At 33.9% G+C, this 72089-nt stretch overlaps 1 protein-coding gene across 1 annotated transcript; it reads left to right on the forward strand.

The window, feature by feature from the left end:
* Positions 1-19121: 19121 nt before the first annotated feature.
* Positions 19122-34408, forward strand: LOC142976594 (salivary peroxidase/catechol oxidase-like). Its single transcript, XM_076120029.1, has 12 exons — positions 19122-19324; positions 19842-19981; positions 22402-22569; positions 23013-23200; positions 25967-26510; positions 26840-27040; positions 27738-27882; positions 28644-28800; positions 29308-29478; positions 29824-30022; positions 33294-33399; positions 33854-34408. Exons 1-12 carry the CDS (start codon positions 19194-19196, stop codon positions 34143-34145), a joined length of 2442 nt encoding a protein of 813 aa, XP_075976144.1. The 5' UTR covers positions 19122-19193; the 3' UTR covers positions 34146-34408.
* The last annotated feature ends 37681 nt before the right edge of the window (positions 34409-72089 follow it).

Here is a 72089-nt window from a genome sequence, read left to right on the forward strand (position 1 = left end):
CCTTGTTGCTATTGATGCGACTTGTTTAGGGTGGCCCAGTTTGTGAGTTGGCAGGTCTCCGCCTGCCATTTTCACGTGTTTTCAACATTGTCGTCGGCAGGCGCCATAGCACCCGTATTTACCATATTTTCCCAATCCATCAGCACCCCATCCAATAGCCCCAGTAGTTTATTCGTGTAGTTATGTCATAGTTCCCCGCAGCCCGGTGATTGTCCTTGGGAGCATTTCATAGTGTTCACAGGGATAATCACCGGATTGTGACATCTTACATATTTTTTGCATATTAAAGCTGTCTAAATGGGCCTCTACGTGTTGGCTTCGGCCCCACGCATGCCTTCTAAAAGTCCGGGACTCTATAGTCCCGAGATGTTATACAGACATACATAATAATAATAATATAAACTCTTTATTGTCCACAATAAAAATACATTAAATAAAAATAGAGAAACCTTAAATATAAATAAGATACTGATGAACAATCGGCGGCCTTATCGCACAAGGCAATCTCTTCCAGGCAACCATGGGATGGAGAGAGAAGTGTAGATGTAGAAAAGGGTAGAATTGTGTACAAGTAACATAAACTAAATACATGAGTAACATAAATAAAGGCAGGTCATAATAACACACACTGATTATTACATAAATAGAGAATTTATAGAAATTGTATAAATAAAATAGACATAATATATAAATAAATACATATATATATATATATATATATAAATATATATTTATATTCATACAGAGATAGCAAGAGGAGTTTAGACAGTCATTGGAAAAGAAAAAAGTTAGAAGAGTGAGAGTAGGGAGATATTCAAGGCAAGGTGTTTTGCAGTGATAGGTAGTGCTCCTTAACCCGATTTTTGAAAATTGGCAAGCTTTGCACTTGCCTAATGGATAGCGGCAGCGCATTCCATAACCGCACAGCTTGCACAGTAAACGAGTGGTCTAAAAATTTACTGGAGTGCACAGGCATCTTAAGTCTCAAGTTTTCTGATGATCGTAAAAACCTTGAATGCGTGTCATGTAGAAAAACAAAACGTTGTTTGAGATAGAAGGGAGTCGAGGGATTAAACAAGATATTGTACAGAAGATAGAGAATGTGAGCATTCCGGCGTGAACGTATAGGTAACCACTTGAGCTTGTTTCGATACTCGGAGACATGGTCATATTTGCGTAATCCAAATATGAACCTGATAAAGAAGTTTTGAAGGCGCTCAAGCTTATTAAGTTGGTTCTCGGTTAAATCGGGATAGCTGACATCGGCATAATCAAGAATGGGGAAGAGAAGGGATTGTACAAGCGCAATTTTAGTGTTGATGGGGAGAAAATTGCGTAGTCTGCGCAAGGACCCCGCCGAAGAAAATGTTTTACGGCTGAGTTCCTGGAGTTGAGGACTCCAGGACAAAGTCTTATCAAACCATAGCCCCAGGTTTTTTATTTTGTCACCAAAAGGGATGGCAGTGCCATCAAAGATCACATTGGGTACTAGTGACCAATCCACTCTCGAGATCATCCTGGGGCTACCGATGGTAATGGCTTGAGTTTTGTTAGGATTGACGTCAAGTCCATACATTCTACTCCATTCACAAATGCGAACCAGATCGCTATTAATTGTTTCCACAGCACAGCCACAAATTTAGGAATATTATTGAACAAATTTTTGATTTAATTTCTTTTCGTTATCTTTCTCTGTCGTTTTGTTCTATCCTTGACATCGTTTTCGGAAACCACACACTTGCTAATGTCTTCCGATGTAATGATAATAATATAATATTAACTTACATGACAAATAAAAAATCTTTTAGTTCAGAAAATTATCATGTAATGGTGTATTTAGATTGCCTCTTGCCTTGTATAAAAAAATCAAAAGTTAATGATTACATTCATTCGTTCCCACACCATTACCTACAAATGATTACGATCCAAATCCTTTACGAATATCAATCTGATATCGTTGAAAAAACAAAAGGTTTGTCATTCTTACTTTAACATTACTTTAACAGCTTAACATAAAACCAAATAAATTGGTGCTTACAACACAATTCACGTGTTAAAACGTCTACAACTTTTGACGAACAAATGGCTTGCCTATAAATCCATTGCGCGCTGTCAAAGCAATTTATTGAACGGTTTTAACCGCAAAATATCATAAAACGCAGCAATGGAACTATTGTTGTGGATGTGCAGAAATATGACCGTAGATAGCATAAATCTGGACGTTTATTCAGATCATTAAACCGTCAGTTGTATTGTTAGGTTTGTTGATCTAGTATGTTCTAGGCAATTCTATTGTAGTATCAACGGCTATGTAAAACTAGCCGAGCAAGTTAGTTTGACGCAATCGTATTCAAGACACATGTAAACAATTTTGAGAAATAATTGTAGTTGTTAAATAGTAGCTTTCATATTTACTGAAAGCCTGTTGTATAAAAATTAAAACTGAAACTAAGCAGAACTTGCACTTACTATGGCCACAACTTTTCTTTGTAAATTATAATTTTCAGACACTTTTATATTATATTAAGTATGCGTTTAATTTAGGAAAAAATCACGTCACAAGTCAGACAATTTAACTTATCAAGCGTATTTTTAACAACTGTTTTACATTTGCTGTCACTTCATCTTTCAAATAGGTTATCCAGCACTTATCCATAACCCGTTAAACTGAAATAAATGACGAAAACTCAAAATGACGTCAAAAGTATTTAAGATACGTGTAAACTAAATACGGTATTTTACAAAATATTACCAACATTTTTATTTAGAAGTAAAATCTTGGTTGAAATGTTGTATGAGCCATATTTTACGCGGCGTCTAAAGCAGACATCCGTTTAGTAGCCGGCCACCTTGTTATATAAGGTTTCGTATTAAAATTCTTCAAATTCTGTATCTCTTACAAACATGAAATATTTTTGTTGTTGTTGTGGTAAGAGACTTTTAAAAGAATTTTATTAAAGCTACTTAAAAGGCTATACTAGTAGGTAAATATTAAAACAAAGGTGTGCAAGGTAATAAGTGCGTTTAAGGGTTAACTTTTATAGGTACAAAAATAGATTTTTTTGAAATAGGCCAGAATTGTGTGGAGTGATGTGCTTCATAACTTTAAATTGTTATTTTAAATGAATGTGCTCTATAAATTAATAATTATGAACTCTATATATCGAGTTAATTAATAATAAATAATAAGTGCATGTCAATATTTAAAATGATGTATAAATGAATTATGAAATATATGCTTATGCGGTATGGTTCGATACCCACATAAGATCAAAATAATACGAAAAATTGTTGCGATAATAATTTAAACAAAAAATATTTCTATACAAAACTTTCCTTTATTCAATGTTGTTACAATCAATTCATTCTCAGACATTGAACCATTAATAATTTATATCCCCATAGAAACAGCCACAATAAAATATGAGTCAGTTATTAAAACAGCACTTTGTTAACTCATTACACTAATAACGGTCGGACATCGACTTAAATACTCCGGAGCTTAGCAGAAGATGTCAGATGAGGGACATTAATACAACCCGCAAACATTAGTCTAGACGACTGACGTGACGTCATATTACATCATCTAATAATTATGAGATACTAGCTTTTACCCGTGACTTCGTCCGCCACCTGAATTTGCCCATGGAAATGCGTCATTTTCCCGGGGTAAAAAGTAGCCTATGTCCTTTCTCAGGTATCAAAATATGTCCATACCAAATTTCATGCAAATTTGTTCAGTAGTTTAGGCGTGATTTAGTAACAGACAGACAGACAGACAGAGTTACTTTCGCATTTATAATATAGTATGGATTGTTCTTGTGGACAATAATTTTTATAGTTGTTACGGACACAACCGTCGACAAAGCTATTATTTCTACAACTTATATGATGTTTTAGCAGATTTAATTGAACTAAAACGAAATCACACAGTGCCGAGTATTTTGGAAAGATACCTATCGAGTAATTTCAATGTTGATTGAATGAAAATTGGATCAGCGCCTCTCGCGGAAGCCGTAGGTACTATTTTTGCAGAACATTTTAAATGTCTAACTCTCATTACTGGACAGTACTGACTACACAAACTTATGCTACTGATTGTAGAAAATCGATCTGTTGATGACGTCACATTCCATCACAGACAGATCTATTACCCGACTATCAATTACATTGTCAGATATGATATGTTTCATCGAGTTTGTCATTCGGCCCATTACGCTGTAAGAATGTTTTACAAACATAAAAGCGCATGAGTAATTGTGGACATATCTCATATATACGTAACGAGCCTATTTTCGAATAGTGATGGGACATACGACTAGTATTATTTGAGTATAAGTATTTAATACATACTAATACAAAAAATATGAGTATTACATTTTCCTTTTTGTGAACTTTCAGTATATTTAAGTACTTTATGCAGTATTCAAAGCAACTTAATAAACAATAAAATTATTCTGTTTGTTGAATACTTATTAAAAAGTTGTTCAGCAAACTATAACATTATAAATAATATTTTTCATTGCAAAGATCTTGAGAAGAATAAACGTTCTATTATGAAACATTTATCAGTATAAAATGAACACCGCACTGCAGTCAACATAATTCTATTCGATAAATTTCTACAAAACAAAGCGTAGTTTAGTTAAAAGCTCCGAAGATAACGTTCAAGATAAAACAATATTTCAAACATAATTTCTTTTCTCGCCCTTAAATAATATCTTAGAGCACATTTTTCACTGTATTTCGACATCTTAATGGAGTGTTTTATTTCGCAAATTAAAAAATAACGGGGCCCAGTGCAAGGGTTATTATTTAAAAAAAATTGCTTCGTTTCTTTAAAAAATACGATTCTGTAAGTTTATATTGCTTTTATATGATATTAAGTTAGATGTACGGTTCAGTTATCTTTACAGTTCTTGAGGTCGTTCATCTTAACTCGAAGACTAGACTATTTTAGAAATTGTTATTACTCGTTAAAGCGAATGCGAAATTTCTGATATTATAGTAATAGAACTATTACTAACTTCAACTATGTAAAATTTCCAGTATACACCTATTTGTAGTACTAGTTCATTAATATGCAACCGTTTTCTATCCAATTTCCAGAACCACATTTCAGAATACTTTTTTGGAATTGTTACTTCGATAACAGTTACTCACCATGTCCCATCACTGTCTCAAAAAGCAGGGCTTCTCACATGTAGTAGACAGTACACATCATAATATATGACTGCTTATCATTCTTGGATTTAACGTAATATACGACCATTTGCCTGACGCCATAATGCTTTTTACGATGCTAAAATGTATCTCGCGGTCTCATATTTCTTAAAGATGAAAAAATATATACAATTTTGCTTGCCCCGTTTTCATAGTAAATGAGATAATATGGCTCTGTTATGTATAATTGAAATATAAATGAATATTATATTGTTATATAATTTAAATTGTATCAAATTAATTTACCTATAATGACGTGATTTGACTGAACATGTGGTGCATTGGGCAATTAGTGGTAACTGTGCCATATATTGGATACCACATATTATAATGAATTTGAATAGTTATAATTTGTACCTGTTACTTAATTGTACGTTGATGAAGGAGCTAGCAATAAATATGTTATAATTAATAATAGATATGAAAGTTTTCTACTTGTTATGCGCGAAAGTTTTTGAGTATGTACAGAATCAAGAAAAAACACTTCTATAAGTTTGATAAAAATTAGCATACATGCAGTTTAAATAATAATATGTCACTTTTGAACCGAGTTATCTTGTGAGTAAACAAATTTGGGGGCAGAGGTTACATTAATATTTTGTCACAAAATTTCAGGTATTCTTTAAAGGTATCTAAACTTCATGTTTATTTCTGTATACAAAGATCCTGCCTAGTGCATATTTATTCTTTACTTTGTCCAGTTTTATTTCTTTTGTTTTACGACTAGTAGTTGACACTTTTTAATTCAAACTTGTCGATTGCTTCAACAAACTGTAAAAAGATCACAGCAACTCTGTAGCTTGTAGTACAAGAACTAATAAAAAGCGGGGAAGTAGGGCAAAAATTTCAACATTTCCGTGATTTCACGAAAAAAACAGCAAAGTCATAAAGATAACGGTAATAATTCACTTCGTCATTCGAGAAGACAAAGTCTTGAAGGCAAAATTATTTCATTCTTTCTTCCGTAATCCGAATGTTTTAAACAGTAACTCTTCCTTATCATTACTTAGTTTACGACAGGCTCCATTTTACGACAGTGACCTGACTTTGTCCACATATTTTTTGTTTGAAAAATATTACGTCTATCTATTTCTTGACAACGTTTTTATCAGAGTGCTCAACTTTCATGGCTTATAAACTTGATGAAATGCTGGTTTTTAAGGGGGAAAATGCTTTGTTTTTAATACATTTTTTCCTTGAGTAACAAACAGAATCAGCGTCGTTTATGAAGAGAAAAAAAACAAAGAAAACGGAGGCGTTGTTTATGTTGCGGTTTTTTGATACATGGGTGGAAGTTTCTGGATAAAATATCGTTTGTGGAAAACTACTTCAGCATAAGGATATTTTCTTGCTATTTGATTAAAATTACATAAATAATAAATTGATTTGACCCATTAATGTCCATCCAACTACTGAGCAAAAGCCTCGTCCCAAAATGAGGAAGTTTTGTAAAAATAGAAGCAAGGTTAGTTCGAAAAATTAGTAAAAAAAATATATCAGCAGTTTCGAGAGCAAGAAGCAAAAGTTTGAGGAGTAACATTTTATTTCGTTCTCATTACTAAATATACATATAAAAAAATAAGATAGATAAAAGAAACCCCATATACCATCGACCTAATAATACACTCTCAATAAACTTTATTAAGATCCATCTATCTGGGGTAATTGGTTTACAAAATTGACGTCTTTCCAACCTCCCACACAAAATGACTATAAATAAAGAACTCCTTTAAGTGGCATAGCTTATATTCTTCAAGATTAAGCTGGCAGCAATAATATTTCAACTAGGAATAAGATATCAAAAAATTGTGTTGTTCTCCATTTTGTTTTTATTGCAGCAACATAGCGCTAGAGAGCTAAAAGCTAAGTTCTAACTATACCATCATTAAGTTGATATGGTTTATACATTTATTGCAAAATCAAAAACTTATTTCTGTCCACATTTTTTACATATCCCAAAAATGTGATGCCATTAAATACTTCACAATAATGTGAGATGACCTTTTAACAAATATCTAATCCGGTCAGAATCTAACTAACATGAATGCAATGCAAAATGGGATGGGGGTATGTAACTTTGAGCGCGTGTAAAGCCGCGCGGGTCAGCTTATACTCGTAATATATGATTTTCATAGCAGAAAACATTTCCTCTTTGACTGTCGCTCGTGTGGGTTGAGGTCAAATAAATGCTTTAATACACAAACATGGATTAAACTCTGTTTACAAAGGTTCAAAGGTCAGTCTTGTGGAAGTTTCCCTTAATCGGTATTGTAACAAAGCCGTGTACGTTGTATGATCTTTTTCATGATAATAAGGTTGCTTGAATGTCTTTATTTTCTGGGAAACAACGAAGATTTTGTATGCTACTGGATATGCGTCAATTAGCTTTTAAGGTGACTTCAAAGGTTGTTTGTCGTGTTCTTAATGTATGTGGTTCGGTATTTTGTTGTTTTGAATTTTTTATGTTTTATTACATTAGCTTCGTAAAGCTCCGTTGAAGAAGTTTAGAATTAACTAACCAATTTATGTTCACCAGTTTGTAAGAATATTTATCAAACGACAATGATAAATGTTGTCTTTTTCAAAATTGATTAATATAATTAGTCTAATAATCTTTCCCTTTTTGCGTAATCGACTTCATTTCTATTCATTATTTCTAAAGAGAGTATTTAGTTATAACATAAAACCTCTGATTAATATGAAATCTGAAAATAAAAAGAGATCAATTACCATTTAAAAATCCATATCTTACTCAAATTATGTTAGTACTAAATATAACCCTACCAAAACATATACAAACATTTGTCGTGTCCAAATTTCAAACAATTTCAAAGTCAAACCCAAACAAAGCAGCATTAGAGCAGGCATTAGTACATAACAAAGAAATAGGTCGTCCAAATCCCAGCCACTAGAGGTCTAATTAATGACCCGCCATTGATTGATGACGTCCAAAGGTCTTTAGTTCAAACTACACTAAATTACTAAGCCGATAATCACAGAGCGGCTGACAAAACGTCCGAATAATCACTATGTCTCGATAGTCGACTATCAAGAACATCGATTGTATTTATTAATAATGAATTCTAATAATCTGGAGAATGAAATGAAATAAAAATTGCGGTTATTGGCCTTGATTGAAAATTGTTCTGATAATTTTGTATATAGTTATAATTGAAATTATAATTTGAAATTGTTTTCATTATGTTTAATTTTTTGTATAGGTATTTGTTGGACGGCTTATTTAAAAGACCGTGCTGGGCTCTAAATAGTCTAGAATCTGCAACTTATGACATAAATATAAACTAGCCATACAATGAATGAGTTAATAGAAACCCCTGAGTATTTAGAGTATAATCTGAAAAAGTGAATTTTCATCTAATTAAATATATTAAAATTATATCTCATGGCAATTACTACAGCATCCAATTGAATTTAAAGAGAATTTAAGACAAATATTATTAGATCCACAATGGCCACCATAACTTTTCTCAGCCTCAACTCGTCCCTTGTTAAAGCCAGTCCAACAAAAACAAAATAACGGCACCCCATGGGTTTATCAACTCAATCTTTCGCATCAACAGTATCTTCATTCTCACAATCAGCTCCGAAACGTTTTCCCCCAAATAATTGCCCTACAGGACCAATTCCTTACACCCTCAAGCGTGGCAGATTAAAGGCTTTCCTCCAAAGATTAATAAAATCTCAATTCAGATTTACCTTATGAGTTAAACGTTGAGGTTATTCGAGTATATGAGAGGTCCCTTAGGCACAGCGAGTAGCAACGCGGGTAATAAAACTGAATGAATTCTGGACGTTGTTTTGTTTTGTGATGGCTCCGGTGATTCGTTGTGCTTTTGTTTTGATAAGAGTGTACTCTTATATAATCTTGTTGAAGACATCTTGGACTTGATTATCGTTGAAGTTTGTTTGAGTAGGACTTGGTTTTAGTAGTTGAATTCATTGAAGAGATTCTTCAACTTAACTCTATGTATTTTAGAAATAATTAATTTAAACAGAGATACTGAAATTTGCGGATAGTTGCCTAGTAGTAGTAGTAGCAGTAGTACTAGCAGTAGTAGTAGCAGAGTAGTCTTGACTGTATTGAAACTAACATCAAGCTCATAATTCACTATAATTTTAAGTACCGTGTCCCATTATTGATATTGTCAAGAAAGCAGATCGTTCAGTATCGCTACAAGCAAGCGCACATTGCTGGAAACTATGCATTAGCATACTTAAGAACTCCTGGATTTCCTTAAGGGCATTACAGTAAAGCTACAGTGTGTTACTACTTTAAGTATATACAAATTGCTATATATCTGCACTTAAACTATTTCATAACACCATCTTGTCGAGTCCTTACTGACCTAAAACGCGGTCAATACTTCTAAAACCGCGATCTGTCTCTTGCACTACCAAAATAATATTTATCACGTCGCCACACACGTACAAAGGCCGTAAATACGTCATCGAGATAGTGGTAATGTGCGGTATAGCCGCGGAGCCGACAATCCTCTTATTTCCCGTCGTCCGCAGCGACCCGCACTTACGACTGCTGTACAAAGTGGACTCGATGCACTCGAATGCATCCACGTTATTAGGGCTGACTATTAATATTCATGACTTTTTTAAAGATTTATGCATGAAATCAATGACACGTATTGTTTCTGGATTTTTATAAGGCTGTAGCGTGATTTTCTAGAGCCGGTAGTATCAAGAGTTTAGCATTTAACATATATTATACTGAAGAGTTAGTTCCTACGACACCCGCTAAAGAATTCAATTAAAAATTTGTCGTACAATAATCCGTTATTGATAGTCGATAGTAGTAGTAAATCGTCCCTCTAATCTCTGTTTCTTTTAAGTATGTTATCGATATAGAGTAAACGCCTGACTAAACGTAAAATTGTCATATTCTGCAAAACATATTTTTGTTTATTTATTGAATGTGTGAATAAAGTGGCCAAATACAGAAATGACAAACCAGAAATTAACAAAGTAATTAAAAATATGAAAGCAAAAATCTAAAAACATCCCGCAGTCAAACAAAGGCGATTAAGTATTAAACTCATGAAAGCCATTCAAATGAACAAATATAAAAGCACAATTCTATCTGAATAAAACAAACATTTCCACAAAACACCGGAACGTTTCATTCCAATATATTTGGCACAAACAAAATACATTGCAAAAACAAGCAATTTGAATGACTAAAACTGTGTAGGATTTCCGTAAACAGGATACGTGTGACGACCCTAGCTAGTGTAGTTACTACTCTTTCCCGTGACCACGTGAAATCGAGCGAGACGCATTATTATCGATAAAACCTGTACTATGATGTATGTATTCGTATTCTACTCGGGTTTAATCGAGAAAGAACTGCTTTCGACGGTACTAGTGGCGAACGTATGTTCATGCATTATTTCCACTTGATTTACGGGAGTTTAGTAAGAGGTACAATGTTTTTCGGGGTTAATATTTTGTTGTTTGGTAAAACAATGCTTTTATCAAAGGTATTTAAGGCATGACTTTCAGGAAATAAGTTAATAAATGTAGAAAAAAGATTTTTGTGAAAATTGGCCTTATACAAATAACATGCGACATTCAAATATTTTTTACATTATATATTTCAGATGATCTTTTATCAACATTTCTGTATACATTCATCCGAAATAAACTATTTAATTCTGGCTATGCATAAAATTTACTTGCTTTAAACCCAAAACTTGAGACTTTCATTCAAGTCATAAAGTAAATGGTTCACGTTTACAGGTATAAAATATAGCATAAAATAAGGTAAATTAAATCACTAGCACTTTTGCATTCAGCATGCACCTCGTAAAAGAAAATGAGCATTTACATACGTACAGCATTTCATTGCTACCTGCCAGCACGTTATACAAGTTGCTCAATTACTTGGCCCATTTACGCTGCAAGGCTGTAGCCTCAATGGCCGTATAGTTTGCTGCTGACTGAATGTGGCTGATTGGCGAAATTCCAGTTTGAAAATAAATGATAAAGATAAATATTGTAAATACGCAGAAAGTTATTAAGTTTCATTTTTTTGAGTTCATAAATTTATGCTGTAATGTGTTTATGATGTTGAATGTTGACAACAGCGAATATATTATAAGAGATATTTATTACAAGAGCAACATATATTATCAAAAGAACAACTTTTTGAATAAAGGTATCAATATTATGCATGGATAAATAGGCGATAAGTTAATTATTAGTTTGTACTGAATACAGTGCTCAGCTGAAACTTCTCAATCAGCTGCGAACAATCAGTCTCATACATGTCTAACCTAACAAACATTGCAGTTACAGCATGTTCTCAGTTACGTGAAGTAATCGTATCCATTGTCTTATTGATTGTAGAACAAAGACCAATGTGGTGTAATGTAACGTAGGAATATTTGTTCAAACGATTTATTGACTTTCCATTAAAATTCAATTGCCTCCAAAGGGCTGTTACTTACGTATTCATTTCGATATTACGTCGTGAATTTTATAACAGGGTGTGTTCATCTCCTGTCTTTTAGGTACGTGGTAATTGAACAAAATATGATACATAGCAGGACTTAATGGCTTAATTAATTGGTTGTTCATGTGCTAAATTATGTTTTTTTTATAGGCAGTAAAATACTTAAAATTTGACGCCGACGATTTGTAGCCATATATACTTATTTTAGAAGATTCCTCACGCTGAGCGTATTTTCATGCAATTTCCACCAACAGATAGAGTTATTTCCGAGAAAATTTAGGCGTATAATTTGTTAAGATTAACCGATACAACCCGGGTGAAGATACACAAGAACAAAATAACAATAATTATTCCTTTGCAATTATCTATTGGTTACACTTCTCAGTTTTCTTATCCCAGGCATGAAATCGTCAATTTTACTTTGACAACAAATTTTACTGAAAAGATTTCCATATAAAATCTTTGGAAAATTTCCAAAGCACCATCCATTACGTAAAATAAATAGTAGTTATTTAACTTAGCACTACAATACCGAGAACTAAGAATTACCAACTCTCATTACCGCCTTTAGTTTTAATTAGGTCACTGCTGCACTCCATAATAATAAGAGAAATGTTTCAAAGTAATATACTTTGTTATCACACGTTGCATTTACAGAGAAAACTTGTAATTTCGTACTTTCTTTTTCTTAGAAACTAATGAGGTGCTATTTATTTGCTTTACGATTAAACACTTAGTTGTATTAAATTTTTGAGAAGACTTTCTCGATATTTGGTTCAACTTTCGGCCTGGTTTTATGTTACCTCGGTGATTCGTATATTTAATAGTATTACGTAGTACGCCCTAATTAAGTTTCTTTTAGGTGCTATACTGGAATATACATAGTTCAAACAAGAGTAAATATCTGGAAAGTCATTAAAAATTCCCTTCGGTTTCCTCAAAATTAAGCAACAATGCCTGAAAAAGATACTACTAGACTTACTAGTCTAATATGTAATTAGACCTATTAGACTAGTCTTTATGATATTGCATTTGAAAGGTGGGCGCCGCATGTTTTTTAAATGTCGAGATTTGGGAACGCCGACGCGCATTTAAACTTAAGTTAGCTGACGTTTCGATGGTTACCTGGGCTGGCGAATATAAAACAAGTCATATGTTCGTGAAAAAGCGAATATACATAGCAATGAATCAAAACATTACTAAATACGTTATAATATACAAAAACTGTAAGTAATAAAGCCGTTTAAAAACCCCAAGATTACCTTGTACAAAAAATAAGCAGGATTAGCGCGCATTACCCGAGCTGACCAGGGCGCTTACTATGAAACTACCGCGCTTTATTTATTTCACTTACTTTCTTGTACACTCGGTACTTTCATTTAATTTTAAACGTTTTAATAACTAGCAAGAAAACGGAGGCAATAATTAAGGAGAGCATACCATGATCGGCCTGGAGAGAAAACGGTGAAAATAATTTCTAGATGGGTTTTTGTTCACGTAAAGTTATGTACTGTCTCGTAAGTGCGTCATTTTATTATGATATTGAGATTCGCTTTCTTCACTGCTGCGTTCTGCCTTCTAAACCTTCACCCTTCAACCGTTCATACATACATAATAATAATATATTATCCAGTCTTGATCTATAAATAAAATCTCGGTAACTTTGAATAAATTCAATCGCAATTTAGTAAGATCTAAATAAACCATTATTAACTCAGCATTTTCTAATGTATTTGTAGTTTGATAACGACAGAAGTAAAACTCAGATGTAAAACCAGAAAAGTTAAATATTCGTAAACAAGATGCAACAGAAACCTCAACAGATACAAAACGAACTCCCAAGACCTTAATCTCTCATAATAATATAATATTCCTTTAATAAAGCATTAGAGGTGCTACGATACCTAACAGTATTATATAACCTTTTGCTAAACCCGGCCTAGATACGTCGTAAAGAGAAAATTTCAACTAAGCTTAAAATTAAGCCTGGTTTAACACCCTCTCACACTTTTTCTCATGAGCTTTAAAGATTAGCTCTCTTGTACAGCTTCTGATTAAGATTTATGTGTATTTGGTACCTTTTTGTATTTGGTTTCTTCGTAGTGGCAGGTAATGAAAAAATATTTAGGTTATGCCTTTATTATCTATCCTTACTAATATTAAAAATGGGCGTCTCCATGCTTCGGAGGGTACGTAAAAGGTCGGTCCCGGTTGTTGTCAATTAAGATAACAGTCGTTAAGCCACATCAAAGGTCTTTGGGCGGTTTGAACAACTTTGACACTAGGTTGACCACTAACCATACGATAAGAAGAATACGAAGAAGAATAATATTAAAAATGCGAAAGTAATTCTGTGTGTCTCTTTATCATGTCTAAACTGACTTGTTTTCTAGGAAGTATTGTATAAAGATAGTTTGAGACCCAAAAATGGTCTTAGGAAGTCCCACGCGAATGGGAACTATGCGGGAAATAAGCTATAACTATAGTATATATGCGTCCATAGCCAGTTGCGCTCACCGATCGGTAAACGATCTGTGGGTTAAGCATTGGCGCGGTCATTCCATAGATGGGTGACCGCATGGTGGTATTTGAACTGGGCGTCTCCGTGCTTCGGAGGGCACGTAAAAAGTCGGTCCCGCTTGTTGTATACTAAGATAACAGTCGTTAAGCCACGTCGAAAAGGCCTCTCGGGCGGCTTGAACAACTTTGACACAAGGTTGACCACTAACCATACGACAAACAAACAACAGTATAGACGGAGTAACGGGCAAGAGCTAGTGACCATAATAACATATCTACTATAGTAGTTCGTATAGAGTTTTGATGTAATTGCATTGAATTTTTGTTGTAGAAAAAAAAACATTTGACAGACGCTAGAGGCGTTTTGAAATATTTCATTGCTTTAATATTTTTTGTTGATTGTGCTGCATGCAAAAATAATATACCTAAACTATAGTATACGATTTTTTATTACGAAATGGTTTGCTGCATATAAAAATAATTCGTATGCAAAAATTTAAAACATTGCAAATTCATGTCGTCTTTTACCATTGCAATTTAAAAAATCCCTATCGCCATTGTGGAAATTAAGAAGAAAAAAGAGAAAATTCGCATCCCCTGCTTTCCCCTACTTATCTCTTAATGAATATAGAGCAAAGGGAAGATATTCTAATTCACCCTGTCCAAATGTAGTCGTATCTTGTCAACACGGCTTAAGGAATACGAAATTTCATAAAAAAAGATTAGGGCCTTGTAGGTAATGCCGCTGACAGGCGTAGTCAAACGTAAAATTCTCTCGATATTTTTTTTATTCGCTTCTTTATTTGACATAGCATTATAAAATACTGGCCGTTAGATTTAATTATGGCGCGTTCTTTCGTATTTCAGGCCAGTTTATTTTTGAACAAAGAATTTGCATGCATTTGCCCTATTCCTGATGTAAATTTGAAAAGCGAAGACGTTGGATTTTGTTTTGTTTTTTATGGACCAATTACGTAAATTGACTACTTTTTGAAACACGTTTTTTATAATTTTTAATCTGTTTTACTTAAATGGATAACTAAAGAAAGCAAGCAGCTGAAAGTACTAGAAGTCCGTTCGCAAGAAAGACCGATACAGGAGACTGCGAGAGCTCAGTCTATTAAGCCGCAGTAACTTCCCAAAGCCAGGCTTTCTATAGTATTCAAATTTTCCTAAGTTTCCTTAGTTTCGTTGTTAATTAAATGACCAAATATCACTTGGTCCTGGGGACCAAGTGATATTTGGCCTTTAATTATTGTTTGTTTTTTCGTGTTATGTGACTAGTAAGTGTCAAAGCTGTTTAATCTCGGATCATTCTAGATGACTAAAAAAAATTGGCGCTAAAAATATCTTGTGTAAAATACCTTCAGTAGCATAGCAGGTATAGAAGAATTAAATCAACTTTTATTATCACACAAATATTTTCGCCATTTGGAAATAGAACCTTTGCACATATAATTCGCAACCATTTACCTACTACGCGATTCCATTCGACATTTTTTTCTTACCATCTCTGTTTCCATTACACAACTTAATAAAAGACTCACCCAAATGTCCTACATATACAATATTCTTAGGAAGCGAAAATATTGAAAATCACTGAAGCATCGTTCAAAAAGCAATACCAATACGTGAGATATGTAAATAATATCCTGAATCAAATTGGTTGTCAAGGGATACCATCATCAATCTCAGTAGCAACTCAAGCGAAACGTTGCTTACCTACATTTTAGAATTACTTTAGTGTATAGAGGAAACAATTTTAAACAATATATTAGAAACTTTGACGTAACCTCTTGACTTGACTTTGTGCACTAGTTATTTCTGAGTTACAATTGCTACTACTTTCAATTATCAGCAACTAGCTAGCTATCAACAAATTTTGCTTCAAAAATCGGATCAGTCTACTAATTTTTCAGCAGATTTGAAATGTCAAATTTTCGATACGTTTCCACTCTTAAACAAACGCGTGTCCCACTTTTTTGATCGAGGCGTAATTAAAATGGTTTGTCTCATACATCCATAACTTTTATTTAATAACATTAGATTCAAAATAACAGACAGTTCAAATCAAACACCTTTTAAATAAAAAAAAATGCAAGGTGGATTACAATAAAGATGACAAATTTTTCAAAAATATTTGTAATTTCGAATCTAGTAATCGAAGTTACCTACTTATCTCGTATAACAATTACTCAGGATTCAAACAATACACATATACATAATACATAGCTATATACAACCGCATAGATGATACAATGTGTATTGTCCATAACACCTAATAAGCAGAACAATGTACCGAATTCTGTTGTACGTGGGTACTGAGTATTAGTTGGTAACTAGTATTACTAGTATTGATAATGTACTTGTATCGTATAAGTACTATACGATCAATCTTGAATATATTATATTATTAGGGTGTCGGTAAATTCAGATAAACATAATATTTGGACCTTTTTGAGAAGGGTTGATACTTACCATTGATTCGTATCACCATTACTATTGATTAAGTTAACAAAAAAGTTTTAGGAAAAACATCGTCTGGTACCATGAGGTAGACGATGTTTTTCTTTCATTCACCCCTTTCTCCCATAGAGGTAGGCTTCTACCTACTAGTCTCTACTAGAGAACACCACTTGGTACGATCCTTACACAACTATCTTTGCTTCATTCACATCCATACATCTTGTCATACCGTTATTTTCGGCATCAAAAGCAACGCAGCTACACCTGCAAACAAATTTAAAATAATTATCATTACTAGGTATTCTAAAGGCATCAGATATCGTTGCTAAACGAACGTATAAATTGCAGTAATATTAATTGAAAATTTCGATCATAATCATAACAAAAATTGATATTTTGTATCAGCCTAAATACAACTGCGAAAACTGGCCTACGACCCGCCGCTACGTTTGCAATTTCCTTGTCCCATCAAATAATGCGATCCACCAGTCATCGCCGATTAATCTATTGTACGCCAACGAACTCATTTCAATGATAATTTTAATTATGATTCCAATTCAAATCTAATTCGACGTAGATTAATACGAAATTCCTTTAGAAATTGTCATCCATTTGGAGTCCAATTTGTGATCTTATTTAACCGAGATCAACAAAACGAAAGTATTCAAAGGTAAAAATTCTGAAGAGAGAAAACCGGAATGAAAATTGGCGACGACTTTCAATGTAAATTAAATGGCCTCTGTATATATATAACTGAATAGACTATTAACTTGGGTTAGACCAAAGACGTCTTTAGGCCAAATCTCATTTCTTGTAATAAACTAAATAGAATATTTTTTATTGAATGTCGCGACGAGCCTAAAATAGAAAGAAATTAATGACTTGTTTTGTTCCAGCCTGACAATGAAAGGAAAAAACAGCAGTGCTTTTCTAAGTACACCTTTTGAAATACAAAACACGTGCCTTATTTACAGATATTTTTAGCTGGAACTCTCAATGTAAATATTTCCATAATTTATTTTAAGTCGAATGGTAAAATAATGAAGTTGAAATTGCTACAGAAGTACATAACGGATAAACTTAAAATATCGTTATAACTTCGATATCAATTTACTTAAACGTTAATGAAATCGTTTCCAAAGATATTTAAGTTGTAAAGAAATGTAAAACGCTTAGGGTTGTATCAGTTAAGATTTTTCAGCTTTCTATTAAATGTGCAAGTGCAGTAAAAATAGTTTTAAACTACTATTGTGCTTCCACTAGTATTCTTGAGAATTATTTGTTTCACAGTTCTTTGTATGACCTTGATATTCGGAAATTTTTTCTCGTTCATTGCTGCAAAAAAAATCTTATCAATACATGTTAAAATTAAACCTTTATAGGGTCCTAAAATACTACAGAAAGTAAGCTATGACAACCACTAGGGTTACATGTTGTGTAATAATTTTTATTTAAACGTGTCCGCAGCTCAGCTTAATTTGATACTAAACTAAAACCAAGACGCTGCATATATTCGTACCAGAAACGTAAAATCCATTACAAATATCACTTAAAACAAAGCCCCTTAATTACTTTTCTGTCCTTACAACAAATCCTGAACACAAACAACTTTCTTCCAAGATCTTATTAATTTTAAAATTAGAATTCATTGTACGTAACATCAGCCCTGCCATCTGGCGGCCGTTGATTCCCAAGAATGTTTACACTAGCGTCCTCATTACCCTCGGTACCTGCACTCACAGCAAAAGAAACTCATTAAAACTTTTTTCTCGGAGATACAACACGGTTGAAACCATGACGTCTTCAAACATAAATAAAACTCGGCTCGTTTTAAATTAATTTTCCTCAATCGTTATACAGAATTATATAAGAAATTGTTAATAAATTATTGTACAAAAATGTATGGAAATGTACTAATTAAAAGTTTACGCTTTTAGAAACTACAGGTTGTAATCAATTTGTCTTTAATGTTTTAGTTCCTTTAAATGTCTGATGCAATTCAGTCAACATGTAATTAAGTATAATTGATTTACGTAATAAAACTGATTGTGAGATTAGTTGGAGTTTCATGGTAAAGATTGACAAATAGCTTATGAAAGAGATAGATGGCAGGAGGAAGTGGAAGCTTTTGTTGATGTCAATAATCATAAGAGTGATAATACGATCAGAAAAAAAACTTTAAATATTCACACGAAAGAAACATCGATCACTGAATATTACCCATGTAACAGCTACGCACAATAGTCTTGAAACTAGCGAAGCGTAGCATTATGTTTTACGACTTACATTGACATTGCATGCACTCACGGCATCGATACGCAATTTTGCAAATAAGGATTGTAATTTGTAGCATATTTTTTGCGACATCCTCCATTTAATACATGGAAGGAAACCAATAACCGCGATCAGTTTGCGAAACACATTTGGGATTACAAAACACGCGTCGTCCTGCTTAGTAAACTGTATCAAAGGCTTCAGTGAAGTCGTACTGTGCAAAATGTATTATTTATCGGGCGTATTATTATTTATTACGATTTGCCGGGTGGACTCTCATCTCTTTGATAGATACAGTGGAAAGAAAGTTGAGATAGCTCAGGCAAAGGAACTTCGATTGAAGAACGCTACTGAGTAAGATGTTTATTTATTTTTAATCGTTTATACTTGGGAGTGCTTCAAGGAAGTTTGATGGCGCCGTGGGAATGTTTTTCTTTCGTGTCAAGTTGATTTTTGTTTGTGTTTTTGATAGAAATAACGTAGAAAAAATATAGTAGGTTTGTAAAATATAATCAATTATATTTTTGTGCCTGAATTCCGGTAAAATTGTAAATATTTGTCTGTAATATGATCTTAATTTAATGACTTACAATATAAATATAAAATACCTAATTTGTTAAATATTATAAAAAAAATAATTATTGGTGTTTTCTGCTACCATTAGGTACAACAGGCGTAATGAGATAAAAAAAACATTTTTTTTTTACTATTATCATCCATTCAACAAAATAAAGTACAGCTAACGATCGATAAAAATGTGTCCCAAAAACTTAACACACTTTCTTAAGACTATGCTATAGTAAACATATAGCAAAATTATCAAAAAAATAACAACCTAATAGTTAAATAAACTAATCAACTTTTATTCTAGACGATGCACGATTATGATAAAGCCATGTACACCACACGAAGGGAGCCGCGTCGACGGCACGTGTAACAACTATAAGTACCCCACTAAAGGATCAGCTAGAGGCCCTTATCTCAGACTCCTTACGCCGGACTACGCGAACAGTAAGTGCTGACTAATTATAAACAGAACTTAGTTCTGTCGGTATTATTAGTAAGGAGTTTTGATCGGTTTTGCCTAGTAGTATACATATTTCCCTCCCACGTAAGTTGCCTATCGAAACTATGTTTGTATGAAAAGTAATTACACTCGTTCTTGTAGTGAATGTATTAGATCTGTAGGTACCTAATAAACTTACTACTAGAAAAAATTATAAATTTTATGATAAGTACAACGAAGTAAAGAAAACATAATTATTTACATATTACAAAACAATTGGAATAAGATAGATTAACAATTCGTTTTCTACAAAAAAAAAAGTATCAGAAATGTATAAAGGAAATACGAACCAACTTAAAATAAACTTTAAATAAAAGTACCTACCTATTCAATAAAACTTCATTTTTGTTTGATATATTATCATTTATTATTATTATTTCTTTTCCTTTTATTTTTATAGTTATGCACAAAAAAAATTAAGTACTGCCTATAATTACTCTATTTACTTCATAACTATGACCGGTTTCGTTACAGTTCAATCTACTATGCCATCAAAAACATCCTGTAAAAAACCTCAAGTCTCGCAGCGTAAAAAGTGGTGAGATCTATGTAATACCAAGTCGATTAATCTGTTTAGTCTATACTGAAAGGACCTTCTGTCTTAAGTTATTACATAAGTTATTATCATGCCAATATTAAAAATATTTCACGTTTAAAACAAATAAATCGACCTGGCCATCGCATGATTTGATTATTAGTATGTACCACACTGCACAGCACGACGGGCCGGCAACCGAATTCCTCACTAGGGTCCTTCCGAATATAATGATTGAGATGAGTATCTTAAAGAAATTAATGCTCCTGAAATTTTAATGGCGAATTTGTGTTTTCATGCGATGACCAAGTCGATTTATTTGTTTTAAATGTGAAATATTTTTAATATTGGCATGATAATAACTTATGTAATAACTTAAGACAGAAGGTCCTTTCAGTATAGACTAAACAGATTAATCGACTTGGTATTACATAGATCTCACCACTTTTTACGCTGCGAGACTTGAGGTTTTTTACAGGATGTTTTTGATGGCATCTCACTTCTTTTTGTAAGTCCAATTTGTATGGAAAGACGGTTATTTTTTTCATAATTCAACATATTTTCCTATTGAAATGTTGTTCAGTTTCATGGGCTAAACACCCTTAAGTTATGCCTCATACAGTAGGTACCTATGTACACCTATTATTTTCTATTATACTACAGTAATAATTAATTCATTAACTGCAAATGTAACCTTGTAATCCTATATAAATGTATAAGATTACAAAGTTATTCTTGCAGTTAATGTATTTAGAAAACTGGACTGAAATTAGAAAATATTGAAATTTTCCCATGATTAAGATACTAAATTCTATTTGTATTCTAAATTTGAAGCTTCTAAGTCTGCTAGAAATGCCTTAGACTTTTGATGATCGGTGAGTCAGTGAGTCAGTGAATCAGTGAGTGACAAAATTCAAAACTTTAACAAGTTGTCATTCTCAAAGTACTGGTTCAAATTGACTGAAATTTTCAATATACCGTGTTCATACAATGACTGATAAGTCGCTAAAAATTCAGGCTTCTTGTTTTATCCACAACGAAATTATAGGGGGTCGAAAATGGCCTGAATTGCTTCGAGAAAAGATAGTACGGCCGTGCCGCTTTTTTTTGCTCGACTTGCGGGGGCACTGCCGTGCCCCCAGATGAATAGCAAAAACACTAATGATTTACTGTATTGATTACAAACACGCACATTGCGATTCTTTTAGTTCTATTTATATAGTTTTTTACAATTTTATTACCGCATTTATGTGCGTATACACATTAAATAAGAGAAGTCAGTAAGTTTGTTTACTCCCGTCAAAACTTTTTATGAGTCAGTACTATTGAGTATCTAGTTTGACATTTAAAATGTACTTCATAATAGTGTCTACGGCAACCGATACTGTAGCTCGATTCTCTACAACTATCGACTACCGATAACCGACCTGTCATCGAGAAATTTTGTATGAAAATCGGATCAGCGCCTCTGACGGGCGTCGTAGGAAATATTTTGGCAGTAAATTCTAAATGCCAAAATTTCAATAGCTAGCCGGTTGTCAGTAGTCGATAGTTGTAGAGAATCGAGGTACTGATCAGATTATCATACAAAACAATTTGTTGGTTGACGATAGTCGATAGAAGCTGAAAATCGTCCCTCTGATTTAAGCTAATGTCTAAACTAGCACATGATCGAATACTGATTTATAGTGACACTAACATGATTGTCTGATTCAGATTTTTTAAACAGAAACCGACAATGAATTTTTTGAACACCCTTTTTTTAGTAACCTTCAAAATAAGTTTTAAATTTTCCTCTATCACAATCTAAAGCTCTCATATGGTCAACAGATCGCGATATCCGTAAGAACCGTCACGGCGAGCCGTTGCCGTCCGCGCGGAAAGTCCGGACCAAACTGCAGCCGACCGGGCGAGTGGAAGATAAGCACAAATTCACCACCGCGCTCATACACATGCTGGAGTTCGTTCATAGAGATATCAGCGTGTTGAATGGACCGTGTAAGATTTATTTTGATACTCATATTTCATGTATTAAATTGCAGAATATTTACGAGACTGCACTGTCAGAAATTGACTATATTATACTATTTTGAATACTGAATGAAAAATGTTTGTTAATATCAATCACGTCAATCTTTTCCTGGTAAATTTTTATTTATTTTTCAATTATAAAAAATCTATACGAGTCCATTCAGGACAAAGTAGCAGCATATCGGGCATCCTCGGCACCGTAAAGTACGGTGCAACGCAAAACGCAACGTAATTCTGTCTGCTGTATCATAGATAATTTTATTTACATAGCAAGCATTATAAACTAAAACTGGGCCGGTGTGTCGCTAGACTTACAGATTTTAAATCTTAAGTAAAACAGCCCCAAAATACCTGACAAAACGTCTCAAATTTTAGTCAAACTTAACTATAATAAATCAAGTGTATTTCAGTGGACTACCTCAGACGCCGTCAATATTGTTGTACGCCACTCGGCGAGGTGGACCCCCGGTGTATCCCGATACGCGTGCCCGAAGACGACCCCTATCTCAAAGTGACTGATATACGCTGTCTCAACTTCTCCAGAGCGGAAACTTTCCAAGACGCCGGCTGTACACCTGAAACAATACAGCCTGAACAGGTGAGACTAATTAAAGTTAGGTATATCAATGTACGTTTTTTAGCGGTGTAAGTATATGAATATATTTGCATCATTTTTTATATTTTACTGAGATTTACACGACTTATGTTATCCTGGTTTATGATTAATTCTGGTTTAGACTGCCTCCGTGGCGCGATGGTTTAGGTCGCCAGGCTGCTACCATGTCGCTAGGGGGGTCGTGGGTTTGATTCCCACACGGATAAATTATTTGTACGATCCACGAATAATTGTTTCGGATCTGGTTGTACTTTGTGTCCGTTGTTGTCCCCGTGACACAAGAGCAATTCTTAGTCAGACATCTTGAACCAAGTGCAAAGGCTGTAATCTCAAACTCACTAATATAATCAAAGCAAATTCTCGCCATTAACCGTGAAAGTTTGGCAAGTTTACTTGCAATGAACACTAATTGTAATGTTTATTTTGCAAAAAAAAAATACATGATCGCATTTATAAACATGTAAAAAAATATTATGAAATAAACAAATTATAAGAGCTCGAACTACAATAATTGCTGTTTGACACACAGACACACAGACGTACTCGTATAAGGAAGCAAGCACACACAAATGCAAAGTTTCACGTTACGTGAGAAAATGATCTTACTTTGAACTTAAGGGAAAGTAGAACTTACATTTCAATATTAAACCGAGTGAGTTAACCGTGACTTTGCCTCGAACTCCGATAGAATACTAATATAACGGTTAGATAATGTTAAAACGATTTGCACATACATAATAATCAGGTTTTAGTATGCTCAAGGAAACAAGTAAAGAAATTAACAGCTGATAATTAAAGAATACAATTCTATAAATAATAAATAAATAAATATCATTGGACAACTCAGACACGGTCATTTGATTCCAAACTAAGCAGAGTTTGTACTATAGTAACCAAATAACTGATAAACATTCTTATATATTTGTAAATATATACTTTTATAGATACATTAACAACCAGGCTCAGAACAAATACTCGTGCTCATCACACAAAGATTTGTCCCGGGTGGGATTCGAATGAAAATGAATTATGCTAGATATAAATTTGATGCGCGAAATGGCCCAGAGACAACAGACACCTGCGCAAGACTTTACCGAGCAATGGCATAGCATAGTTAAAAATGAATTAACTTAATGATAAAATGAAATAATAATAAACCTTTATTACATAAATAAACTCTTCCAGGGATTTATTTTTGCACTACTTCAATGTATTTTAATAGCGAATGATATAATCAATATGATTTTAGTTTAAATTAACATGCATTTTCGAGTAAATAGATAATAAACTACCAAGAACTCATTCAAGTTTATTTCATTTAAAACAGATTAAATATAAATGTAATTATACTACAAACTATAAATATTAAGAACTGCAGTTAATTAAACAATCAAAATTTCGCCGAACGTCAACTATTCATCGTATCGATTCATGCAAACAACTGATTTATTTAAACAACAGGTTATACAATACTAGAAGGTATTATTATTTACAAAAATAAATTAAGCACTTGTTATTAGTAATGTGCTTCGTTATCCTAGACAGTTTAAATATTCGTCTTACGTATGGTACATACAAAAGAAATATAAGTAGTCTGTATTATTGAGTATCAAAACTTTCACATTTGAACAACCTTAAAAAATATGTAGAATACTATGAACAGTTTTTATACAAAAAATGGCCGATTTCCAATAGCCAATAGTAAATCGCCTTTTGGAGAAACTTTAAATGTTAAAAGTCCAATAGTGAAACGTATCTCAATTTAGAGTTCTACTTTGAACTTCAACTTTTTAATCGAGTGTACGAAGAAATATAGAAGTATAAAGAGTACCAACATAATTCTAAAGTGTTATTAACAATGACCCAAAAATAAAATATAAGATTATTGAATAAAAATTTTGCAATTATTATGTTACGCTTTAAACCTAGCATATATAATTCGAGCGCCACACAAAAAATAAAAAAAGCTTTTTTAGAATGATAGGTGTTACCTGATTGAATAAAACTTTATTCGAAGTCGGGCATCAACTGGAAATCTTTTTTTTTTTTTTTTGTTAACCTGTACTGTCCCATTGCTGGGCAAAGGTCTCCCCAAAATCTTCCACTGGTCCCTGTCATCGGCTATACTACGCCAATCCAGGTAAAATAAATTAAAAATCTAGGAAATCTAGGTAAATTAAATTAAAAGTAAACGAACAATAAACACGCAACTTATCGACGGTAAATAAGCAAAAAAATCTTTTACCTGCAAGGGTAAAGACATTTTATACGCTAACAATATTTAACAAAGAAACTCAAAAAACAAAATCAAAGACGCTACATTAAGACAATTAAATTATTGTTCTCTTTGACTCTTTTTATACATTTTCCGCCGTGAATTTTTATTAAGAGCGAAGGAAATAAGATCTTTACCTACTATGATTTTTTATTGTATAATTTCATTTTGTACGAAGGTTTTTCTTTTTATAACCAGTCTGGACGAATGGTTGAAAATCATTTTTATTATATTATTAGATATAGAAGGAAATCTTAACATACACAGCACAATGCTGTATAATAAAATATAATATGATATGCACTGTTCATCATACATCCCATAATATTTTCGTATTGCCTCTTGTTCTTACGTTTAGTCATTTGTACGAAGATTTGTTGCTATATTCAAACACACAAAGTTAAGTGATGCGTACATCATATTAAAAAACTCAAAAACACAAAAGAGACATTTTTATTATTATTTTGTTCTAGATAAATTTCCAAACGCCCGTTCTCGATCTATCCACAATATACGGAGTAGATAACGACGCTCTTCGTAAAGTAAGAAAATTTGAACACGGCCTTCTAATCCTGGAGAAAAGACAAAACCGTTACGTACCGCAGAATATTACAGGAAACTTTACCTACATATCGCCTGCTATGTTGGCCGACTTGAAGCATGAAATCTCATCAAACATGAAATATATGGCACCTAAAGCAAAAGACAATGGCAACAGTACAGCCAACATGACGTCCAGCAAGCTAGCCAACATGTCTGCGGAAATGATGGCCAACATGTCTTATTGGTTGCCAAATATGACACCGGATAAAATGCCGAAGGTTCTAGCAAATTATTCCAATCAGTTGAATTTTACGCAAGATGTTTTGAATATGACTGCTGATATGTTGTCCGATATGATCGCCAGCTTGTTGGCCAACGATATGGGTTTGACAGATATGGTTACAAATCTAGCTTCTAACATTACAGAGGTCTGCTTCCAGAATAACAATACAGAAACTATTTGCTATATGTTTGGTAAGTTACAAATATAATTACTTAAAATATCGTTCTGGCAATACTCGATTTTGATTATTTGTTTTATTTACGGCACAATATATCAGCAAAGGTATATGAAATAGACCGCGATTCGCCATAAAAAAAAATCCATGTTGTAGTGGATGAGCCTATTTCCATATACCAGGCACAATACAAAACTAAATATTATCTTCTAAAATTAATTATAAAAGAACTCTTGCACTTTGCCCGACTCATATATCTACGAAACCTCTTCACCACCATTCGTACATAACATAACATCTCGCAAACCACAAAGGAAGTCATGTAAACAACTTTTTCTTTCACAGGGTTCCCAGAAGTAGGAAACTTCGATTTAAAAACGACAACACTAACAATATACTTCATGAGAGAGCACAACCGAATAGCCAAAGCCCTTCACAGGATAAATCCTTGTTGGAAAGACGACCGTCTTTTCAAAACAGCTCGACAGATCAACATAGCGACTGCAGCTAACATCTTCATGTATGAGTTGTTGCCCGCATTGTTAGGTAAGTAATCCAGACAAACTTTAAACGAGTTTGAGACAAGAATAATGTGAAAGAGAAAAACAACATGCCAAGTTATAATAAACGTAATTACTTTGCAAACGTTTTGCAAACTGTAAAGTCGACAACCTCTGCTACATGGCTAATTAACTGTATTGTGTTTCGTGCACTATATATATGTATACCTTAATATCTCTTCTAATATATCTATAAATTAATGCTATTTAACATTTGCTTGTAATTTTATGGGTTGGGTCAATAACCTCACGGTAAAAAAGATCACTTTATAAGATGAGTAATTTGAGACTCCTTTGATTATGTTCGTTAGTTCTTTGCGGGGATTTAAGTAAATGTTCTGATTAAATTATGTGAGACGGGCCACTATAAACTATTTTAATGAAATTATCGAGCCACGAGCAACAATTAAATATGAAAAATCAATGTATCTAATTTTACCCACGGATATGACATAGCAATAACATGAAGAATTAATTTTTGGTACTCACGTTAGGGAAAAACAGTGACTCATAATCCTATATATTTTTAATTTAGAATTTTACAACAAGCCTAAGAAAATAGTACAGACATGTTAATTGCTTTATGTTTAATTTTAGTCACATATTGTCATAATAATATGGTTTATATTTGTGTATGTTAAAAAATCTATGTGAAAAGTTATCTCAAGCCAACCTCTCTACAGGTTTTAGAAACATGGTGAACTATGAACTGATATCAGAACACGTGAAGCATGTCACCGCGTACGAATCAGAAGAAGTTCCCCTTGTATTTGCGGAGTTTGAAATCGCTGTCAGATATTTCCATACACTTTTGGATGGTCGGGTTAAGTAAGTGAAGGAAGTATCTTAATATTTATTATAAAATATCTAAAAAAATGCGAAAAATTTTCTACAGAAGAAAGGTCTCTTACTTACTTGAATAACTTAGATGAAAAAAAATATGAACAACAATATTTTTTTTTCAATTCTTGGCGATGACGACATAAGAATCACTTATTCTGTTAAAAAAAACAGATTAATAAAAAAAATATCTTTTAAAACTTGTTCATTTACTTTTTCATTAAGTCACAAGAAATCAAATGTTTCTAAAAGGTCTAGTTCAACGACATGAGCCACGAAAGAGGTCGCACGTAAATAATCTCGTCGAGTATTTCTCGTGTATTCTCATCTAAAAATAGAAACGCCTTTCCTTTCTCTTTGAGGTAAAAGACTTTTTAGAACAACAGCCTTTTTCCGAGTCCTTAATGACTAACAAATTTTGTGTGATTTAATTGTACCTTGTTCTTGAATACTTACATTTTATTTTAAGACGCTCGTAGCTTGTTTTGCCTACCGGTAGATAAATGTTTAGCCGGTTAAGCAACCTTAGTGCAGACATTTTGTAGATGGGTGAACGAGTAGTGTTTAGTTGAGAGTCTTCGTGCTTTGAATGGCACGTAAAAGTAAGTCCCGGTTGTTGTCGATTAGGAGACAGTAGTTAAGCCATGTCCAAAGATTTCGGGACGCTCGAACAACTTTGACACTAGGTTGACCATTAACAATTAATTATGCGTTCATTCATTGTTAACGTGTCACGTTTTGTGTTTCAGGCAGTACAGTGAAAATTATCACTACATGGATGAATTTTCGTACAGTAAAACTATGTTCAGATCTGGTTTACTTGAGAAAGGAAAAATCTTGGAGGAAATTGGTCGTGGACTTTTCTATCAGAGTTCTGGTAAACTTGATGATATTCAAGATCCAGAGGTAAGGGTTATTCTAGTGACTTTTACTGTACATGAGACTTCCTCGCTCTTATGTTTGTATCATTCAGAGACTAAAGTGTTCTTATTCAATCTACACTATGATAGTCGCTTCTTTGTTTGAACGCTTTTGCTTATCTCAGTAACTACTGATTCGAATTGAAACAAAAATATGTTGGATAGACCATTTATTAATGAAGGCTAGAGGTTACGTAACACGGCTATAAGCTCACGAAGATACAGCTGTTAGCTGTAGGTAGGCCGTATTACGAGTATATATGACTGAAAAGTAGCATGGCCAGGACGGAAGTGAGTGGTAACGAGATCTCGAGTACGATTCCCGGGCAAAATGTTATTGTGGTTCTCCAATATCTATTCGATTATACTCAATAGCCGCAGTAGCAGTACCTAGTTGGCGAGTACTATAAAGCAATAGATGCACAATACAAAATAAGATGAACATTCTGATGGTGCCTTAAAACTTAATTTTTCATTAACATTTTCGTTTTAGATTTCTGAAAGCTACTATGGGGAAAGACTTCAAAGGGCTCACGATCTACCAGCAATAGATATTCAGAGAGGTAGAGACATGGGTATCCGAGGTTACAACGATTACAGGCACATGTGTGGACTGAAACCAGCTAAGAAGTTCGAAGACTTCATTGATGTAATGGATATTGAAGTAAGTGAAGAAAAATTACTTTTGAGAAAACATCTTTGAACCGTTGTAGACGTCCATTGGACTTTTTGTGACCGAATGCTGCATGCAGCACTTCTAGCACTACTCAGTATTTGTTTTTTTTTAAAGTGTCACTTCACCGAAGTACTAAAAAAAGAGAAACGGAACCGTGAATTTTTTTATTTCAGTTTTCTTGACATTTCGGCACTATTCGTATTTGCCTTACCACAAGATTTAATATGTATTTTTCATGTTTTCATATTTAATTATCGTGATGAGTAATAATACTCGTAATATGTATTTTTTTTGTGTGCTTAATTTGCCTTTTATTTTCTTTTATGTTTCTAGAAAGTGGAAGCTCTAAAGAAACTGTACGAAGTAGTAGACGACGTGGATCTATTAGCGGGGATTATGAGTGAGAATAACATCCAGGGAATCGAAGTGGGACCCACTTTGTTCTGCATCATGACCAAGCAACTACTACTGTTTAGATTCTCTGACCGATTCTGGTTTGAAAGAGGCGATCAGATGCATAGTTTTACTATAGGTAAGTTTGACAAGCCTAGTTTAATTTCACTTTAGTAACTGTAAACAGAAATTCATGTTCATAAGGTAAACTTTGAACTAAATCTTTCGTTGTCTTGTTTTTCATCACACGTTAAGAGCAGCATAGCATATTTTCTTTCTTAAAAACATACTGTCAAAAGATTTTGCTGACGTTATTACAACATGATGTCATCTTTCTCGAGATTACTACAGCCTAGATACCTTATTCTGTATTTTTTAGGGTGTCATTAAATTTATGTCATAGTATCAAGCGTGTGTATTAGATTATGTATTTTTTTTAGAAAAAAGTGTAAAAAATGCAGCGTTTATTTTGTTTTTATTTCGTTTCTTCTACGTTAGATTCTTATTTAATAGAATATATTTTATAATAAAACGGATTTAGTTAACTTTTAATGCTTTTGTACGTTAATGCTCGTTGCTTCTTTATTATTATAATGTATGCTTGAGTACTCTTATTAAACCATTTATACTAAATGCTAAACACATACGCTAAAGAGACGAGAGGAAATGTAGCAAAATACTGCGTTAAAATTATAAAGTAAATTGCTTGGTTTTTATGGGACTAGTTAAAAACATTAGTTAATCGTAAATCATTAGGTTCATTATTTTTTATTAGTGTCATCAATTTTTTTACATATAATAATGTAGAATAGAGCGATTTCATTTGTAGAATATTTTATATCTTAACATAATGTATCGGACATTTGCTATATAAACATCACTAAGTATGAGGTAGAAAATCTCTTAAAATCGCTAGATCCAAATAAATCGGCGGGACCAGACAATTTACCAGCTCGCTTCATAATTAATTGTGCGGAGTCTTTGTCACTGCCGGTTAGTCTCTTATTTAAACAATCATTGCACGAGTGTGTCGTGCCCTCGTTGTGGAAGGCGGCGCTTATATCCCCTATACATAAAAAGGGTTCTAAAACACAAGCCGAGAATTATAGACCAATCTCGAAACTATGTTTGCTCGCTAAAGTATTTGAAAAGATCGTCCATAAGCAGGTTTATGCTGCACTCGAGACTTCTCTCGATGACTCTCAGCACGGCTTCGTAAAAGGAAAATCGACAGTGTCTAATCTTATACTTCTTCACGATTACATCACTGATAGTATGAGCCAGGGTAAGCAGGTTGATGTCGTTTACACAGATTACGCCAAATGTTTCGATAAAATCGACCACTCCATACTTATACAGAAATTAAACTCACTAGGAATAAGGGGAGATCTGCTTAGATGGTTCACATCTTATATTACAAATAGGTCACAAGCCGTCGTGGTTAACAACTACATATCTAGTTGGGTATCTGTGCCTAGTGGGGTCCCCCAGGGCTCGCTTTTGGGGCCCTTGCTTTTCGTGATCTTTGTAAACGACATTGGGGAGTACGTGAAATCATCAAAATTACTTTGCTTCGCTGATGACATGAAAATATTTACATCGATTTCTTCTGATGCAGACGTTCAATTACTCCAAGCAGATTTGACACGTTTAGAACACTATTGCGTAAAACATAGGTTAGACTTAAATCCGTCAAAATGCTCTGTTGTTACTTTTACTAGGAAAAAGCATATTATTCCCTCCTATTACTACCTAAAAGGACAAAAGCTAATCAGATGTAATAGGATTCGAGATCTTGGTATTATCTACGACACTAAGCTAGTGTTCGATGAACACGTTGAGAGCATTGTAAAAAAAGCGTCTCGAGCCCTGGGTTTTGTCATGAGAACATCTTCTTGTTTTCAAGATGCAAAAACTTTCAAGATTCTGTACTGTTCATTCGTTCGAAGTATACTAGAATACGGATCGCAAGTGTGGAACCCTAGATATGACAAATACATTCATAGAATTGAGAACATACAAATGAAATTTATAAAATATTTATGCTATCGTATTAATTATAATTACAACTCCAATATCTACCTGAGCTTATGCTCCAAATTTCATCTTCTTCCCTTGTTCAAGAGACGCGAGATTGCTGACATTAATTACGTGCAAAAAATTCTTGCCAACATTATTAACAGTCCTGAGCTCCTTTCCAAATTCGGCGTTAATATACCAGTAAAATTTACTAGGCACTACATTCCGCTTAATTTACCTGTGGTTTCATCCAATTATAGGCAGAATAGCTTTATCTGGCGGGCTAGCAGGAGTGTAAATATTGCACTGAGAACACACGACTTTGACTTGTTTAACACGAATCCGGCGACGACAAGACGAATGCTAAGCCAAGACTTCTTTGAGGACAATTGATTAATATAATGTCTATCTAAACGGCAATGGACTTGTATAAAATGTCTATTTAAACGGCAATGGACTTTATATGTTTAAACTGAATTTCTTGTAGTTTATTTGTCACTCACGGTTAGATCTACTGTATTGTTGCTTAATAGCGAGGACCTGTAATTGGCCATCTGTTTTTAAGGTATATTGTTTATTATATTTAGTAGCTGTTGGTCTTCCAATTAATAAATAAATAAATAAAAAATAAATAAAACAATTTGAATTGTTTCCTAACTCTTAATATGAATTTTCTATTTGGCACCAGAACACAAATGGTAAAACTAAACAGAGGAGCTATCGATAAATTTTGCATTAAAACCGATCAGTCAGCAAATTAAGTACATATTTTCTAGGTATAATGCATAACGCTTGTTCCGACAGTTCAGACAGAATAACAAGCGTAGAAATCATAATACTGTTTCACAATTTCCTACAGTCTGTTATATCGAGTACCGACGTTTTGACATGTTAAATGTACTTCAAAATTTGTTAAAGGCTTCCGCTAAAGAAGCTGAATTTCATACAAAATTGGTCGATAGTTAACTGATTGTCGATAGGCCATAACACTATGAAATCGCCACTCTGCGGGCTTATTATCTCAGTTGACAACTAGTGTACGTCAAATTAATGGTGACTATTCAGTACCGCGATTCTGTACAGCCGGTACTGTCGAGTATCGAGAGTTTGATATTTAGAATGTCCCGCCAAAATGGTTCCTACGACGCCCGCTAGAGGCGCTGATCAGATTTTCATACAAAATTTCTCAATGACAGATCGGTTGTCGGTAGTCGATAGTTGTAGAGAATCAAGCTACAGTACATTGCTGCTTTGACGTAAAGTGTTAACCACTACGATATAAGAAACAAAACAATGTACATCATAATAAGTTTTCAACTGAAATAGGTGATAGCTGATGATCTAAAACCTTCACTTCAATATCGATTATATCTAAACTGAGTTATCCACAGGTCAATTACACGAGATCCGCAAGACTAACATGGCCCGGTTAGCGTGCGACAACGCGGACGGCATTAAATATATCCAGCCGAACGCCTTCATGAATGTCAAGCCTGGGTATGAACTTCAATAACATTCAATTTAGAAAGAAGATATTGGTGGTATAATTGACTAGGTTGCTGGCCTTATTCTTTGGCTATTGTGGGGATTCGGATTTAATTTCTAGGTTATCAAATTTTCGTGGTACATTTGTGAGACTTCCGTGTAAAATAAATTACAAGTAAGTACTTGTTTCGAAAGACAATCATGGTTGATGTTTGAGTAATGGTGAGTAACCACCACGTGATTTGTCATTGCACCAAGAGTATCATTAATCATCATTATTGGGTTCAATGCCCATGTGAAAAAGGCCTGTAATTTCTACTGATATTAGTTTAGGGTAATGGATAAGTAATCTGCTAACATCACTTGTTTAAAACCAAAATGTAACGAGACATCGACCTACAAAAGCAGAAAAAATCCAATCGAATCTTCAATAACCCTTCATAAAAGCCTTTTTTTTTAATTCTAGGAACATGCCAGTCCCCTGCAACCACATCGTTGGACCAGACCTCTCAAAATGGCAAGACGACAGCTGTTATAAGCACAAATTCGAGTACAACTACGAGTCGACCCACAAGCCAACACATTATAAGGACAAGCCTCATTACACCACATCCACTTTCTATGGAAACAATGGAGAAGTAGTCCATGACACGTCTGCCTTCTTTGAAAACTTACTAGGAGATAAGAACAAGCATTCGTATAGCACGGATTTTCATAACAGTAGGTCTGAGAGTTCTTGGGAAAGGGAGTATCATTGAGTCGTGGTATTTTTTTTATGTATTCGTAGAGGTAGGATCTAGTTATTTTTTATTTTTGTACGCGTTGGAATGGTATAGGATCTTATGCAGCATTGAAAAGTCGGTGCTTAACAGTATCAACTGCTGATATACATATAAAGAGAGAGAGAGATAGAGGGAGAGAAATATGTTCATAAGTTTACACACACGCTCGTATTAAATTGTTTTGCAGAGGTTTCGTTATATGTATAAATAAGTCAATAAATATATCTTTTATGTAATTTCATGTGTTTTTTATTGCTTATTCTATTAAAAGTTATCATCCATTCCATGTTACAGCCATATTCAGACATAACACAGTGCAGCAACGAAAAAACTTAATAGTAGCTTAAGAATAAAAAGTATAGCATTAAACAGTATTTTAAACGTTAAATATCATAGCAATAAAAACTCCCAAGAATAATAAACACAATTCTAACATAAAAATAAGCACAAAATGAATGTATAGGAAGCAAAGGGCGTAAATCAAGATACATGACCACTTGCAGTTGAGGGCAAAAAACACTACAAATTGCTGTACATTTTATTTTTCATTCCGTTGTTTTCCCTCCAGACTTTATACTCAAAACGTTTTTAATACTCTTTTAGTTTTAAGTGATCTGAAGCTTGGGCAGCTGCCAACGAAACATGAAAGGAAAACTAAAGAGGTTTAGAAAAAGCTGACGACGAATTTGTATTGTTTTGATTTGTAAAAGGTAATAGACTCGTGATCCTGTTCATGTATTGCTTGGATAAAGTAGATTTAGGTCTGGCAGATGAGTAAGATAGTTTAACAGATGGAATTTGATAGTTGTTTTCATACATTGGCTGTCACATTGTTTAGCAGATATTGGTAAGTTTTTTTTTACTTTCTATAAAATTTACAGTTTGTGGACAAGTGCAAACTGTATTATGAATATTTTGCCAATTCCTGATTTTTTAAATATAACATAGGTACTTACGGAAAATTAACACATTACATTGATCTGTTAAGGCTTCATATTCAACCAATAACAAAAATATGTATGAATATTTTGCCAATTCCTGATTTTTTAAATATAACATAGGTACTTACGGAAAATTAACACATTACATTGATCTGTTAAGGCTTCATATTCAACCAATAACAAAAATATTGTCTGGACAATCGATGAACGCAATACAATATTAACAAAGGAACAATTTTACTCGCACAATTTGATTATGAAAACTGACAATAATTATATAAGGGAAAACGAAAATAATATAGTTGGACGAGCTTCATGCAATTACTCCTAGAACACCTGGGGCTACAAAATTCTCTAAACCAACAAGACCTTTGTAAAGAAAATATTGTTTAACTTTTGGTTGTTTTATTTTACATTTCAGTCCCAACTAGAATACAAATGAAAAACAGATGCCAGGTGCGTCTCTGATATTGATAAAAATCAATTTCAAAGATTACATTTTAGATGAGAGAGCTATGTTTTGAAAATATTATGTTCAACTAATAGAATATTATGATTAGTTATTTTATTATTTAATAAAGTTAATGTAAATAAATTTAATTATATTCAAAAAACAAATCTTCATTTATTTAAAATAATGTCATCAAATAATACCGTCGATTGAATTGAAAGCTTTTTACGATTGTTAAAGTTTTTGACTTGTGTCATAAGCGTTGATTAAGATTTCACTTTCAATGTAATATAACCTGTATAACTGAGCTGCAGAAATATACTATATGGTATAATATAATCGTACTTAGTAGTACTAGATACAAAAGGCAATAACATAAATGGCATACTCTTAATTGTCCTATTACAAAAGAAATTTCTGAGTTCCAATCCGTTTTAAAACAATGTAACAGTGGCACTTAGATTTTTCTCCAACGACTTAAGGTTAGTTAATCAAACCTTGAACTAAAAGCTCTCGAGAACTTTACCAAGATCTCTTTCGCGGTAATAAAATAAATTAAAAAAAAAACGCTTAAAGTAGGTAGTGCAGTCTTCATTTATTCAACGGGGGAATTGAAGTAATTTCCAGACGCAAAATTAAAAAGGAACGAGCTTATCTTGGCGGGCTCTCGTCGCAATTACAGCATGGCTAAACAAGTTAGCTTTTTGCTTCTATTACGTTTTTTTAGAAAAGGCTAACGTAGTATCGAGTTAATCTCTTATATTTACTCGTTAAATATCAAAGACACGGGTTTTAATTAGCTGTCCACCTTTCTTGTTTGAAATGGGTGAGTAAAACTCCTTTTTAAAAGTCCTGTTTGTGTATGTAATTTAGTTCTAGATACAAGATGATTTTAGTGATTTTAAGAACCTATCATTATCAGTCTAGTCCGTTTTATAAAAAGACAGTGCTGTAACAAAATTAGTCAAATTTATCATTGAAATAATTTACACAATTGGTAGACCCGTAATTGTTCGTCGTAATAGGATATATTGATGTTTTGATATCATACAGTTAAACGATTTGCAAAAGCACCATTATAAAAGGCATCTAGCTTTTATTTCTCAAAGAATCTTGTAGTTTTTAATAACGCAGTACATAATATAAAATTTGCCAGCAACAGATGCTACAAATGTCGGGTCGCTGTACTGAAAATAATATTCATACGAAGAAAGCTTAAAGACTAACAGTGTACAACGCTTGTTTCTTCAGTAAAGTTTGTAATACATTGACGTTTCGAGGGTGTGAATGTGTAGTTTATGTTGTACTTAAGCCGTAATGGATTGGGTATGCGGCGATAGAATGGTTGTTTGTCGATAGTTTTGAAGTAGTTTCGTGTAAATGGTATGCAAAGCCGCGCTGAGTTGGTCGGTAAAGGGACCCTGACAGGCTTTTAGTCGCACCCGGCGAGAACCCAACTGTACACAATTTAATTTTAAACAGTAATATCGCGTTTTGTTATTAAATATTTCTATTAACCGTGATTCCCGGAAAGTTCTCGAACATCGTTAAATAATTTAACTTTATTTGGTTATTGCTTTTAGTGTTAATATCTGTTGAGGCTTCGCTGTCTTTTAATAATTATGAAAGTTACCGACTTCGTTAACTACGTTCCAGGGTTTTGAGTTGAGTGAAATTACCTAATAATAATCATTTCATTTATTAATATAGGAAGGCTAAATATTTATTTTTAAGTATGCTGTCGTTGGGTAAAATTACCAATTCACGAGGTAACTATCAAGTGGCAAGCAGAAATAATACTCATACTTTATTCTGATGTTCTTATATCCCGCATTTCCTTTCACATATTCCCAAAACCGTCACAAGAGGTAAGCGCATCACAATCACTTCAACCCAAAAATTAACCCTTCAATAAAACCCGTCACAAACCCGACCGCATTGTCAATAACCCTAACAGGAACAGCTATAACTGAACGGAACATTGACATAACGTAACCGAACGACCGTCGGTTATTACACGAACGTTTCTGAGGTTACACAATATACTTGAAGTTACCTGAAGATACAACCTGCGTCATCTAAGCATTTCATTTAAAAATAACGCGATCCTTCCGGGAAACTGGAGATTGAATGGGCTCTTTTACCCCAAGATACCCGGCCCTTGTATAGTGGAAGGGTAAAACAGCACATTTAGAGGCCACATTTTGTACGAACAGCCTATTATTGGGGTCTTGAACTGGCTACGGAAGAAGCCGATTCAGTTCCTTCTCAAACGCTTATTTACCTTACAGTGTGACGCTGTGCTTTGTAATGGAAAATTTATCTTTGAATGTGTAATAGAGCAAAAAATAGAGATGTTTTAAATATATTGGGAATACGTGCCCATTCATATGTGAGGTCCGAAGGTTTTTTAAGGGTTTTGTTAGATGTTATCTCTTTTGCTTGGATATAAAAATGATTTACTAACCCTCTGTTTTTTTACTTGTATCTTCTATTTTTGCAAATATTTCAATTGGAGTGTTCATTAGGTACCTACTCGGTGTTAAGGTGACACAAGTGGATGTTGTATATTTATTAATAGTATTTTCAACCACATTTTAAAGACCTATAAATTAGCCACGCCATTAGACATGTTAGTTCCATGTCATGGGGCAAGTCTATTGCCATTTCCGAATATGTTACTAAACTCCAAGTAGCACTTTTTCCTAGTCGGGAACCGAACCCAAAACATCATGATTAGCAGTCAAGCAGTCAGATACACTACCGACTACGCCCCAGAGGCAATCATCATAGTTATATTACTTTTCATAACTTTTTATCTAAAAACAATATTCTAACAAAGCTTTATAATAACACTATAATCTATTTATAGTATACCTAGTATCCTAAAATACAACATCCAAAGTTACAAGCATTTACTTTATTTAGAATATTAACAATTCCTTTGAATTTGGTGAAATTCCTCCGATATTTGGCGGAACTATCACAAAGGCTTTAATGTAATAACGGCGTCAAAGTCACACAAAAAGACCAACGCTCTATTAGGCGATGGACACACAATGCTTGTTTATTCACAAAATTTTATGCAGGCAACATTTTTCTCATCGCCTATATAATGGAGCCGAGTGGTTTAAGTTGACACCACCCACGTAAGTGGTTGCAGGTGCGTACCCGACTGCAATGACTTTTCGATGTTATGTGTGTATTAAAAAAAATTACAAGGCCTAACCCCTCCCTTTCGTTTGAGAGGAGACCCTTGCCTTGCTGTGAGACAGCAACGGGTTAAAAAAAGTAGAAAATGGAATGCTTACTCAAATATCATTCTATATTTGTTACTAGTTTCTGCCCCTGATTGCGTCTGCGTGAGTGGATTTCCTTGAATAAAAAGTTTAACGTATTTATTCAGTTTCTACATGTTACAATCTGTGTACCATATCACCAAATCCATTAGTGGTTTAGTTGTGATCGAGTAACAAACATCAGATTTAAAAAAATATTTTTTTTTAACTAAAACTAACTTCCGATAAATTTGAGATACACAAACGTCAGAAACAGAAAGGGCAAGAAATTGAAGTTCGCATTTTCAAACTTATAAAGATAAAAATGCATCCGTTCCTACCCGTTTTTTTATGAAACTGTGACTTATAAATATTGCCTTAACACACTTCAAAAGCCGAGTCAGATGTTAACATTAGTTTACGAGTACATCAATATTTATCAACATTCAACTGGTTCCTTTTACAATTATTATAAATCAATTCTATACAAACATCGCAGCCACCGATAAATTTAATTCAATATCAAAAACCTGCATTTTTATTCTTATCTCTTGTCATACAACAAAATGCAACAGTCACACTAATAGAATGTCAACAGCAACAATAAAGCCAATAACACATTGTAAAACATCACTACAAATACAATACAAAAGCAGTGTATCCACCTCTTTACATTCCGTCCTACGTCATGTTCAGCGTCGCAATACGTGATATGACTGCAACATGACAAAGGCCATTGCAAAATAAAATATTGAAAACAAAGCAAATTTATTTAATAATACTTTTACGATACACCGTGTTGAGTCAATATGTTGGTTTTGTACATTGTGATACGGAATCAGTTTTTAATTGTTGACGTACTATATGGAAATGTAACCAATTGACAGTAGTCCGATTTTCCGCTACTATCGAGTATCTACAACCGGCTAGTAAACACGAGACTAGTTACGTAATTTAATTGAAAAGTTAACAATAAACTTAACCCCAAGGTGACTACTTCAGTATCGGTCAATATATCAGTACCGCGATTCTGTACAACTATCGAGTATCGACTACCGACTCGCTATCGAAAAATTTTGTATGAAAAATTGATCAGCGCCCCTAGCGGATTTTCGCAACAACTATGTTCTTCAATGGCGCCATTTTCCACCAAACATTAAAATAAAATAAAATAAAATATTTTTTTTTAGCTGGAGCGCATTTAGGGGCAATTCGAAATTCGAATTTCGAAATAAAATGTTCTTTCCATTTTTAATTTTAATAGATTTTTTAAATATTCTATATTAGATAATTTTAGGAAGACGAGGCCAACGAGGCTGAAAAGGTATTGTCTCCTTTGCCTGCTGCAACGTAGAAAAAAAAAGACGCTGATTCTTTTTTTGTGTTGATAATGTTTCGTTGAACAACATTAATTGTGATATTTATATTATTGATTTATTTTCACTAATACCGTTTAAAGTAGACTATAATTATTATTTATGAGAATAATACCTTTCATGATTATTTTTTATCCGCTATATAATATATTTCAAATTAGTTTATACACAATTATTACCAATAAAATTTTATTTAAAGAACAAATTTTCAGAACGAATCTTTTTCTCACTTTAAATGTCAAGTTTTCGATACTCGATAGGTCGCGATTCTCTGCCGGATTGCTGCCGGTTTTCTAACGAGTAGCTCGATAGTAATGTATGGTATTCGATAGCGTGACGTTAGTATCGAATGTACAGAATCGAGGTACAGTACCTCGATTCTGTACCACTATCGACTCCCGGCAACCGGCTAGCTATCAAATTTTGACGTTTAGAATGTACTGCCAAAATGTTTCCTAGAACACTCGTCAGAGGCGCTGATTAGATTTTCATACAACTCGTTGACAGGTCGGTTGTCGGTCTCCCCCGACGGGTCTCCACCTTGCTGTGGTGGGGGGGCTTAGTAGCCGCGAGCCTTGAGGTGAGGGCGCACTTCGGCCGCGGTGAAGCAAAGAGAGACCCATTGGAGAGGCCGCTTCCCTGTCTGGGCGGTACCGCGCTAACCCGGGGGACCAAAGCGGCCGGCCGGCTGGGCCGAGGCGACGTAGGTCCGGCTGGTTTTGGAGGGGCTAGTCGCAGAGGAAGAGGTGTTCTAGTGTGTCGTTGCTGGGCACCCTGTCCTCCGCGACTGGGCGGGGTCGCACCGCGTGATGCGGCAATGGTGGGGCTGCCGTGGGGAGTCGGGGGTCGGGCGGTCGGACCCGGCTCTTAACCCATGGCGGCTGGTGGTGGGACCGCAGGGCCTGGGAGTGGGCAGACTGCCACTCTCGGGCTCGTTGCTCGACGAGGGGGTGGCGGCGGCCTGCACACCTTTCCGCCGCCGGCGGCCGGGACATGCTGCGCATCTGCGCGTGGTCTGTCCCGGCTTCCGAGGGCCCCCTGGCTGGCGAACTCGGGGGGGTTTTCTGGCCACTGCACTAGGGGGCATGTGGGGGGACGGCACCCGTGTGTTGGGGTGTCGTCCCACACTGTGGACGGCCGCGTCGGGGCCGCGGATGTGTGCCTAAAGGCGTTCCCGTGGCCTCGGCACTGAGCGGCGAGGAGGCAACACCTTGGTGGTTTAGTGGGTAGGCCTTGCCCTTCTGGTTCGGAGAGCCCCACATACCCCAGCGCTCCCCCGGGCGTTGGGGATGCAATTTCATGCATTAACCAAGTAAAAAAAAAAAAAAAAAAGGTCGGTTGTCGGTAGCCGATAGTAATAGAGAATTGAGCTACAGGTCAATTAAATCAGTGTTTTCATGCATTAGCTGCCTTTATCTACGAGTTAAGTTATCCCCAAGCCGTGTAACTAAAATGTACCTATAGAAAGGTTTAAGCCCTGCATACAAGCATTACATAATCGTTTTGTAGAAATGTTAACAATAAAATTAAGGCTAAAAATAAGCTTTGTTATAAATGAATCCTCAATTAAAGTAAGTAAAGATGTATTATATTTTTTTTTTATTAAAGTTGAGGCTTACATTTGAATTTACTTAAGAAGTCAGATACTTCTGTTTCTTCTTTCTCTAACCCTACTAAAAGATTAAATTACAAAAAAAAAGTGTAGCCGCTTACCAAAAACTGAATCAATTAATTAAATAGCTCATTAAGAAAAATGTTAACCTAATGTTTTCTATTGTTCAATTATATAAGCCATTTTTAGCTTCTAAAGACAATATTAAAAACCTTTTACTTAAAGATAGAAGCAAAGCTTAGAACAAAATAAACGTAATTCAGTACAAGTTGAAAATCGCAATTAAATTAATTAGATTATTTGATTACGTTACGTTTATCTGCCTTTTGCATTAGATTAAATCATATTTAACATCGTGGTCTAAGTCTGGAATATAATTTTCTTATCCAAGACAATCGTGTTCTTTTGAAATAAGATTACGTTAAGGCCGTGACAGATAGGGTATCTTTAACAGGAAAAATGGCACGTAAAATGTTTTTTTTTTTCAGTATTTTTAATTAGAATACGTATTATTTTATATAGCCTGGTATTTGATTACGTGTCTGTTAAAAAGCAATAAATTTATCTCCTATTTACATGTGAAAAACTTTATTAATAGGGAAACATTGTAGTTTATGGACGTCTGCCTACACCTTCGGGTATAAACGGCGTGATTTTATGTGTAGATGTTTTGTTTTCCTTCTGTCAAACCAGTTATAATGATTTCCTATACTGTTACTGCTATCATAACGCCTACGTAACGGTTATTCAACGTAGAAAATAACTCAGCGTTATTTTTGATGCAATATGCGCTTGGGAAAGTAACTTAGCAATTTTTCACCTTTTAATAGTGTTGCATAATAGTGGCAGGTAATTTTGCAGTCCCTCAGGACATAGGATAAACTGACGATTAAAGATCGTAAAAAATACTTAAAAGCGTTAAGTTCAGATGATAGGTGGGTGGGTAACAAACACTACTTTAGAGTATTAATTTTTTTTGACTGCCTCCGTGGCGCAGTGGTTTAGGTCGCCACGCCGATACCACTGCAACGGGAGGTCGTGGGTTTCCCACACGGAGCAATTATTTGTGCGATCCACAAATAATTGCTTCGGGTCTGGTTGTGCTTTGTGTCCGTTGTTTGTATGTTTGTAAAAGTCCCCGCAACACAAGAGCAATTCTTAGTGCGAGAGTTGTCTTTTTAAAAAAGAAAAAAAAAAAAAAAGAGAGTAAATACTGTTCATTCAAGCCAAATATTGTATCGTAATTGCTAATATATTCGGGCCTTTACATCTTCACTGAGTGCTTGGGATAAAACAATAACGACGATTTTGTGAGGCATGATGACGAGGACAATTTATCTCGTTTTATGTATCTTTATAGTGAGTCTTCGTACAGATTTTACTGCCGGACCAGCCGCCTCGCGGGTGACGTCAGCTGCTTAGGTTTTAGTGCTTTGTATCTAACCAGCCGCTGGATTTGTCGATCAATCTGGAAATTCTAGCGATGTTGTTAACCCTAAGATAGCTACTGCCTTCCCTTGATTCTGTTGTATCCATGCGAACATTATAAATACAAATGTAGGTCTGTTTGTCTGTTATGCTTTCATGTCTTTACAGCTGAATTGATTTTGGTGACATAATCCTACTATTTATTATAATGATAAATGTGGAACTTTGTGAGGATGGATGTATTTAGGTTTGTTACTATTTCCCGAATATCCTACTAAAGGGTTTTGAATTAACTTAACACATAGGATATCTACTATCAAAATCTTTTCATACGGTTGAAGTCACGGGGAGAAGCTAAATAATACATCAAAAAATTAAATCATCTTTTACGGGGCTGAAATGTGGTACACTTAAACATGAACAAATCTGTGCAGGTCAGCTAGTGCTAAATATTTGGGTGCCAAACTACAGCTTAAAATTCAAATTTCAAATGAAATCCCCATCAATCCTTCAAGTTTACGGCGTCATAAAAGCATGCAGATATCAGAAGGAACGAGCAAATCGCGCAGGCCGTATCTCCTCGCCCCTCGCCGCGGCTGGCCGTAGAATATTAAATAATTGCCGGTAGCTTCAATCAAGGCTGTGAATAATACATAAACGTCAGAAATATAATAAAACAGTGCGACGTATGGCTCGAATGGCCACTCTGCTTAAAGCTGCGTTGACACAATAAAGAGGTAACGTTGATATAGAAACTTTTTAGGCAACAAAAACCATATCTCTTTAGAAAACTAGAAATTTATGTTTGGCAGAATAGTTAGTGTCACACATACCTTACAAAGTATGTATTAATTATTATTTTCCTACACGTGCCTCTGCGGCGCAGTCGGTGGTGCATCCGACTGCTGATGGGTTTGATTCCCAGGTCGGGCAAAGTACTATAAGCACTAATAGAATCTAATTTATTTTAGAGTATTTCTCAATAATAGCCCGAATATTGATAACGTGCTAGGTAAATGGTAATAGGCTCACTCATACATTCGGGCCAGTGTAAATAAGCCTTTACTACAGAATTGACATCTGTACAGAACATAAAATAGTTCGTATCGCTGTATTACTTAATGTTAGGATGTAGTTTTACGCCCTTAACAAGTGGTCAGCTAATGTCTCTGATGTCGTAAAGTTTATGTTTCTATTTTGTCAAGTGCTCATGATTCTAAGTGGACAAGTATTAGGATGGTTTTAGTATATTGTAACTGTACTTTTTTATAATCAAATTAAGGTTCATGACAAAATTTTCGTTATTGTTTTTATTTATTTATTTATTTCAAACTTTATATACAGGGCTGTCTAAAGGCGGACTGAATGCCAGGGGCATTTTCTGCCAGTCTACCTTGTTAAGGGCGTTGTAAATTAACAAGGTTAATTTACAACGCCTTCCGTTCACAAGTACAAACAGATTGGTAAAATAACTAGGGATATTCTTTTTTGTACGTATAAGTCTGTAATTTGAGGTCTTCGGCGTTTAATGTGTTGAATTATTCAACATCTGTTCTTTTCTATAACCTTTTAAACGTTGAAGTGCTGATTGGTGCCAAACAGTACATGACTTTTATTTATTTTGGTATAAGTCCAAAGGATTAAATTAGAGCTGCAATGGATAAAACAAGCGCAAGACCGTATCAAGTGGCGTGTTGAGGAAGAGGCCTTTACTCAACAGTGGGTGGAAACGGGCTGATTAGATAGATAGATATATACAAAGGCTTAATCCTAGATGAACCACAGAACGTTTACTACGTAGATTAAACCCTCCAAACAATATTTCCTAATCACCCAAGCAACAATACTCTTTAATCACCGTCACAATACGCAATAACGTCACTTCTGTGGTCAGATATCACAGATGATGACCATTGACCAAGCCCAAAGAGCGTGTGCACACGACTTTGAATATCAAACAGGGCTATTAACATATCTTGATTGCTTCAGAATCCTCTGTTGCCAACTAATTTATCGGTATAGAGTTGATGCAACCCCAAAAGAAGTACACAAACACAAATTAACGTGTGTACTTTTAGCAAATTTTTTGAAAGGGATTTTGGAATTATTTATTTTTGTTTTTAGTTAAATTATGTGTAGATTTTTTTGTAATTTAGGTGTTAATACTAAGTTAATAATTGCTACAAATTAGAGCCATCTCAATTTAACAATACAATGATACAATTGTTAACCGAATTTAGAACCGTAGCGCCGCGTGTGGTGGGTTCGAATCCTACCCAGGACAAATCTTTGTGTGATGAGCACGAGTATTTGTTCTGAGCCTGGTTGTCAAATTATCTATTTATGTATATATTTAGAAGAATATAAGTATGTATATCAGTGCCTCGATTCTCTACTACTATCGGCTACCGACAACCGAACTGTCATCGAGAAATTTTGTATGAAAATCTGATCAGCGCCTCTGACGGGTGTCGTAGGAAATGTTTTGGCAGTACATTCTTTATTTCAAAATTTCTAGCTAGCCGGTTGTCGGTAGTCGATAGTGGTAGAGAATCGAGGTACAGTTATTTGGTTACCATAGTACAAGCTTTGCTTAGTTTGGAATCAAATGACCGTGAGTGAGCTGTCCAAAAATATTTATTTATTTTATTTATTTATTTATGCAGGTAAAATCCAAGATAAACATTTTTTACAGCTTTTGATGAAAACAAAAACTCAATTAATAGTGACGACTACAAATATTCATTAAAATATAAATATGTAAATATATATTTGTTCGCATTTATACAGTTACTACCTTTTATGTAGAAATATGTGTTTAAATTAAAGTTTTGTATAGATCTTTACATTAGTTGCATTCCAAATTTACTGAGACTATCTTCTCTATACAGTTCCTTCGTGACCACTAAACGCACAAGTACTTAGCATTGCAAACAAACAAGATATAGATTTCAATCTCTTGATTGCGCCGGCCCATTCCATTAACGTTCATACATACGTGTGGTGTACGACTTGTCTTTAATGGAAGAAGGACGTAAGCTAATAGAAATATCCGGTCGTTTCAGTCTTTATGACATTGAAAGTGCAACGAAATAGTCAGTGTAAAATGCTTAAAAATACAGTTAAGAATAAACTGTAAACAGAGTTAGATTGTAACTTAACGCTATAGTAAGATTATTCGGCTTATAAATACCCATCTAATAAATAAATAGCTAAATTGGCACAAATTAGTATCCTTTCTACAAATATCATCATCATACATAAGGCACAACCTGTAATACTCGAAGGTGTAGGCAAAAGTGTATGTTTATTTTTTACAAAACTTTACCTAGATATGCCTTGAAAGTTCAACCTGCACTTTTCTAGCATGGTAGAAGTATGCCTATCCTCTCTTTCATCACAGAAAGATATCCCTTATCCAGAAGGACAGTAAAATATATCACTCCACTAAAGTCTTTTTAAAAGTGACTTAGCTAAGTGTTCCTAAGTTCAACGACTCAATTCGCTATGTTGGACATCCCTATTTGCGAGACGACCATTTTAAAATAACGTCCATAAAATTGTCTTTACCCTCTGTCTTTGAGACGTAAAAGAATTCTTGGAACATATACTTAAGTTTTCATGACGGTGGTTTAAAATGAGTAAAATAGAGCTGCTGTTTTAGAGTCCATATTTTGGTTTATTTTTCTTTTAAGTTTTTGGTCATAATTAGGTATATCTGTTTTTAAAACATCTAATAAAAGTTTTAAAATCCAGGAATTAAATGATGTTTTTCTTTGCACGTGTAGTACGTGTAAGCTAAGCGACTAACTCACCACCTACTACTTATTTTTTTGTTGCGGGAAGTCTCTCTAAGAGACAATTTTCTGCAATGCATACTTAGAAAATTAATGCAATGGTAGGCTTGACACTAGAGCGTTCGTCAGCGGATGACATTTTGCGGAATCCACGATCCCGTCATTCAAGCGTAGAGTAGTAGTGACCAACTTGTGTAGGTACTGCGTCACAGATTTTCCTCTGAATACATGTTATTTCCGATGTATTTAAAAGTAAATCGAGACTTCAAGATTGAAGTTACGATTTTAAAATCATTTGTTACAAAAAGATAAATTATTCAGATAATGTCACACCAGCTCACACATAATTTCTGCAAACGATATGCTCAAAATGTCCAAAATTATGTACATACAAAACACATTCACAAAGCGATGATGACATGAATTTTGTGTTAGACCCACTCCACTCACGTTTTATAGCTACTGTACTACTCATTTGTGGAAATGGTCATTACATTTTGATAATTAAGTTGGACAAAACCCATTCAATAATGGATGCTTATGATGTGATTGACTGTGACGTCATTGTTAATTGTGAGTGGTTTTAGAACTCAGTTCAAGTATTAGGTTATTAGTTGATCATTTTATGTCGCTGAGTTTTGATTAAATTTTATGTTAGCACTTAAATATATATGTGTATAAAATAACATTTTATAAGAGGAATACTTTTAATAAACACATTTTCTTTATCAAGTTATGACTTTACACAGCTACATTGCCATAACAAAAAAACAAGAAGAAAAACCAAAAACTACAAACCACATATTGTAAAAATCAATCGACATTTCTCGCCACAAATTTACTAGATGGCGTTACTCGGATCAAAATTATAATTATTCACTCTAAATTACAACTGTATAATCTTATTTCTTCTGGACTGATTTCGATATTTCACTTTTTTGGTACCCTACTGCTGAGCATGGGTGAAAGCGATGAGGATATGGTTGAGTTCGCCACACCTAGCAATAGTTTAAGACTATATTATTTAAAATTAAATAAACCAACGACCGATCTGTAAAACCCCTAAAACTATCTTCAGTTAACCTCCGTCGATATAAAAATCTTTGCGTAAATGTCATAATACTATCTAAAATACATCAAAATATTAATTCTTACGTTAAATTTATTGATACGTCCACACAAATGTTATAACAATTAACATAGACGTAGAATCGATTCATGTTCGGTTAGAGCGAATTAACAGGCGGGTTGTTTGGACAGATTTTTGCGGTCGGTACCAGTGCTGTAACATGAAACGGGACGGTTAGAAATGTCGAGAATTATTCGATTTCAGTGCTCTATTTTACGTTTATTTTGTTGTATTTTGTATGGACATATAACAGTAGCAATAAAATAAGGCTGGTAACTTAAAATAACGTTCATGTTATATAAGTTTAGCCACAAAAAAATACAGAAATTCGTTATCAAAACCTTACATAGCCTTAATTACTGTTTTTTTTTTATTTTCTACGAACTATTGGTAAGCAATGAGATGAATACTGATTTTAAAGTTCTGAGTTGTTTCAGAGGTAGATTTTATTACCTTATAGATCAAAACACTGCCCAAAAGAAAAAAAAATAAAACGGGTTTTATACCCATTTTAAATCGAGTCGAAACAATCTTGTCATGTCAATATTTTGCACTTAACCAGTCAATCACTTCAATACAACTAAAATCTTCGAAGCATCAAAACAAATCATTATCAAAAGCCTTTTATAAAAAAACCATCTTCCATTTTACATTTAAAATCATAGGCAATATAAAGAAACCCATTACATCTACTGAAAGTCCAGTGAAATAATAAATAATTGAATGTCAGACGCATTCAATTGCTTGACACTACAAATATCAACACGTATTGCTTGCCGTCCATTTTGTAAAATGCAGTGGGGGAGATAATTGTGATAGAATTGGCGTTTATTGTTTAGGAAAAATCTAGTATTTATTTATTACATTCTGTTTTTGTTTTTAAGTAACACTGCGTTTTAATGACGTTATTAAAAGCCAATAATTAAATTGCCCAATAATTTAAGGTATTATAACAATTTAGATGGTAAATTATCCATGTTTTTAAACTTAAATTAAATCAATATTCCTGAACTGAATTTAGCATGGAGATACGATTTGACCCAAAATAAGATATAGTCTACTTAATTTTCCCTTTCTATTTTTATCATTCCTAAATTATAAACAAGCGTAGCCGCGCGGGTATTGGTATATATTCACAATTATAAAACAACGCTATTTAGGGCGTACTTATGTATATTTCTACCTGCCCTCCTTCATTTAACTGCATTTATATCTCTCTATCCAATGGTTGCCTGGACGAGATTGCTACTGTGCGATAAGGCCGCTAGTTGTACTTTTATTTTATTGTTTTTGTTGATCTGATGTATAATAAAGAGTTATTCATTCATGCATTTAAAACGTTATCGATTATTAGCACTTTTTCAAAACTTTAATAAATCTTCATAGTATATAGTCTATATGTAATTAACATGAGTATATACTTTACTATAGTTCCTATAGTCATCTTTTATCTCGGTTTATTACCCTAGAGTAGTGGGTGTCTATTTCGGTACCACACTGGTCACGCGAACCGGCCATCAACGATCGTCGAAACATTCGAATAAGTTAACCGCACTCTGTTCAAGATTATGTAACATACATATGTATTTTCTGATAATAATACTTTTATAAATATTGTACGATTACTGTTTTTCGTCGATTATGCTGTCATTTTTAATGAATAACATTGTTTTTTACGTACTATTCAAACTAATTGTATCTACATAAAGGTGTATATTAACTTAAATTGACAAATAAATGGCATGACTTAATTTACTAGAAAAATAAACAATAAGATTGAAAGAAAACACAGTTTTTTGATGAATAATTATTGTGAACTTATTATGACATTTTCGTAGTCATCATCGCTAAATAAGTTGCGGTTAACATTTTCTATTTTTAATTTGACAGAGCTTTCATTGTCTTATGTAAAAAATAAAGTCACTTCATGTTTAACTGTGAGAGAATTAGACGAACAGTCTTTACAAAGATGACACGTACATATGGGTTAGACTCTCACTACACGTATATTGAAGAACATACATTCACTATAATCGTATACATCAATACCACATACCTATTGAATAAGTCCAACAAAACAACCGCACGACCAGACATACATACGCACACATAACGACAAGCCGTAATCAACACGGTGTCTAGAGATCTCAGGCTGATATTGCGTTCCGTCTGCCTTCAACCAAGTATAGGTAACGAAGTTTGTATACCTGTATGTTTGTGTTCATGAGAATATGTTGCTTTGAGAGTAGGCTGTATGGAAATATAGATTACTAGCCGACCCGGCAGACGTTGTTTGGCCATTAAAATTAAATAAAAAAACATTGTCCAGCGGACAAAATTGTGAATCTAAACCATTCTCAGATCCCCTTGAACACACACAGAAAATTCCATCAAAATCGGTCCAGTCGCTTATGAGAAGTTCAGTGACACTTACAGAAGAATTATATATGTATATAAAGATTTGATGGTTTGGTGCAAGTTTTATGAATAGAATGTCGAAACCAACTAGATGTTGGTTGGAAATCTTGACTCGGTCATGTGGTAAAAGTAACTCTCTTTACCTAATAGCCATACCAAATATTGAATAATGATTAATTAAATAAGTCAGACACATTGTTTTTAAAGATAGTAGTCGGTAATAGCAGTATAAAACGGTTAGAATGTAACCTACTTTTACTCGTAGTAAAATATACGATATTTTTTAGAAAAGGGATTTGAGATAACAATAGACAAGCTCTTATAGGCGCCTTCTCATACTTTCAGAGAGAATACTAGGCTAAATTATTTAGTTATAAACAAGTACATATATTGTTTCCAGATATTGACATGATTTTTGACCAATACTATTTGTTTAATTATAACCCAAAAACCACTGTCAAAACCGACATTGATAAAACATGTCGATAAATTTTTAAAACGACCCGAACTATTCAGTGGATATCAAATGAAAATGTTTCGTATAACTAATGGCGAATCGATTCCATTAATTATTATCGTGCCGATGACAACGGTAGGGATTTTTATTTTATACGATATTGGGCAGATGGGGCATTACGATTTACTTAAAAATTTCAGAAAGATTTCTTAAATTTTTATAGTTTTAACTAGCTGACCCGGCAAACGTTGCTTTGCCATATAAAAAAAATGTCACTTAGGTGTATGAAAAATAGATGTTGGCCGATTCTCAGACCTAGTCAATATGCTCACAAAATTCCATTAGAATCGGTCAAGCCGTTTCGGAGGAGTATGGCAACAAAAACTGTGACGCGAGAATTTTATATATTAGATATTCATCAAAATTAGGTATTTTGTAAATTTTCAGACTCAAGGGCTTGAATGAATTTTCAATTTGATAGCATTACAGTAAAGTATCTGTGGAACAACCGGTCCTTTCTATTGGCGGGTCCATATACCATGAGGGTTTCATCGACCCACGTGAGCTCAGATGTTGATATGTGTACATTTGACGTTGTATTTAATTTTGAAAAATATTGTGACATGACCTTAGAATTCCTAAATTTCTGCTTTTAAAACTACTACACAAAACTAACAAATTACCATTTCTTATGATTCTATTATAAAATGACTACAAATCGATTTTCTACCACTATCGACTACCCACAACCGGTTAGGCATGGAGAAATTTTGCGCCAAAAATTTGATCAGCGCCACTAGCGGGCTCGGTAGAAACTATTTTGGCAATACATTTTAAATGTCAAACTCTCGATACTCGACAGTACCGACTGTAGACAATTGCGCTGCGATGTTTCGTTTTTTTTGCAATGATCGTGTCGTAGAATATAAAGGTCTCAATAGTTAATACTTCAGTTATTCTAGCCGCCTGTTTCGGCATGTTGTAATTAACAACAAATTGCTACGTACCCTGTTGACAATGCTTGTTTTGAACCCGCTTTGATTATTGTAATGGCCGACAGTGTTGTTTAATTAATTTCTTTCACAAACTATTGCTTTGAAATGTTTGATGTAATTGTTTTGTGGGTCATAGTTTATTTTATTCTTGGAATTGTGACTGGTTAATTGATTAATTCTTTTATGTTTGACTTAGTTTATTCTTTTTTTATTTTATTCATTTTTCTATTTTACTCATATTTTTTTTTATATTTTACTCATTAACAAAACTTTACGAAACTACATACTTTAGATTCCTTCAAAAAGTGCGCGAAAATACGTACAGTAGATCGTGAGTTTATCGCGAACATAATGCAGTGGGAGCACTTTAACCTATAATATGTAGTGATTATGAATAAAAAATTGCAATCGAAGAATTTAACTGCTTAATTTTATTAAATTGTAATACTAGTTAACTTATAGGTACTTTTAGGCAACTAAACTGGTAACGTATCAGCTCTATCAAGAATATTCGCCTTGCTATCAAGTTTTCAATACATTTGGCTACAACCGAAACATCGAACTAGAAATTACTACAGAAACTGCATCCCATGCAACACAATACCTACCTCTACCCAATTCGGCAATATTCCAATACTAAATAATTTCCCATACCAATCAAATCTAACAGCTTTCAATTGGCGTACATGACAGCCTCAATTTACATGTAATCTACAGGCTGCGTATAAATTAATAACGGCTACACAGATCTTTGATGACAAGGCAAGGAGCGTGGTGCTGACGTCAAATTATACACGCATCATGTACCAATAATCCACGCCAATCAAGTGTCAAAGGAATCAATAATTTACGCATTAATTAATAAGAACATTGATCTGGTAATTCTAGGGTAATTTTGGGTTGTAACCTTTGGTTTTGGTACAAACTGACCGCAACTAAGTGGGGATATAGTTGGTCTTTATTGACTGAATCGAATGAGTCTGCACGTCATAACGTCCAGTGGTTTGGGTTGTGCGTTGATAAATCGCTCTGTCAGTCAGTCAGTCACCTTTGAGTTTTATATATAAAGATTAGAAATTGGTCAATTATTGTTGCTGAGGTTCTTATATTCATACTTACGAACTACGGTCACCCACTTCCACGCTATCAGGCCAAAGCAATTCCCTCAGTCTTGTGCATTTAACCAGATATCATTGTCTAATATGACGTAGGTGACAATGGGGCCAAGCTAAGGTGTATAAGTTGTAGTAAGCAACAAATTCATTTCTGAGACTATAACAAAACTATGGAAAGAAATGAAGGAGGAGTAGTTATATAAATAGGGCAAGGGAAAAAAAATGAAGAAACGATCGTGCCAAGTGGCGTTCTTTGGTCTCTGCCTACGCCTATAAAAAAACAGCGTGTTTTAAACATGTCTATAAAAAAGGCAATAGTTTCAAATAGATACCAGAAACTAATTCGGTTGTTATATCTGTACGATCGTTTAACAATCGTAGCTGTAAGTGAAAACGTTTGAGGCGTATGTCTATTCTTGTGTGAACTATTAGACACCGGACCGGTTTTAGTGTAATTGTCTTTGAGGATTGTCTCACTACGTTGAGCCCGATTGTTTTAATACGAGGATACGAGGTGGAAATTTCTATGAAGGTTCTTGAGCCTGTCTTAAGTGAATAAGATTTGATCAATAACATATAATTGTTTAAAGTGAGATAGATCGATGACTTAGTGAAGATTGTCGGGAAAATAGTATACAAGTGACAAAAACAAAGGCGGCTGTGAATAAAAAAATCCACAATGCGATTCTTTGATAAATAACACTTAAATACTTAAGGTTATTATTTTCCGCCTGAAAGTATTTAAGTTAATTGGACTAAACCATATATTGTTTACACTTTTATTGAATGATTTAAGTATGTTAAGGATAACGCTGCTGCTTTCTTCCAAACTAAGTCTTAAGTATTGGACTCTAAAAAGCACTTATTACTTCTAAATCTAACCATGGAATCGTTCCAAATTCCGTATTCATCTGAAATCTAAAAATACCCATTCAAAATCACATGGACTGCCTTCAAAACTCCGTCGACGCGACGCGACGGTCAAAAACTGGGTAGCCGCAATTGATTAACTTTGAATTGTGACTGCGGCCGTCCATTCAAAAAAGTAATCGCTCCAGAGTTTGTTGGTTTTGGTGTTTCAATTCTCATGCAAAACCGCACTGGGAATCGGAAATGCGATTGACAATTTGCCAACAGTTGATATAAATGTGGACTTTTGTTGCCGCCTCATACAATTCAACTTTTAACTCAATGAAAAGCGTTGAAAGGAAACGAGATAAATAATTTTCGGTATTCACATCGGTTGATTCTTTATGACAATTTAAATTTTCAATATTGGTGTCGCGATTATCGTTTGCGTCGCTTTTCGGCTGAAAACGAATGGTGATTGTTATTTAATGGTAGATAAACAAAAACTTCGGTTGCTCGTTAGTCTCCATGCAAGTAAATTATGTAAAGTAAGTAATTGTAACACTATTCTGAGGATATTCTCAGTTTCCAGCGATATGGAAGAGTATTTGATGCATAGCACGCTTCTCTCATTAGCAGTTTGTATACTTTGGGTTAAATATCTTAGCGAATTATTGAATATTAAATATCCTTGTTATAAAATCAATTTTAGTAACAAAAAGACAGCAAGAAATCAACTAATTACGTATATCATTAGTCTAGGTCACTTTTTCTCCATTTACTAAAAACTCAAACTTTCTGTCTCTAGTGCGTCGGCTAACGACAGTAATGAATTTAAATCATGTGTCCTCTTAAATCTCCACTGAGGAATAATACCTCACAAAGTTTGCTATAAAGATATGAACGTGACAAAGATTGATGCGAAGAGATTCCCCGCTTGTTTTAAACAAAAAATTACGATCCGATAAAAAGTTCGGAATATGATCACACGTTTATGCGCATAATATTTTTAGATGTTACAGACAAGTATAGATGGAGTGTCTTTAAGGAATTGCGGAACAAAAATGTTTGAAAAGATTTTGAATTACTAGTGTTAGTGATTTAATGTACTTTATAATCATTATTATTAAAAAAATATTAGCGTTCTGCACTCCTCCTACACATAAACTCTAAGTGTGCCAAATTCTTACTCCGCGTATTTTTCGTAAGAAGGGGTCCAAAGTTTTTGCCTCGCGTATTAATAGATAAAATAAAACGTTTAATTACAGACCGAGGATTTCTTTTTTTGACGCATGCCTGGCATACTCAAGGCTTTATTTCTCCCCCGTTTGGAAGGAGACCCTAGCCAGCTGTGAGACAGACAAAAAAATGACGACTTAGTAGAAAGCCTTGGCGGCCACGCACTCGTTTCCTTTATATTCTTAAATTGTTATGTCCTAAATCATTCCCAATCGGGTAATTTAATACTTTTTATTAACCTAAAAATGCCCTAACGACAAACAAAGACATTATTCATCAACATTCATCTACTAGCAACTCAAATAAACCAAACTAGGCCATTCCAAATCAATTCGTGAAGGGAAAGTTATGAATGAACAAAGCATATTCAAAATACGACGGCTCGGGTGACAGATGTCAGAAGTCAATAGTGATGGCATAATATGAATAGAAATAGTTCCCCTCAAGTTTTTGCTTGAAAAGCCTTCCTATTTCCAAGAAAATGGAACTTATTTTTACTTTATGGAGGTTGGAATGTCTATTGCTGAATTGTTTGAGGGTTGAAGAAAGTACGGTGTTACTGGATTCAAGATTTATAATTCTTGTATTACGTATTAGGTTGGAATCAAATTACCGCGTCCAATGATATTTTTTTACATATATTTGACAAGATCTATGAATGTGAATGGAACAAATATAAAAGTTTGTAAGGACCGTGCCAAGTGGTGTTCTTGCATGCATGTATGTATATAATTTTTCAATTATATACATACATGCATTAAATCTCACCCTGAGGCTTACTTACTGGACTGATAGTTTCTATCAGTCAATTAAGTAAGCCTCAGGGTTATCTATAGCAATCAATAAAAAAAATACGACACAAGCAAAAGAATTGTACTAAATCTTTTCTTAGGAGTTTAATGCTTAATTTCATTAACAAATACACAACATTCGACCGACAGTTTAAAAAACACGAAATTAACTAATGCCTAAGAGCTTTTGCCTAGGTCAATAGGTAATAAGAAAATATATTTATACCCACTTTCTTTTCTCGTTATAAAGTTCGCATAAATTTACCAAATATACTCCGCCATTACACTAATACATTAAACTTATTGCAGCTGAGTACGCCATTGTAGTCTTAACATAGGATCGCGTAATGTTCCTGAAAGCTTTAAAGCTTCGCTTTATTTCCTACCCATCTAAATTGTACAGCACTGCTTACCCGCAAATGGTAGCCTGCATACATAATTTGTATGTAAATCCTTAATTATGGAGCAATGAAATTGGTAAATTTAGTCGTTCATGTTGTAGATTATTCAAACGCTGATGCATAGGGTTTCAGGCTCAAGACTTAGTTAGCTTCCAAATAAGAAAATTAAAAACTCTTTTTATATAAATCTTTAGTAAGTATATCTATAGTAAGTAGTTTAAAACTTAAGCTGAAGAATTTATTTTCTTGTTTAATCTCTAACTACTAAATAAACAGACGCTTTAATTGCTATCCAACATTAAAACCTTGAAGAAATACTATCTAAACATGTCTAATGTCACAAGTCATCACAGCGATGCGGAGGAGAACTTCGGCGCATTTTGTATATTATAAATTAGATAATATAGTTTAATTTAAATATCTTTGAGTAAATAACAAAGCTCATAATCATACAAGAATTTAACCAAAATATAAAGCAATAATATCCGAAAATTTGCCTCTGCCCATTAGTGGGACACAAGGGACTATAAAAAATATTTCATTTGAAATGAGTAGTATTCGTATAAACGTTGGAAACTAATATAAGAACGATTTTCAGAAACGTAAAGATAAAATCACTCGCAAGGTTCCAAGCTATTGGTAATAATACCTTCAGTGAGCGATCGATCAACGTCTCGCTGTGAAGTCGACACGTGAATTATTGTAACTACACCCCAGTTTAGTGCAAGCGATAAGCGATGCAGATTTTAGAGTTAATTTAACTTTGTAAACGGATTGGTAGATTCGATTTTCTGTTTCTGTTTCTCTTCGTTCAGTACAACGTGAAAAATTAAATTAGTTTTACAATGTCCAACAATATTGTATTATACGTGATTAATACAATGTTTTTTATCAATAACACAATATTGTTGGACACTTTTTATTAATTTAATTTTAATAATATTGAATATTGTTTTATCTAGTGTACATTGTGTACACTCAATAAAAGAATATGTGATTAATACATTATATTCAAAACTAAGATGCAGTACAAAACGTACCTAACTGCATATAAATCATCTGAAACACATTGAACGGAAGTGTTTTGCTTAAATTAGCTTTTGTAGGCTGACCAATTTCTAGTAAAAGTAAGTTATTAAGCCAATAAGCGTTTCGTAATATAATTAGCATATTAAAATGGCTAATGCGTAGAAGTTCATTAAACAAATAGATTCAGCATAAAATAAAAAAAAATCAGAAAAACTGCACGCTCCTTCACTAAACTTAGCCAGCACTGGCCAGTATTTGACCTAATTGCCAATTAGCACCCGTCGAGTAGTTGATCTAATTTTTTAGGAGCCATTAGTCCTTCAGTTTTAACGTGAACGTTAATCGATGCTGATCAGACAATTTAACCGTTTTTACGTTACACTATCTATGCACATTTTGCATTTTGAGCTGGAGAAAAGTTTATCGTAGCTTTTTCAGTGCGTTTGAGAGAATGTATTAAAATATTGAGTCAACAAAGGAAATGATATGTAACCTGATTAATTAATTGGCCGATGTAAAATAAAGCAGCATTAAATACTTCTAATTATATTATAGGTAGTTGATTTCGCTGGTCGCAAGAAACATTTATTTCATAAATTAAATAAAAAAAGAATTGGAATGCACGTTTCGGATATAAAGGATCAGTTTATGTCACTGTTGCGATTAGTTTTCGTTGTTTACCCAACCAGGACAAAATATAATATGGTCACAACAGTGCAAACTCTGCTTAGTTTCAAATCCGAAACTGTGATTGAACTGAAAAAAATAAAAGTTATAAACTCGCACCTTTGACCTTCCTTCTCGTAATATAATAACGTAACGTACTACACAAACTTCCTTACTCTTTACCTACCAATGTATTTATACGTCTTCACCATACGACAAACACACATAACTCTGACATGCACGTATCTGCAACATGTGCCCGAGATAAATGTCAAATCAATAGATGCGGTCTCCACGCGTGCATCCGACCGGCTGAGATTGTCCGTCTATTACTAACAATGGGCCGTACTAGACGGAGCCTGAGTTAATGTTATTGGTCGTTCAGCTGTTTAGCTTCGGATATTAGGGCCAGACTGCTGGATAAGTCTCGGTTTATCTAATGAATAGACTATTTATGGCATTTGATACTGTCAAGAGTCAATATAAAACCCGTCGGATCGTCTGAGTCACTTATTACGATACATATGAAATCATTTTGAAGTTAATTTGTACTTGTAAATATACCTTTATATGTATATGTACATGTACATATATAATAAACTTCTGCTTTGTTAATTGTCTCATTGTAAAATATGTAAAACTTTGATGGAAAAAAATATGCGTATGTAATGTTATACATTCCAAAAGTATTTAAGAGCTTGTCAAATGTATCTAACATTATTTATTACTCTACTAACGTCACCTCAAATTAACTTGAAATCTTAATTTTATTACGGTAAAGCAGTTTTTGATACCTAATTGTATCCGTAACTCCAGTTGCAATATTTCAGATTCAAATTCCATGTAAATGCCGAAATGAATTCAAAAATCTGTATTTGCAGCATACTACTGAATATTTCAACTTCAGGAAAACATATTTCAATGAAACAAATCTATGTATATTAGAACACTCCTTCAATGTAAATAACATACGGTGTACGATATATCGACGTATGCAACAATATTCTTTCCCAGTTTCCAATGTATATTGAGTTTCTTTGTGGGAACGATCGCGGGCTAGTTTCAATTTTACACTTTGTATGTAAAAGTCTGCCTCCTGAAGTTCTAGTTTACAGTTGAAAGGTGAAATGTAGGGTTAGTCATCACTCTTTGTGTTTTATATCCAATATGCAGGAGAAGAAGTATTGATAGATCCACGTTTTGATTTTGAGGGGGTTAAAGTAGTGATAAATATTTTGGCAGAATTTATAAATATACGTTGTATGGTAACCGTAACGGAATCAGATAATTTTGAGACAGTTCCATTAAAAAAAATAAAAATATGATCTATGGTGAAGCATTCATCCAACACAAAGAATAATTAATTGCAATCGTATTTTGACAAAAAGGAGATGGTTTCTATTAGTAATCAGAGCTTAAGGGGTCAAAATGTGAATCATTCCGTAGTAATTTGAGTTTTTTTTTCTAATTATCGAACATTGTTGTTGCTAAGCAATGTTTCATAGCTTATTAACTAAGATAGAACGAAAAAAAATGTAATAAGTTTTAAAAAATAAAACAAATTACAAATATTTTAAAAGGATCTACGTCTACAATCTTAACTATCAAATTAGATTTTTATTAGCTCTATACTTAGCACTAATGCTAGTCTACATTATCGATTCCCAACAAGATATCACGTATTTGTCCCAAGAAAATTCCAGAAAATTATCTTTCAATAATTTTATCTCGTCCAATCTCAAATACTGTCCTGTTTTACATAATGTGATGTATAATGAAGTCTGGAGGTCACCACTAATGGCATAAATTTCGTATAATATTTATAAACTAGATGACCCGCGCAACTTCGCTTGCGTCACATAAGAGAGAATGGGTCAAAATTTTATCCGTTTTTGTAACATTTTTTACTGCTGCTCTGCTCCTATTGGTTGTAGCGTGATGATATATAGCCTATAGCCTTCCTCGATCAATGGGCTATCTAACACTAAAATATTTTTACAAAACGGGTAAACAAACAATCAAACAAACAAACAAACTCTTCAGCTTTATAATATTAGTATAAATTATACCTATAACTCTTAGTTAGTTGACATTAGAAATGCAAAACTTTGAAGATGTTTATGACGGAGACTTGTACTTATATTTTCACTTTAATACTATTTTGGTGTTCTATAAATTAAGTTGTCTTGTTTTGCCAGCTTTTTGACAACTCAAAATAATACTCGTATATGGACCGTTACCGATGGAAAACTATTTAAATTTAATTTAAAATTTCAAAATACATACAATTAAGTCTGATAAGACTGTCTTACTACACAGTTTTGAAAGGCATTTAGTTATTTCAAGTCGCGAGATTTTCACTTGATCATAATAATCATAACATTCTTTTTTTAATAAATGATATAGTATGAGAATAATATTTATCATGTGTGTATGAATGGCAAAGTATATGAATTTCTATGACACGCTCCAGTCTTTATCCATATTTTGTTTTCTTTATCCACGAAAACAGGCATGATTTCATGAATAACTCTCTACTTAAATAAGTAACGTTAAATTCTACTTACAAATAATAAAACAAAAATCCACTCCATTAAGATTTACAAAACATGTCTTGTAATAAAACTCTGGCATTAAAGCGGGACTCAGTGCGAATACTAAGCTACTACATTCTTTAGTAGTTCGTTCGTAGGATAGTTAGAATACCTCCGGTCACCGGCACGAATGATAAACGTGTGTTCTACGTTCCGACCCGCTCATTAGTACATTCTTATTTAAGTTTAAGATTTCCTTGCTTTTGCTAACGTTCTATGGGAGTTTCAATAGATTTACAGATTTTTGTCAATTTTAGTTGTGTTGAATCTTTTGTTAACATATACATGCATACGTAATATCACGCCTGTTATACCCTCAAATGTAGGCAGAGGTGTAAGAAATGCACCCACATTTCGTCATTTAGAATGTTAGTTCTATGTAATAGGGAGTGAGCATATCTCCGGATGAATAGCTGGAAATATTCTTATCTTAGTTTGGAAAGACTTTGCTCGACACAGGAGTCGAACTCGAAAATGCATGATTAGCAGTGGTATTCTCTACCAACCGCGCCGCAAAGGCAGCTAAGTTAAAGAAGACACATATATTATATTCTTTTATAAAACACCTGAGCAATAATACGATGCACAGAATCATAGTATAATCATCGTGACGTCATCGCACAGTCGATATTCATTAATACAATTAAAAATAAAACCTACACAGTGACGTCATCGTAGTCGATTATTCTACAAAGTTGAACATGAAGTTAACTCGACAACTCGATATTAATACTCGCCTATGATGTTCTAAAACTTTGCTATCTCTAGCAAGCCTCAGAAGGGATTAAACTGGCATTAGATTAATATACCTGTGATATCAATGGAGTAGCCTGAAATGTGCTTTTGAAAGAGTGAGGTTGATTTTAAAAGCGATCTAATTCGGAATTAGTATGTCTTGTAATGGGTAAAGAAGAAATGTGAATTAGTGCTATTAAAATGTCATTAGCAAACTACAATAGTATGTGTGTAAGTGAAAACACAAATTCAAAAATGGCAGTACTATATTCTTTAATAGATGAATACGGCGGTAAGGTTTTGGAAATTATGTAGAAAGCCAATGACGTTATTTTGTTTTCAATTTACTTACAGTTTTAACAATGATTTTAGATTACCTGAGTATGATTTTTTAATAAGCTGAGCTTTTCTTAAATTTTAAGGACTACAACTTTATAAAATTGTTTTATGTTCGAGTTACCTTGCAACCACGCCTAGTTTCATTTGCGCCGAAACGTCAAGCACTACAAGGTTGAATGCACCGTTTACTTTGCAGTACAATAGATGATAGAAAACATGCAATATGAAAGTTTGCAAGTCATGATCGTCTTAACATCTTCCTTCTAGAATAGTAGCGAAAGAGAATTAAGCTCAAATAAAACAACATCAGAACTGCACTCAAACAGCATACTTAGTCGTCACCGTCTTTAAACGAACAGGATATAAAAGCTTGGCATTAGGTCAGTGTTTCTTAAACTGTTGTCTATTGATCTCAGGGAGTCTAAAAGTGTTTATTCACCACCATACAATACATATCCAAGGTCTGACCTTAAGTTTGATCTTTTTTTAGCTCGCCTAAAAAATTTTTTTGGACATTTAATTTTGAAGAAACGAATAAAAATCAGCGAGTAAAGGCTTACCTATTTATTTATTTAGTTAGCAAATAACCTTTTTTATTTTGAGTCGTTGAAAATTTGCTTGATTATGTAGGGATCCGTTGACTGTAAAAGGTTGAGAAACGCTGCACTTGATGCTCTTTTAAAAGAATCTTAAACACACCGTATACGTAGATATATTATAGTCTTAGCAGAGTCTTTGATTCAGGACATCTGAAAGGATTTTAACTTTATCTCCTTGAAACCAAGATGTCTTTTGAAACTATCTTACTATTAATATTATAAACTAGCAACCGCCCACGACTTCAACCGTGTGGACTTTAGTTTTCAGTTTCAGTCCTTTTATTTACAGCATGATGTAATATACTCAATATCCTTCCTCAATAAAGGCAACTAATTCATCACCTAAATATTTTTCTATTTAAACCAGTAGTTCTCAAGATTAGCGCGTTCAGACAAACAAATACCTTAGCTATTTATTATTAGTAGGTATTAGCAAAGAAGGCTTAGGCTTAATCAAGTCTAAATTCCTGAACGGATTTTGATGAATTTGCTACACAGACTGTTTAAAACCTTGATTAAATTAAATATTTTCACGCGGACGAAGACGTGGGTATAAGTTAGTATATGTTTTAAGTGTTTGTTGTATGTATGAAGAAACAGGTGCGTTTACCACATGGGCCTGATGTGGGATATAAATTATTTTAGAACGCGTTTTCATTAAGGCGTGAACGTACCATACTAATTAGAAAACTGTCTAGGTTTTTTATTGTCGAATATTTAATTGCATTTGGTCGTTTTTGTCTTCAGTGATTAAAAAAAGTAGGAAAGTCTATAACAACAAGCTCAATAATATTAATTTGGCATTTTGTTTATTTGTATGTTTGGCTGTCCCCCAAAAATAGCAACACCTTGAATTAGCTTATGTACTATTAATCTAATTTAAAACTTGGTTCGTGTTTCTTCTTCCATTACACCGGGAATTAAACGCTATACTTTACTTAATCTTATCAATGAAATTTTTAATAAACTCTCAAAGTTTACTAACATAAAATATGCTGCAAACAGTCAGCATTCTGAGAATGATCCTAAAAGATAAAATTTTGAATAACGCAAGCCACGATCGCGGTACTACATGTAGGATTCAGTACCCTCTTCAAAGTTGAAAAGCACTAGGTTTTAGGTCGCAAAATATTTAGTAAAATTCATATGAAATGGTGAATATTTTTTATTTATTCCACTGAAATGGTTAGGATATGTAATCGATCTCTCCCAAAGGATCTGGTACATACTTTTGATAGAAATAGGCCAAGTGCTGGACGTATTCTATGTACTTCTATTTATAATTTTATCGTATGGTTAGTGGCCAACCTAGTTTTCTAAAATTAATAACTTTTCGTTTATTGTAGTGTGTCTGTCAGTTGTCCCACAAGTTCATTCATACAAACTTGTTTTGACATTAAAAATAGTCTAGGATATCGTCTTAATGGCAATATTTAAAAAGTAATAATTCTTCTCTTTATTTTAAGGCATGAAAACTTACCACAAATATCCTTCCTCAAACAATTGTTAAGTATGCAAAAAATAATTCATCATAACTGATTTATTAATTCACTGGCACATTTGCAAACAACCGCCACATTAATATCAATAATTATGCAGAATAATATTAATAAACCGATAACAAGCATAAGTACATTATTCTCATTAAATATTACCTGGGTTATTGCGCAACCGGTAATTAGTGAAACGAAACAATACTGTATGGACATGTCCAGATTTCAAACCAATTTTGCACCGATGTCGGATTAAATTTAACTACAAATATTGAAATTCAAAATGCCTAATTGAATATAAACTTTATGTCATAAACAGTAGTATAATGCAGCATGTAGCCACTGATAAAATAAATTTACACTAACCTTTGACATTAAACCAAATATGACTACCCATTCAAAGCTGGTCAACCAAAAAACAAGTTCGGATACATTGAAAGCAATTCAAAACTAAATTTCATAAAAACCCCACAAAATAGAATCCAACTATTCACGGAATACGCAGTACAATAAACAACCAAATACCCGTTCCCTATTTGCGTAGAACGTTGGAAAACTCCCGATAATACGGAAAATTCACGCTGGCTACCAAAAAACCTTTCATAAAACAAATATTAGTATCGATGTTATAGATCGGCCGCTGTCAATGGACGCTTTTTTACGAGGCCCCGTAAAATTGGGGAGCTGGCCAGAAAGAATACATTTATTTATTTTTATACCGAGGGACCGGTCACGTAGAGACTTGAGTTGCGGGACGTTAGAAAGGTAACATTGTAAAAAACGCAGCTGACTTCTCGTATATTTACTGGCCATGCGTGTTCTCGATTTATTCATAAGCTTTGTGCTTTGTTAGCAGGATTTGAGTCAGGGAATAGCTACAACTACACCGTTTTGTTCTCTCGAGGTTCAAGCTCGTAGTTTTCTTCCCATGAGTGTTGTATCGCGCGCTGTGAAATCTCTGCCGCAGAGAGAATCTGCAACAAACAATATACGTGTTTTGTACTTCAAGAGCAATCATCAATCACAATGAATCCTTTCCTTAATAATATTCTTCTAAGATTACGTGTATACTTTATTCGAAAATAAATAATTATAGGAACTAGTCTGAGAAACTGGTAGCGAATACTACTCTAAATTTTTTTATTTACCTACTGCATCAAACAGGCTTTAAGAATAGTGAGATGTTTATTAAAGATTTTAAACTAACGTATTTGGTTTACCATTATTGACCCATAGTAACTCCTTCTGTGAAGGAAATATCTTAAATAATTTTAGTACCACTTTATCACCAATAAATCAAATGCTGTCTCAAATTTTTTTTTCAATGTGTAATTGCTGACTGTACCGAGTGCAGAGGGAGACTAAAAAGTGTACCTGAGGGATCCTTGAGTCCATGTCTGTACTTTTTCAATTCACTACGATCATCAATCCATTTCTTAAGCGTAGGGATTTACGTAAACTCTCCCTTGAGACGGACCCACCGTGTTTTGTGTTGAGGTATTAATGAAACGTTTTTTAGCTTGTAAGGTTTCGCTGTTTTGTTGTACTAGTGTCGTTTATATAGGCCAACTTTTTGGATGATGAAGTTGATTTTGTCAACTTTTGGTAATTGCTCAACTGTAACTGTGATAATAAATGTGTTGGCTACTTTTGTATAGAGGTTGTTATTATTGACAAAATAAGGTTAGTTACTTTTACACTGTTAAATTTTAATGATCTTCTGATTTTTTATTTAAACATTATGGGGCAGTGCTCCTCTGGATAAGAAAATGGCAGCTACAAAATGTTGTTACGGAAAGTTATTCCGCAAATACTTTATATTTATAACCTTAAGAATATCAAATATTTCTCAGAAGGCTTCGCACAAAAGAGTTGCAAATCCTAGAGCCAATTTTTTCAATATAACAAACAGAATTTTGTATCTTCATAACAAAAGTAAACATTCGAAGGATAGTAAAAAATTGAGTGACGACCTCGCCCAAGGCTGGGTCTTGAGATATACACTATTTCAAACTGAAAATAACCTTTAAACAAACAAATCTCAAACATTTACCACCCTTAAAACAATAGGCATAAAGTCGAAAATGACTTGTGAAAAAATACTCGAACTGTATCGTAGTAGTGTAGTCCATACATCAAATTTAACTATGGGTCGGTTTGTTTATCAACTTTGTATCCGAACACAACACTATCTTTATGGGCATAGAGCCATGATATGCAGCAATTTACGCATTGTCTCCCGGGAACACTTCATCGTACAACGGTCGTGATAGTGACACATATTTGTCAAAATAAATACACACTGATATAGCCTTAAATGGTATACGATAGGGGTGAAAATCGCGAACATATTTTCTGTCAGAACTGGGAACTATCGAGTGTTGCTCGAAGTAAATCATTTCGGTGGACAATGTGATTTATATAGTCGTACCATACCTACATCAATCTCTGGTTGTGTTTTACCCTACGTTTGCTAGTACTGAATATGAATGATCTTCGGTCGGCGCTTTCGGAATATTGCTTGAAACGTCGTTGGTTCGTTCGCCACAACCTCTGTAAGTTATTTGACGCATTTCAGTCGGTACTTATGGCCTGTTCAGGATGATGTAAAGCTCTTCTTGAAAAGGGACTATTGAAATACATAGCTCCATTCCTCTTTGTAAGCAATAAACTTTTAAAAACGGACTTGGTTACAATATATTCTATATTATTATGTTCAAAATATTTTCCATCTTGTACTATTCCGTGTGCTACGATTCCGCGTAGCGAATAAAATAGACGCTACGTAGCCTCTACGCAGATGCTACGCAGGGTCTACGACATTTCAAATCTGTGTCACTCATATCCATTTACCCGCAAGCCTTCAATACAAATATAGAAAGATTACATAGAAAAATAAATAGCGTGGGTCAGTAGATGAAACAGAGATCGAACTCTGTGAGGGTTTCGTAAACAACTTGACATCCGATATACCTGCAATCGTCTTTCTGTTTACCTGTGTGCCTCAAACACTCAAACTTCCACCCTCCCTTAGGGCCGGTATCAAATGGAGAAGCCAGACAAAGTGGCTTAGTAATTTAATGTAGACCTTGTTGTTATGGGTATAAAATTTAAATTGGTAAATTTTGGATTTAGTTATGTTATTATTATACTAACCTGTCAATACCTCATCACACTGGCAACAGATATTCCTAAACTGTTAAAGATTTTAAACGTATTCTCCAAAATCATTTAAAAAAAAAATTAATCATGGTTAGATCTGCGTCAAAAATTAACCAATCACAAAGCTCTATTTTTCTTCGACGTAAATTAAAAGAAATCTTTATTATAACGTGCCAGTATGCATTGGACCTCAGTTTCTTGTGTTCCGTTTTTAAACTTGACCTTAATAAGAAAAGTTCGGACCGTATTCGGAGGATATCCGGTAGCTTTGAGTTTTGTTCCAAGTTTACTACTTAGTAAGTATTGAGTAGCGGTTGTACAGTCACAAGCAAAAGTATAAACACACTGTCACAATTTTAATATCATTGTGAAAGAGAAAAATAAAATTATTGCTCATGGTACAGTTCAATATTAATCAAAATAATTATTCCGTCTTCATATCAAGTAGTAAGTGAAACAAACATTGCATATCATATCTCGTATTGATGTGAGTCAACGCAAATATACAATTTTTCTTGAATTTTTAACGTTTTAGTCAGCCAGTCACACTAGTCAAGATCGTCGATTGCTAACTGATTTCTGACACATCAAACACTATGAGTTGAAATTATTTTCTGTTTCATTTCCATTTAAGAATTATATGATAAACATGCACTGAGAAACGTTTAAACATTTTAATTAGCTAAAGTGGCATATTCCGTCTCTAGGATAATACAGTATTTTTGAAATAATACTCGTAAACAGCGGACTTACTACCTACCTACCTTTACCTACTGTTACCGAAAATTCTACAAACGCTGAAACTCGATTATAACGATTATTATTTCAAATAGACGGTTTTACCCTATAGATGAAATATGCCACCCTGACTATGTAAACATATTTATATCCATAACTATACAAAGCATAAATCATTATACATAATAAAGACATACCTATGTTTGTACACATAACCGGTTGACTAATGACACGTCTCGTCATGCATTGTGACTGATGACGAAAGTCATCAGGCCACGAGATGAGAGATTACATTGTGTGACGTTGAATCATGCTCGTAAATTTGCTATTATATTAACCCCTGGTTCAAACCATAATGTATCATACATTATGGTTTGAACCAGGGGTTAACAACTAACTACTGTTATAGGGATGATAAACTGTTTATGTATGTGTTATGGTATAAAGCAGTGGTTCCCAACCAGTGGTCCGCGGACTACCAGTGGCCCGTGTAAGTCAAAATATGGTCCGCGAATGATTTTAAAATATTACTTTTTCGGGATGATTATTATACTTTATTTTTAATATACTTACAATGACTTACATAGTGGTCCATGCTAACAAGAATGATATAAAAGTGGTCCCGGGCTAAGAAAAGGTTGGGAACCCCTGGTATAAAGTCTTATACGCGATTCAATTTAAATATTTAAGTATGTGGCAAATTTTGTTGTACCTATAATCATATTCTAATGACAATCATCTTGAAGACATTTTAATTATGTATTATTTTTGAAAGATAAATTGTCGCACACATTATTTTAATCCACTACTTATCAATTATAAACCTTTACATAGGTTTACACAACACATTAAAACACAAAGTAGTAATACAGACTTTGTATTTCTTTCAAGCCGCATCTGGTTTTTCGAGTAGTACCACGTCGAGTGACAAACTGGGCGTCTCCGTGCTACGGAAGGCACATAAAATGACTGTATCGGTTGTTGTCAATAAGGATAACAGTCGTTAAACCACGTCAAAGGCGGCTTGAACACTAACCATACGATGAAAAGATAAGAAGATGATTTTAAAGGTATGTATAAAAATACCAAGAATCTCGGCATTCAAATTAAATATGAGTACTTTGCTAACTAAAAATCGAACTTTAATTTTATCTTTCAAGACGTAACTAGTTTCTTCAACAATTTAAAGTCCGATTTTAAAAATAAAGCTCTAAGAGTATAAAGCAGTGGCTGTTTCAATTGCAGTACTTAAGTGCCGCGGTCGGCAAAATAGCTGCTTTATAAAATACTGAGTGTGCAAAATGAGAACTATATTTTAAGTTGTGCTTTTTCTTAGGTAAAGCAAAGGTTTACTTCCAAATACGCGATTTAAAATTGATGTTTTACTCAAAGAGTAGCAGTAACTAAATGGTTTTTTAACTCATTCCATTTATTATTGTCAAAAACCATACACATAAACACAAATCTAGCACTTACATGAAGTTTCGAGCTTTACAAAACACTATATACTTGTGGATCTCTCAAAAGATATGGGGAACATACTCACGTCATAATCAAATTTTCTAAATTTTTAGCAAACGATTCATAATCTGTACTAATTTAGCTACCGCGTTAACTTGGATTATATAAATTATTTAGTTATTAATCATCAGTAAACCTTACAGTTCCGAAAGGTAAAGGAAATATTAAAAAAAATAGGGATTCAAGAAAATCGTTTGAACTATTACTAGATTTCTCAAACAACTTCCACACAACAAACATGGTCCATCGATCATGATCTAAAAACAGAATGGTTGTTATAGGCGTCATGGCCTCTACTGACCCAGATCGCGATATTGGCCGGATGATGTTACCACGAAGAGGCTCTTTCACTAGATCGATTCAATGTAGAAAGAGAGTAATTTTTAATGATTTTGATAAGGGTTTTAATTGTTTACTATCTTGGCTTCAGTTTTAAGGTAACAGTATTTACTTTTGATATTAAAAATCACAGTGGACTTTTGATACAGGCGTGAATAATTTAGGCAAGCCATTTTTTTTGTTATTTGGATTATGAAAGTATTTAATTACAGAATTAAATTTCAGGTTATGTGATAAAATTAATATATTACTGGAACGTGTGTCTGATTTTCTGTTTTGCAGATTTTTTGGTTTATTTTCCAACCGGATCCCGATGTAGTTTTTGACCGAAATATTAACATAGAAGATAATATTTTTAACAAAATGACCAGTATAAGTCCGTTTAAAATCTCAACGTTATCTCAACAATATGAAATACATGATTTATCTAATATCTACCTGTAATCGAAACTTCAGTAACATTTCAACCAATCATACCTTCAGTTCAAGAATATATCTAAATAACTCTGTCAGATGCAAAGAGAAATAAATGATTTAAAATCTCTTGACAAAATAGCATCGTTTGAGAAAAAGAAAAGTACAGTCATTTACATTTAATATGTAAATGCTTTTAAACCGTCATATCACCTGTCCCTGTGGCGCAGTCGCTTATTTCATGGGACTAGCATTGTTAATAGAAAATCGTGGATTCATTTCATACACCTCTGCCTCACTTCCAAGTATGCTATAAAACATTAATGTTCAGACATAACCATCAGAGTGAAACAACACGATCGGAAAGATGTCGTATCAGCATTATTTACACCCGATACCCGATTGCATCCCTCTCTTGTGAGTTAGGGTGAGGATTGACTGGGTACAAGATCTTTATTTAGTTACTGTATACAATCTTAAGGTTAGACTAGAAATAAGGATATACATGAACCTTGCATTCAAGGCTCACTATATCCCATAGTGAGCCTTGAATGCAAGGTTCATGGCTGGCGGAAGTATGCAACATTCTGAATTTAAAACATCAGTGACCCTCAGGCGTTTGATGTTGACAGTGGCCATTTTGCTACAGCAACTTCTTTTTGTAAATTGCTAGAATGATTAATTATTATGTAATTAAATCGTGCATGCCAAGACCTCTTCTATGTTTTCAGACTATAATAAAGTAAAAATGATGAAAGTTAAAATACTTTACTATCAATATTTTAGTCACAGAAAGTCTATGGCTACGTAAACATTGTCGCTTCACTATTTTATTAGTTTTATTTGGTGTATGTATGTATGTATCAGTATCGTCTTTACATAAAACAAATTACATATTACAGACTAGCTGACCCGCGCAACTTCGCTTGCTTGAAATTTTTCCCCGTTTTTGTAACATTTTTTATTGCTGCTCTGCTCCTCTTGTTCGTACCGTGATGATATATAGCCTATAACCTTCCTCGATAAATGGTCTATCTAACACTGAAATAATTTTTCAAATCGGACCAGTAGATCCTGAGATTAGCGCGTTCAAACAAACAAACAAACAAACAAACAAACAAACAAACAAACAAACAAACAAACAAACAAACAAACAAACTCTTCCGCTTTATAATATTAGTATAGATAACAGTATAATCACTATCAACTTATCCGAGGTACCAATACTCTCAATAACCAAGACAAAAAAATCGTCTAACTAAACAAACACCAGTCTAGCACCGCCTTAACACATCTGGGACAAAACGTGCTTGAGCGATTCAATCGCTTCCTCAGGGACCACCATTACCTAGTCAGTCGAAGTTCAAGTGTTCCCGATTTCAAATTATTAGCCCGGGGCTTTTGCCCTTGTTACTTGCGCTATTGAGTTACCAACTTGCACGACATGTTCCAATTACCGAATGCCTAATGACTGAGTGACACATCTGTTGAACTCTACCGCGTTGCTGGTGCCCTGGTACTTGGGGAGAGGGTAATAAAGAGTTTTGAATGTATTTTAGTTAGATGTATAGAAAGGCCAGTTTTGTTATGAGAATATTTTGTATAAGTAATTCATTGAGTTACCAAGTTGCACGACATGTTCCAATTACCGAATGCCTAATGACTGAGTGACACATCTGTTGAACTCTATCGCGTTGCTTGCGCCCTGGTTCTTGGGGAGAAGTGATAAAGAGTTTTGAATATATTTTTAGTTAGATGGATAGATAGTAGATAGGTCAGTATTTTTATGAGAATATTTTTTTATGGAATTCATTGTGTTACCAAGTTGCACGACATGTTCCAATTACCGAATGCCTAATGACTGAGTGACACATCTGTTGAACTCTACCGCGTCGCTGGCGCCTTGGTACTTCAGAGGAATTTTGTGCTGAGTTTTAATGGAACTTTGCCTGGATGGATATTATTATTAGAAGAAGAAATAAATGATTTAAAATCTCTTGACAAAATAGCATCG

Source organism: Anticarsia gemmatalis, chromosome 11 (genome assembly GCF_050436995.1).
Source record: "Anticarsia gemmatalis isolate Benzon Research Colony breed Stoneville strain chromosome 11, ilAntGemm2 primary, whole genome shotgun sequence".
NCBI classification, from domain to species: domain Eukaryota; kingdom Metazoa; phylum Arthropoda; class Insecta; order Lepidoptera; family Erebidae; genus Anticarsia; species Anticarsia gemmatalis.

Bases quoted from the DNA above. Each gene is read 5' to 3' on its own strand.
- LOC142976594 (XM_076120029.1), top strand. From the start codon at position 19,194: ATGTATTATTTATCGGGCGTATTATTATTTATTACGATTTGCCGGGTG. The intron at 26,511-26,839 runs GTAAGTTACAAA...TTTCTTTCACAG, and splicing joins AACTATTTGCTATATGTTTG to GGTTCCCAGAAGTAGGAAAC. The intron at 30,023-33,293 runs GTAAGTTTGACA...AGTTATCCACAG, and splicing joins GATGCATAGTTTTACTATAG to GTCAATTACACGAGATCCGC.